Source organism: Ranitomeya imitator, chromosome 1 (genome assembly GCF_032444005.1).
Source record: "Ranitomeya imitator isolate aRanImi1 chromosome 1, aRanImi1.pri, whole genome shotgun sequence".
NCBI lineage: Eukaryota > Metazoa > Chordata > Amphibia > Anura > Dendrobatidae > Ranitomeya > Ranitomeya imitator.
In genome coordinates, this window is record NC_091282.1 from 266,773,120 (window position 1) to 266,845,208 (window position 72,089).

Consider the following 72,089-nt stretch of genomic DNA (forward strand, 5'->3'; position numbering starts at 1 on the left):
GGAGTGGTGAAGACCCTTCCATATGGGACTGTGTTGGGAAGAGACTTGCCCCTGTTCTGGTCCCTGTGGGAGACCAGGGTCAACCCTCCCAAGGTAAATGTTCTTCCGTGTGTAGAACCCAAGGATCCCAAGTCAGGGATACCTGCCATAGGAGTCGCCAACCTAGGGACAGAGTGTAACCCCGATAGGTTTTCCCTAGAGGTATTGGCAGGAGAGGCTGAGGATGTTGTTCCGGGCGCAGAACCCGAAGATCCCAAGTCAGGGATACCTGTCATAGGGGTCGCCAACCTAGGGACAGAGTGTAACCCCGATAGGTTTTCCCTAGAGGTATTGGCAGGAGAGGCTGAGGATGTTGTTCCGGGCGCAGAACCCAAAGATCCCAAGTCAGGGATACCTGTCATAGGGGTCGCCAACCTAGGGACGGAGTGTAACCTCAATAGGTTCCCCCTAGAGGTTGTGGCAGGAGAGGTCGAGGAGACCCCATTGAACCCCAAACTGGAAATGTCCCTTGGTAAGTTCTGGACACTCTAGTTCCAGGGACCCACGCGGAAAAGCGTTAATAGAAATAAAGTCTGTCTAGGTAAAATGGATAGAGCTCTTACTAGACAGCAGTAGGGATGAGCGACCTTTACTTTTATAGGATCGGGACTTTTTCAAAAGTCGGGTCGAGTGAAATCGGCCGATCCTATAAAAAAGTCGGGGTCGGGGTCGTCCGAAACTCGAAACCCAATGCAGTGCATTGGGTTTCCATGGTTCCCAGGGTCTGAAGGAGCGGAAACTCTCCTTCAGGCCCTGCGATCCATATTTTATACCTAATAGGAATATACTCACCCTCGGAAGCGCCCTGCTTCCTTCCGACAGCCTTCCTTCCTAAGAATCAGCGCTTGAAGGACCTTCGGTGACCTTCTGATTGGTCGCGCGAGCGGTCACTTGGGCGGCCGCGCGGCCAATCACAAGCCGCGACGTCACCGCGACGTCACCGCCAGGTCCTGGAAGGCTGATTCTAAGGAAGGAAGACTGCCGGTTAGTACCAGGGCGCGTCAGAGGGTAAGTATTGCGATATTTTTTATTTTAATTCTTTATTTTACACTTTAATCTGAATTCCGATACCAATTCCCGATATCTTAAACATATCGGGAATCGGTATCGGAATTCCGATTCCAGATTCAAAAGATCGCCGACTTCATGGCCGACCCCACACTGGGGTCGGGTCGGGTTTCATGAAACCCGACCTTGCCAAAAGTCGGCGACTTTTGAAAAATCTCGACCCGTTTCGCTCAACCCTAGACAGCAGCATTAGGAGGCTCGGGTTTGGATGCTTCATGGTACGGATGTATGCCCGGAGTTGCTGGGGCAGACCTCGGTGATCCAGCATGACCTAGACACTGAGGCACGGGTAAGGGTATGGAGGAAACTGTACCAAATGCCCGAAGGCAGTTAGTTAGGTTACGGTATGAGCTGCAGGGTTAGGGTACCCAAAAAAAACAGGTTCGAGGCCACCTGAAACTGGCCAAAGTCTTCTGTCAGTCAGGAAATGCGTGTCGTCTGCAACGGAGTATGGGGAGATGGTTGGTCGGGTAACAAAGTATGGAGGAGAAACGCAAAGGGGAGGGATGTCTGGGTTGACCGATGGTTCAGGTCCCTACTTTGGCTTATCAGTACAGTGTTGGACAGAGGTATCACAGAGACATGCAGAAACCCTGTCACGCGCCCATGTGGGGTGACAAGTGTTCAACCCCACAGGTTTGAACAGAGGCGGGGGTATGTGAGGCAGTGACCGGTGTCATATTTGAGGGTCGCTGTATGTTCCCCCCAGGATGCGCACGGAGGCCTATTGAGGCTAAGGGAGTGCTTTGCACTCACAAGCGTAGCTGTGATTGCAATGCAAAATAAAAAGTGACTGGTAGTCTTGGACAAGCTATTTGTCCAGGGCAGAGCTGAGAAAACCTGCTGGGTTTTTGTTTTGAAACGGACTACAGGATGGTAGTGTGGCAGTCCGTTTCCTTCCAGGCCTGGTTTTCCATGTGGTCGAAGGCTACAAGTTCTTTGGTTAAAAGCCCTGCAGTAAAGGGTTTGGGTGTGTCAGGGTCAGAGTCAGTATCAGTCTGGTGTTTGCTAGAGTGCAGAGCAATCGGCTCTGCAGAGCTCTACCAGTGTGAGGCAACACAGGCAAGTGGAGCCAAAAAGCCAGGGGAGCTGAGATGCCTGACACCCACAGCATATGCAGCGGTGCAGCCACCCACGGCAACAGGTCTTGGAGGTGGACTGGTGTGTTTATCGGCTGCAAACTTGAGGATATGGTTCCCGGCTGCGATCCGGAGGATATCGTGTGCTGTGTAATGCTGTGAGCAGGACATCAATGCTGTGAAGCAAATGCATTAAAGAGACTTTTGTTTGGAACTTTGCTGGGTCACTGCCTCATCACTGCATAGTGTGCTACCGATGCACTACTATATATATATATATTGCAAGATTGCTCTTACTGAGTGTATTGGGGCACTCGTTTAGTACGGGATTAACGTAGTCAGGCACGATTTTCCAAACAAAACAGTTTATGCGGTTAATTAAAGTGTCATAAACCGGGTTACTCACAGATCATGATATACTTTACATAAAACACAACAAGCACCAACTGGTGATATTAACTTGCAGCTTTATCTTAGACACTTCATATACGGCTTTGTCTCACAGACACTAAACATGCTGGACCTCTCACTTCGCCCAGTTACCATGGGTGTCCGTACGCCGTACAGTTCACCAAAGTCCCAAGTCACATACAGCGCACATGACACTGGGTCGCGACCTCTAAACACGCCAAACCTCACTCCGTTCAGTTACCGTGGAAGACTACACAGTTCATAGAACATCACAAGCACCAACAGTCTGTATAGGTACCTGACGGGAGCTCCTGCTCCACCTGCTGACTCCTTGTCAGTCCACTCTTCTGGGAAAGCTGCCTCACAGGGATCACCACCTTGCCTGGGCGACACACCTTAGTCAGTCCAGACCTACCAAAGGACGGTAGAGTCCCCAACACAGACCATCCAGAACCATAGTCTTTCTATGCGCTATTCAGGGATCCGGTCCTAGTTCCAGGACCTCCCAACACACCAGCATGTGCTCTTCAGGACTCCTACTCCCAGGAAATCCAACACATATTGTGCTCTTCAGGAAGCCTACTCCCAGGTCTTCCAACACAGTTTGTTCAGTGTGCGATTCAGGGATCCGGTCCTAGACCCAGGACCTCCCAACACACAAGCATTTGACCTGTCCAGGTGCTATTCAGGACCTCTGTCCAACACCCCAGGCCACCAGGTCTGAAGCCCCACCATGTGCTCTTCGGGACTCCTACTCCCAGGAAATCCAACACAGGCTTCCAAGACCTTGTACTTGGACCCTTTAGGTCCAAACACTGGAACCAGACAGGAACATGTGACCCACACCCTGGTCACATTATATACCTTTTAACCACTCCCCTGGGTAGGAGTGGGTATGTGTGGCTAGTTTGTCCCGCCCATCTCACATAACTAGCCTAGTAAGTCTCCCTTACAACTACACCAACTCTTGAGGGACTACAGGTCCCAGAACAACAACATTACATCAGACTTACCACGCAAACTCCCTCTGCGACACATATCGGCCACTCACAATTCTGCCAGACACTGTTTCACCACCATTATAACAACATCGCGAGGAGCGGGAAAGGCCTGTTCTGGATCCAAGGGGCCGATGGAAGGTGAGTATACTACGTATACTACGTGGCTGTGCAATATACTACATGGCTGTGCAATATACTATGTGGTTGTGCTATATACTATGTGGCTGTGCTATATACTACGTCGCTGTGTTATACACTACATGGGCTGTTATATACTACCTGGGCTGTGCTATATACTACATGGGCTGTGCTATATACTATGTGGGCTGTGTTATTCACTACGTGGGCTGTTATATACTACGTGGGTTGTGTTATACACTACGTGGGCTGTGTTATACACTACGTGGGCTGTGTTATATACTGCGTGCGTGGGCTGTTATATACTACGTGAGCTGTGTTATATGCTATGTGGGCTGCTATACACTCCGTGGGCTTTGCTATATACTCCGTAAGCTGTGTTATATACTATGTGGCTGTGCTATATACTCCGTGAACTGTGCTATATACTCCGTGGGCTGTGCTATATACTATGTGGCTGTGCTATATACTACGTGGCTGTGCAATATACTACGTGGCTGTGCTATGTACTACGTGGCTGTGCTATTTACTACGTGGGCTGTTATATACTACGTGGCCGGCTGCGAACAATCAGCGACAGGCGCAGTCTGGCCGCAAATTGGTGCGGGATTTGAACCACGCTTCGCTAATTGTGTATTCAATGTATTATTCTAAAATCTTCATAAATAAACTACATACATATTCTAGAATACCCGATGCATTAGAATTGGGCTACCATCTAGTACTGTATATAGAAGGATGTCAGCATACTTAATTCTGCTCAATATTTAGTAACAATAAAAATAATTATAACTAATATGTTAATATTGAGCAGAATTAATTTCAGCCTATTTGTGCAGAGAATATAACAGTCACGGTCTCTTATTTGGCCCTTGGGAAAATTAATCTCCCCCCTATTCTGTATAGCACTTTGTTATGTATAGTGCTGTACATAAGGAAAAAATTTGCACCAGAGCACCTATTTGTTACTCACATGACCTATCAAAAGGGACCTTGTGACATGTCACGTCGTACATAGGGTACCCGGGGGGAGGGCCACACCTTCTGCCTGGGGCCTTAGCTATCTTAATCCTTCCTGTCTATAAGCGCTGGTTCACATATGTCTTTGGGACTTCCATTTGTCTTTTGATGTTTAGGAAAAGACAAGTGAAATGACTCCTTCTTGCAACGTGATGTAACTATATTCTCATAAGGCCTCCTTTGCATGTCCGTATTTATGGTACATGTTGTATCTGTTTTTTTCACAGATACCACATGCAACCATTATAACCTATGGGGCTGTTCACAGGTCCATCTGTTTACAGGGACCGTGTGTCCATGTGAACCACATGGAGACAGGGCTGGTGTCAGCACCCGGCGCACCCGGGCAAGTGCCAGGGCCCTGGCGAGACGGGGGGCCCATTCACGGTATGGTACACTGAGGCTCCGCAGGGCCCCTGCAGGCAGGGCCGGCACTAGGGGCAGGCAGCTGCCTAGGGCCCCTGCACCCCCAGGGGCCCTCAGCTAGTGACACATCACGTAGCCGCTATGGGACTCCTGTGAGGCAGGGGGGCCCAAATCCCCCAGCGCTGACTCCCCCGCCACCGCTACATTGAACTATACCGACATCTGCCGGTACAGTTCAAAGCAATGATGGAGGAGAGAACGTCAGTTAACGCTCTCTCTCCCATCATTCCCCGCTCTGCCTCTGACACTGCGGCTGCGCGATGATGTCATCGCACACTCACTGGGTGCCAGGCAGTGCAGCCGCTGAGACAGGAGCAGGGAGCAGCGCAGCCCGGGCATGAGGAGAGGTGAGGAGTGGGGTTGAGCGACTTTTACTTTTATAGGATCGGGTCGGGTTTCACGAAACCCGACTTTTTCAAAAGTCGGGTCGAGTGAATTCGGCCGATCCTATAAAAAAGTCGGGGTCGGGGTCGGCCGAAACTCGAAACCCAATGCACTGTTTTCAATGGTTCCCAGGGTCTGAAGGAGAGGAAACTCTCCTTCAGGCCCAGCGATCCATATTTAAGTGTAAAATAAAGAATTAAAATAAAAAATATCGCTATACTCACCCTCGGACGTGCCCTGGTACTAACCGGGAACCTTCTTTCCTTCCAAGCGCTGATTCTTAGGAATGAAGGCTGCCAGAAAGAAGCAGGGCACGTCCGAGGGTGAGTATATTCCTATTAGGTATATACTCACCCTCGGACGCGCCCTGCTTCTTTCCGGCAGCCTTCCTTCCTAAGAATCAGCGCTTGCAGGACCTTGCGGTGACGTCGCGGCTTGTGATTGGTCGCGCGAGCGGTCACATGGGCGGTCGCATGACTAATCACAAGCCGCGACGTCACCGCAAGGTCCTGCAAGCGCTGATTCGAAGGAAGAAAGGCTGCCGGTTAGTACCAGGGCGCGTCAGAGGGTAAATATAGCGATATTTTTTATTTTAATTCTTTATTTTACACTTAAATATGGATTCCGATACCGATTTCTGATATTGCAAACATATCGGAACTTGGGATCGGAATTCCGATACCAGATTCAGAAGATCGCTGACTTCATGGCCGACCCCACACAGGGGTCGGGTCGGGTTTCATGAAACCCGACTTTGCCAAAAGTCGGCGACTTCTGAAAATGACAGACCCGTTTCGCTCAACCCTAGTGAGGAGTGTGTTGTTTTTTCAATATAACAGTGAGTACTGGACTGTGGGGCCATTCTTGGGGGGGGCATGTGGGCTGTGCTATATACTACATGGCTGTGCTATATGCTACGTAGCTGTGCTATATACATCGGCTGTGTTATATGCTACATGGACTGTGTTATATACTATGCGGGCTGTGTTATATACTACGTTGCTGTGTTATGTACTACGTGGCTGTGCTATATACTACATGGCTGTGCTATATGCTACGTGGCTGTGCTATATACTGCATGGGCTGTGTTATATACTACGTGGGCTGTGTTATATGCTACATGGCTGTGTTATATACTACGTGGCTGTGCTATATACTGTGTGGCTGTGCTATATACTATGTGGCTGTGCTATATGCTACCCATTTTGCACTTTTACAAATGTTCTATATTAATATTTTCTAATGTTTACTTTAAAAAGTTTTCCATAAACAAGATTGTCATATTTAATGTCTGACAACAAAGGATATTCAGCTCACCCATAAATGTCCAAAGACTGTGGTAGTAGCGTCCGAGCAGGGAAAGAGACGTCTCCGCTGTAACATGAATGAATCACCAAAAAAAGCAGGATTTCCAGCTCCAGGACGTGAATATAAAAGCAATAATTCTTTATTCCATGACTAAAATAGCAAAGGCTGACAAATAACCGGATAAAGCATTCCACAACAGTCCCAACTGAATGCGTTTCAAACACTAAGTTTGAAACGCGTTCAGTTGGGACTGTTGTGGAATGCTTTCTCCAGTTATTTGTTGGGGGGAATAAAGTTAACTCTCTCCTCGCAGCACTTGCGCATCTTTTTCAATCATAATTTTTCCTTCCACTCTACTTTCCATTAATATGCTTGGATACGGCACTCTGTGAACAGCCAGGTTCTTTAGAAATGACCTTCTGTGACTTATCCTCCTTGTGGATTGTGTCAATGACTGCCTTCTGGACAACTGACTAAGAGACATTTTTAACCCTTTCAAGCCGCAGCCTTTTTTTGTTTTTGCGTTTTCGTTTTTCGCTCCCCTCCTTCCCAGAGCCATATTTTTTGCAGGATGAGTGGTACTTTTGAATGACACCATTGGTTTTACCATGTCTTGTACTAGAAAACATATATAGCAAGAAAGTCTAGCACTCAACTTCAGTAACCGTAGAAACGATTTATTAGTAGCACTAGAAACGTTTCAGTCCCTTGGGACTTTCATCAGTCACGTGCCTATGGAGGCCGTTAGGGCCAAGGTGATGGAGCAGAGAAAAATATAACTATATATTGTGCTTAGGCAGGATACACTTGCGGTGTACGCCGTGTCTGGAGGCGGTTCTTTTCCCCTCTGTCCAGCATTCTCAGCTTGCGGGTATTCTACCCATTAGGTGGCCATTCCCCACCGTATCAGCCTTGCTCTCCAGCTCTCACTATCTCCCCCATTAGCGCTAGTAGGGGTATCCTGCCTAGGCGCAATATATAGGTATATTTTTCTCTGCTCCATCACCTTGGCCCTAACGGCCTCCATAGGCACGTGACTGATGAAAGTCCCAAGGGACTGAAACGTTTCTAGTGCTACTAATAAATCGTTTCTACGGTTACTGAAGTTGAGTGCTAGACTTTCTTGCTATATATACTGATGGTTTGGGAACCTAAGTCTTAGCACCAGTTTGTAGCTGTGCACACGGTGTTTTCTTTCACTTGTACTAGAAAACGGGAAAAAATTCAGTGTGGTGAAATTGCAAAAAAAAGTGCAATCCAACACTTGTTGTTTTTTTTTTTTTTTTGCTAGGTTCACTAAATGCTAAAACTGACCTGCTATTATGATTCTCCAGGTCATTACAAGTTCATAGACACCAAACATATCTAGGTTGTTTTTTATCTAAGTGGTGAGTAAAAATTGCGCCATTTTCCAATACTCGTAGCGTCTCCATTTTTATGGATCTCGGGTCAGGTGAGGGCTTTTTTTTTCGTGCCAAGCTGACGATTTAAAGGATACCACGTTTGTGCAGACACGTTCTTTTGATTGCCCGTTATTGCATTTTAATGCACTGTCACTGCAACCAAAAAAATTTAATTCTGGCGTTTTGAATTTTTTTCTCGCTGCGCTGTTTAGCGATCAGGTTAATGCTTTTTTTTAATTGATAGATTGGGCGATTCTGAACGCAGCGATACCAAATATGTGTAGGTTTGATTTTTTTTTTTTATTGCTTTATTTTGGATCGGGCGAAAGGGGGGTGATTCAAGCTTTTTTATTTTTTTATTTTTTTCATATTTTATTAAACTTTTTTTTTACTTTTGCTTTGCTTCAATAACCTCCATGGGAGGCTAGAAGCTGGCACAACTGGATCGGCTCTGCTACATAGCAGCGATCATCAGATCGCTACTATGTTGCTGAATTGCAGGCTTGCTATGAGCAGGGTGGTGCTCACAGCAAGCCGGCATTAGCAACCACAGAGGTCTCAAGGACCTCTATGGCTACCATCCTGATGTATCGCTGACCCCTGATCATGTGACGGGGGACGGCGATGCGAGCATTTCCGGAAGCACAGGTAAAATGCGTTTGACAGCGGCATTTAACTGGTTAATAGTGATTTCACCCGCCGCTATTGCGCGCACATGTCAGCTGTACAAAACAGCTGACATGTCACGACTAGGGTTGAGCGAAACGGGTCGGCCATTTTCAGAAGTCGCCGACTTTTGGCAAAGTCGGGTTTCATGAAACCCGACCCGACCCCTGTGTGGGGTCGGCCATGAAGTCGGCGATCTTCTGAATCTGGTATCGGAATTCCGATCCCAAGTTCCGATATGTTTGCAATATCGGAAATCGGTATCGGAATCCATATTTAAAGGGACTCTGTCACCTGAATTTGGCGGGACTGGTTTTGGGTCATATGGGCGGAGTTTTTGGGTGTTTGATTCACCCTTTCTTTACCCGCTGGCTGCATGCTGGCTGCAATATTGGATTGAAGTTCATTCTCTGTCCTCCATAGTACACGCCTGTGCAAGGCAATCTTGCCTTGTGCAGGCGTGTACTATGGAGGACAGAGAATGAACTTCAATCCAATATTGCAGCCAGCATGCAGCCAGCGGGTAAGGAAAGGGTGAATCAAACACCCGAAAACTCCGCCCATATGACCCAAAACCAGTCCCGCCAAATTCAGGTGACAGGTTCCCTTTAAGTGTAAAATAAAGAATTAAAATAAAAAATATCGCTATACTTACCCTCTGACGCGCCCTGGTACTAACCGGCAGCCTTTCTTCCTTCGAATCAGCGCTTGCAGGACCTTGCGGTGACGTCGCGGCTTGCGATTGGTCGCGCGACCGCCCATGTGACCGCTCGCGCGACCAATCACAAGCCGCGACGTCACCGCAAGGTCCTGCAAGCGCTGATTCTTAGGAAGGAAGGCTGCCGGAAAGAAGCAGGGCGCGTCCGAGGGTGAGTTTATACCTAATAGGAATATACTCACCCTCGGACGTGCCCTGCTTCTTTCCGGCAGCCTTACTTCCTAAGAATCAGCGCTTGCAGGACCTTGCGGTGACGTCGCGGCTTGTGATTGGTCGCGCGAGTGGTCACATGGGCGGTCGCGCGACCAATCGCAAGCCGCGACGTCACCGCAAGGTCCTGCAAGCGCTGATTCGAAGGAAGGAAGGTTCCCGGTTAGTACCAGGGCGCGTCCGAGGGTGAGTAAAGCGATATTTTTTATTTTAATTCTTTATTTTACACTTAAATATGGATCGCAGGGCCTGAAGGAGAGTTTCCTCTCCTTCAGACCCTGGGAACCATTGGAAACCCAATGCACTGCATTGGGTTTCGAGTTTCGGCCGACCCCGACCCCGACTTTTTTATAGGATCGGCCGATTTCACTCGACCCAACTATTGAAAAAGTCGGGTTTCTTGAAACCCGACCCGATCCTATAAAAGTAAAAGTCGCTCAACCCTAGTCACGACTTTGATGTGGGCTCACCGCTGGAGCCCACATCAAAGGGGGAGGCACGACATGTGCCGTGCTAGTATGGGGCATGTCATGAGGGGGTTAAACGCTTAGTATTTTTACCATATTCTTTACAATTTCTTGTAGATAAGATACAAATGCAGCAAGTGGTCCTCCATTGCATCTCTCTGTTGAAATGACATGCAATTTAAATGGTTTAATTGTCATTAAAGTTTAAGAAATAATTTTTTAAAGACTACATACACCGCTCTTTTTTTCTTTGGATGGTATTTATAGGGGACGGTAGGATCCTGCTGTAATTAAAAATGTCTGAGGCTGGGGGGTGTCGTGGTCAGTCAGAGAGCTAATGTTTACAAATATCAAAAGACTGACCGAAAATTCCGAAACAGAAATCAGGAGTGTACAGGAGCCTACCAAGAGTAGCCATCTTCATATAAAACAAATAAAGTAGCACTATAGAATGCAAGCATGAAATATATGAAATTTGAGTTGCATTACTGCTCTGGTAACAAGGCTTTAAAGTCTATTTTCCTGAAGATTGACCCTACATCTGCAGATGAAGAGTATTTCTCAAGGTGATAAATTAACTTTAAAGAGGTGTCTAGAATATTTGTAGAACTTCATTGACTATTATCATTGTGTAATATACTGTTAGGATTCGTCTGTTTTCATTCTCTCTGTGTTCGTCACATCACTGCTCTATCTGCACTTTTTATGGAGACAAGCACTTTCTCTTCTGCTTCTCTCATTATTTCAGTTGAGTTTTTCAGAAACGAAAGAGGTTGGCATGTGATTGCCTCTATGCAAACTACATATGAAGCAGTGATGGGACAAGAACAGAGAGTATGTAAACAGCTATATCCTTAAACAGAATAGAAAATATTTTCAAGGATGAAAATAAAGTTTCCAAAAGTTTTTTTTTTTTTTTAAATGGTGTTCAAAAGGGCCTCACTAGAAAACTTTTGTATAAGTAGTGAGCTGGGTTATGGTACTCTATCTATGTAGTAAGCTTGTTTTTGGTCCCTCATCTATGCAGTAAGCTTGGTTATGTTTTTATATCTACAGTCATGGCCAAAAGTATTGACACCCCTGCAATTCTGTCAGATAATGCTCAGTTTCTTCCTGAAAATGATTGCAAACACAAATTCTTGGTATTATTATCTTCATTTAATTTGTCTTAAATGAAAAAAACAAAAGAGAATGAAGCAAAAAGCAAAACATTGATCACTTCACACAAAACTCCAAAAATGGGCCAGACAAAAGTATTGGCACCCTCAGCCTAATACTTGGTTGCACAACCTTTAGCCAAAATAACTGCGACCAACCGCTTCCGGTAACCATCAATGAGTTTCTTACAATGCTCTGCTGGAATTTTAGACCATTCTTCTTTGGCAAACTGCTCCAGGTCCCTGATATTTGAAGGGTGCCTTCTCCAAACTGCCATTTTTAGATCTCTCCACAGGTGTTCTATGGGATTCAGGTCTGGACTCATTGCTGGCCACCTTAGAAGTCTCCAGTGCTTTCTCTCAAACCATTTTCTAGTGCTTTTTGAAGTGTGTTTTGGGTCATTGTCCTGCTGGAAGACCCATGACCTCTGAGGGAGACCCAGCTTTCTCACACTGGGCCCTACATTATGCTGCAAAATTTGTTGGTAGTCTTCAGACTTCATAATGCCATGCACACAGTCAAGCAGTCCAGTGCTAGAGGCAGCAAAGCAACCCCAAAACATCAGGGAACCTCTGCCATGTTTGACTGTAGGGACCATGTTCTTTTCTTTGAATGCCTCTCTTTTTCTCCTGTAAACTCTATGTTGATGCCTTTGCCCAAAAAGCTCTACTTTTGTCTCATCTGACCAGAGAACATTCTTCCAAAACGTTTTAGGCTTTTTCAGGTAAGTTTTGGCAAACTCCAGCCTGGCTTTTTTATGTCTCGGGGTAAGAAGTGGGGTCTTCTTGGGTCTCCTACCATACAGTCCCTTTTCATTCAGATGCTGACGGATAGTACGGGTTGACACTGTTGTACCCTCGGACTGCAGGGCAGCTTGAACTTGTTTGGATGTTAGTCGAGGTTCTTTATCCAACATCCGCACAATCTTGCATTGAAATCTCTTGTCAATTTTTCTTTTCCGTCCACATCTAGGGAGGTTAGCCACAGTGCCATGGGCTTTAAACTTCTTGATAACACTGCGCACGGTAGACACAGGAACATTCAGGTCTTTGGAGATGGACTTGTAGCCTTGAGATTGCTCATGCTTCCTCACAATTTGGTTTCTCAAGTCCTCAGACAGTTCTTTTGGTCTTCTTTCTTTTCTCCATGCTCAATGTGGTACATACAAGGACACAGGACAGAGGTTGAGTCAACTTTAATCCATGTCAACTGGCTGCAAGTGTGATTTAGTTATTGCCAACACCTGTTAGGTGCCACAGGTAAGTTACAGGTGCTGTTAATTACACGAATTAGAGAAGCATGACATGATTTTTCAAACAGTGCCAATACATTTGTCCACCCCCTTTTTATGTTTGGTGTGGAATTATATCTAATTTGGCTTTAGGACAATTCTTTTTGTGTTTTTTCATTTAAGACAAATTAAATGAAGATAAAAATACCAAATAATTTGTGTTTGCAATCATTTTCAGGAAGAAAATGAGTATTATCTGACAGAATTGCATGGGTGTCAATACTTGTTGCCATGACTGTATATAGTAAGATCAGTTATGGTACCATATGTAAGCAGTAAGCTTGATTCTGGTACCATATCTATGCAATAAGCTTGATTCTGTTACTGCATCTATGTAGTAATCTGGATTTTGGTACCATATGTATGCAGTAATCTTGGTTTTGTTCCAATATCTATGTAAGAGGCTTGGTTCTGTTGCTGTATCCTTGTAGTGGACTTAGTAAGCATTTTTCTGTTCCCATATCTCTGTAGCTCTTTTCTGTTTCCTTCTCTCTGTAGTAAGTTTGATTCTGATCCCATATCTCTGTAGAAAGCTCAGTTCTCCTCCAATATCTCTGTTGAAAATTTGGTTCTGCTCCCTTATCTTTGTAGTAAGCTTGGTTCTGCTTCCATATTTCTGTAGTAATCTCTGTTCAGCTTCCATATCTCTGTAGTAAGCTGGGTTCTGCTCCTATATCTCTGTAGTAGGCTCAGTTATGCTCCCTTATCTTTGTAGTAAGCTTGGTTTTGCTCCAAAATCTCTGTAGTAAGCTTGGTTTTACTCCCATATCTCTGTACTAAGCTGTGTTGTGCTTCTTTATCTTTGTAGTAAGCTCTCTGCTCCGTTATTTATGTAGTAAGATCCTTTCCTTTCCCATATTTATGTGGTAAGATTGGTTCCATTCTCGTGTCTATGTAATCAATTAGTTCAGTTGCTATGTCTATGTAATCAGCTTTCTTCTATTGCAGTATCTATGTAAGCAGCAAGCTCGGTTTTGCTCATGTATGTGTGCAGAAAGCTCCATTCTGTTCCCATATCTGTGTACTAGCCTGTTACCTCTGCTGCTTTAATGCAGCGGCCAGAGATAAGCAGGGCATAGGTGAGCCACCACAACTTGAGAGCCATGCCCCCCTGGCTGAAATGTGTCAGCCAGCCTCTGCTCTGTCTTCTTTTCCACATGTATTTTGTAAGCAATTTCAAGCTTTCCAGCATTGAGATTCACTCTAATTTATTTGCTGCAAAGTGAAATTCTTTGGAAAATTCAGCAAAGCTGGCAAATTGGAATTTCAAAAGATCCACTCATCTCTAGTAAAGACCTCCTTAAATTGGACAACTTACATATGCTCTAAAGTACCTGCTGAATAGCCGTCAACCATCTGTTCAAGCAGCCAGAAGAAAAAAAGTGTAAACTGTATGATAAGTCATTAATCTTTTTTAACTGAACAGCAGCTTCCTTGGCACCCTATATATTCAGTTCTGTACAACATAATAGATAAACTGAAAGGAGCTTTTCCAAGGAGTATGTCAGCCTATTGTTTTGCAAAATGAAGACAATTTCATGTGTTAGATTGCTAAGATTTTTTTACAGGAATCAACTACTGACATGAAAGATAAGAGGACAAAATGCTTGTAAGTAGGGTTGAGCGAAACGGATCGTTCATTTTCAAAAGTCGCCGACTTTTGGCACAGTCGGGTTTCACGAAACCCGATCCGACCCCTTTGTGGGGTCGGCCATGCGGTACGCGACTTTTGCGCCAAAGTCACATTTCAATGACGCTAAAAGCGCCATTTCTCAGCCAATGAAGGTGGACGCAGAGTGTGGGCAGCGTGATGACATAGGTCCTGGTCCCCACCATCTTAGAGAAGGGCATTGCAGTGATTGGTTTGCTGTCTGTGGCATCACAGGGGCTATAAAGAGGTGTTCCCGCCGACTGCCATCTTACTGCTGCTGATCTGAGCATAGGGAGAGGTTGCTGCCGCTTCGTCAGAAGCAGGGATAGCGTTAGGCAGGGTCCATTAACCACCAAACCGCTTGTGCTGTAGCGATTTCCACTGTCCAACACCACCTTTTGTTTGCAGGGACAGTGGAAGCTACATTTTTTTTTCCTCAGCGCTGTAGCTCATTGGGCTGCCCTAGAAGGCTCCCTGATAGCTGCATTGCTGTGTGTACGCCGCTGTGCAAACCAACTGCTTTTTTCAAAGCACAAATCCTGTTGTTCCTTTCTTTCTGCACAGCTATCTTTTTTGTTTGTCCACACTTTTGATGTAATTTGTGCAGCAGTCCACTCCTTCTTATTGCTGCCTGCCATACCTGGCTGAGATTACTGCAGGGAGATAGTAATTGTAGGACAGTCCCTTTATTTTATTTTTTTTTTTAATTCTCCCTGAAAAAAAAAGTTGTGGGAGATTAAGATTGGCATTTCTGCTAGAGTGCCAGTCCTGTGCGTGCCATCTCTCTTAAATAGTGGGCCATAGAAAGCCTTTTATTTATTTTTTTAATTTGGTATCTAAATTCTCCCTGAAAAAATAAAAAAAACGTGGGAGATTAATATTTGCCTTTCTGCTTGTCTGCCAGTCCTGAGTGTGCCATCACTCTTAAATAGTGGGCCATAGAAAGCCTAGTTTTTTTTTTTTAAATTTGGTATCTAAATTCTCCCTGAAAAAAAAACCTGTGGGAGATTAATATTTGCCTTTCTGCTTGTCTGCCAGTCCTGAGTGTGCCATCTCTCTTAAATAGTGGGCCATAGAAAGCCTAGTTTTTTTTTTTTAAATTTGGTATCTAAATTCTCCCTGAAAAAAAAAACAGTGGGAGATTAATATTGGCCTTTCTGCTTGTCTGCCAGTCCTGAGTGTGCCATCTCTCTTAAATAGTGGGCCATAGAAAGCCTAGTTTGTTTTTTTTTTTTAAATCTGGTATCTAAATTCTCCCTGAAAAAAAAAACCTGTGGGAGATTAATATTTGCCTTTCTGCTTGTCTGCCAGTCCTGAGTGTGCCATCTCTCTTAAATAGTGGGCCATAGAAAGCCTAGTTTTTTTTTTTAAATTTGGTATCTAAATTCTCCCTGAAAAAAAAAACAGTGGGAGATTAATATTGGCCTTTCTGCTTGTCTGCCAGTCCTGAGTGTGCCATCTCTCTTAAATAGTGGGCCATAGAAAGCCTAGTTTTGTTTTTTTTTTTAAATTTGGTATCTAAATTCTCCCTGAAAAAATAAAAAAAACGTGGGAGATTAATATTGGCCTTTCTGCTTGTCTGCCAGTCCTGATTGTGCCATCTCTCTTAAATAGTGGGCCATAGAAAGCCTAGGTTTTTTTTTAAATTTGGTATCTAAATTCTCCCTGAAAAAATAAAAAAAACGTGGGAGATTAATATTGGCCTTTCTGCTTGTCTGCCAGTCCTGAGTGTGCCATCTCTCTTAAATAGTGGGCCATAGAAAGTCTAGTGTTTTTTTTTTTTAAATTTGGTATCAAAATTCTCCCTGAAAAAAAAAAACTGTGGGAGATTAATATTGGCCTTTCTGCTTGTCTGCCAGTCCTGAGTGTGCCATCTCTCTTAAATAGTGGGCCATAGAAAGCCTAGTTGTTTTGTTAAAAAAATCTAAATTCTCCCTGAAAAAATAAAAAAAAGTGGGAGATTAATATTTAACTTTCTGCTTGTCTGCCAGTCCTGAGTGTGCCATCTCTCTTAAATAGTGGGCCATAGAAAGCCTAGTGTTGTTTTTTTTTCAAATTTGGTATCTAAATTCTCCCTGAAAAAAAAAAACTGTGGGAGATTAATATTGGCCTTTCTGCTTGTCTGCCAGTCCTGAGTGTGCCATCTCTCTTAAATAGTGGGCCATAGAAAGCCTAGTGTTGTTTTTTTTTTTAAATTTGGTATCTAAATTCTCCCTGAAAAAAAAAAAACCTGTGGGAGATTAATATTGGCCTTTCTGCTTGTCTGCCAGTCCTGAGTGTGCCATCTCTCTTAAATAGTGGGCCATAGAAAGCCTAGTTTTTTTTTTAAATTTGGTATCTAAATTCTCCCTGAAAAAAAAAAACAGTGGGAGATTAATATTGGCCTTTCTGCTTGTCTGCCAGTCCTGAGTGTGCCATCTCTCTTAAATAGTGGGCCATAGAAAGCCTAGTTGTTTTTTTTTTTAAATTTGGTATCTAAATTCTCCCTGGAAAAAAAAAACCTGTTGGAGATTAATATTGGCCTTTCTGCTTGTCTGCCAGTCCTGAGTGTGCCATCTCTCTTAAATAGTGGGCCATAGAAAGCCTAGTTTTTTTTTTTTAAATTTGGTATCTAAATTCTCCCTGAAAAATAAAAACCTGTGGGAGATTAATATTGGCCTTTCTGCTTGTCTGCCAGTCCTGAGTGTGCCATCTCTCTTAAATAGTGGGCCATAGAAAGCCTAGTTTTTTTTTTTAAATTTGGTATCTAAATTCTCCCTGAAAAAAAAAACTGTGGGAGATTAATATTGGCCTTTCTGCTTGTCTGCCAGTCCTGAGTGTGCCATCTCTCTTAAATAGTGGGCCATAGAAAGCCTATTTTTTTTGTTAAAAAAATTTGGTATCTAAATTCTCCCTGAAAAAATAAAAAAAAACGTGGGAGATTAATATTTAACTTTCTGCTTGTTTGCCAGTCCTGAGTGTGCCATCTCTCTTAAATAGTGGGCCATAGAAAGCCTAGTGTTTTTTTTTTTTAAATTTGGTATCTAAATTCTCCCTGAAAAAAAAAAACTGTGGTAGATTAATATTTGCCTTTCTGCTTTTCTGCCAGTCCTGAGTGTGCCGTCTCTCTTAAATAGTGTGCCATAGAAAGCCTAGTTTGTTTTTTTTTAAATTTGGTATCTAAATTCTCCCTGAAAAAAAAAAACAGTGGGAGATTAATATTGGCCTTTCTGCTTGTCTGCCAGTCCTGAGTGTGCCATCTCTCTTAAATAGTGGGCCATAGAAAGCCTAGTTTTTTTGTTAAAAAAATTTGGTATCTAAATTCTCCCTGAAAAAAAAAAACAGTGGGATATTAATATTGGCCTTTGTGCTTGAGTGACAGTCCTGCATGTGTGGCATCTCTCTCATTTTGTGCCACAGAAAACAGAGTGTGTAACATCATGCCTGATTTTCCTTGCGGTCTCACCCACCTATAAAGGGATATCTAAATCATACAGAAGTTAGAGTTCACCTTGTAAGTTGTTTGACAGCAACAAATACCGTTAGTTTGGTGACGTTTTTAAAACAATGAGGAAGTCTTGATGAAGAGGTCGTGGCCGTGGGGTTCATTGCCAGCTGGTAATGATGGTAGTGGTAGTGGAGCATCGGGTGGTCGTGGGAAAAACAATATAGCACCTAAGTCTCGAGCTGTGGAGCCAGGTTCGTCGTCTGGCTACACAAGGCCTCGAACACTCCCTTTTCTGGGAGTAGGAAAACCGCTTTTAAAGCCGGAGCAGCAAGAGCAAGTTTTGGCTTACCTTGCTGACTCAGCCTCTAGCTCTTTTGCCTCCTCTTCTGAAACTGGTAAATGTAAAAGCAGCGCGTCGTTAGTGGATGTTCACGGTCAGGGACAAGTCGCTTCCTTGTCCTCTTCAGCAAAAACAGCAACAGAGAAGGATGCAGCAGGCGACACAATGGGTTACTCCATGGAGCTCTTTACACATACCGTCCCTGGCTTAGAAAGTGAAACAGTTAACAGGCCATGCCCATTACAAGTTGAATCTGACATGGAGTGCACTGATGCACAGCCACAGCCAGACTACTATGCTTGTCCTTTGACTCAGACCACAACATTGCCCTCGCAGGGTACTGATCCAGAATCAGACCCTGATGAGACTATGTTGCCCCGTCACGAACGCTATACCACCGACTTACACGGTGACACAAACGAAGTTGCACACGAGCTAGAAGAGGAGGTTATAGATGACCCAGTTGTTGACACCAATTGGCAGCCATTGGGGGAACAGGGTGCAGGCGGCAGTAGTTCTGAAGCGGAGGAGGAGGGGCCGCAGCAGGCATCAACATCACAACAGGTTCCATCTGCCGGGCCCGTAGATGGCCCAAAACGTGTGGCAAAGCCAAAACCTGTTGGAGGACAGCGTAGCCATCCGGTTAAAGCTCAGTCTGCAATGCCTGAAAAGGGATCCGATGCTAGAAAGAGTGCAGTCTGGCATTTTTTTAAACAACATCCAATTGATCAGCGCAAAGTCATCTGTCAAAAATGTTCAACTATCTTAAGCAGAGGTCAGAATCTGAAAAGTCTAAATACAAGTTGCATGCATAGACATTTAACCACCATGCATTTGCAAGCATGGACTAACTACTAAACGTCCCTTAAGGTTGTAGCACCCTCGGCCAATGAAGCTAGTCAGCAACGCTACATCCTTTCCGTCAGTGTAAGGCCACCATTTTCCGCACCACCTGCAGTATCTGTGTAGGTTTCTTTGCCAGGCCAAAGCAGTCAGGGTCAGGGAATCACCAGTTTCGTAGTAGGAAACACTACATCTAGGGCACCGGCGGCAACAATACCGTCTCCAACCGTCTCTCAGTCTGCCATGTCCACCGGCTAGTTCCACGATCTCCAGCTCTCCAGTCCAGCTCACCCTACATGAGACTCTGGTTAGAAAAAGGAAGTACTTAGCCTCGCATCCGCGTACACAGGGTTTGAACGCCCACATAGCTAGACTAATCTCGTTAGAGATTATGCCCTACCGGTTAGTTGAAAGCGAAGCTTTCAAAGCCCTGATGGACTACGCTGTACCACGCTACGAGCTACCCAGTCGACACTTCTTTTCGCGAAAAGCCATCCCAGCCCTCCACCAGCATGTTAAAGAGCGCATCGTCCATGCACTCAGGCAATCTGTGAGTACAAATGTGCACCTGACAACAGATGCATGGACCAGTAGGCATGGCCAGGGATGTTACGTGTCCATCACGGCACACTGGGTGAATGTGGTGGATGCAGGGTCCACAGGGGACAGCAATTTTGGGACAGTTCTGCCTAGCCCACGGTCTAGGAAACAGTTGGCTGTAGCCGTTCGCACCCCCTCCTCCTCCTCCTCGTCCTCCTGCAGAAGCGAGAGCTCGTCCACAGACCGCAGTTGCCCAACCACTCCATCCGCAGCTGCCACAGTTGCACACCAGTTGTCCCATTATGGGGCAGCTACTGGCAAGCGTCAGCAGGCTGTATTGGCTATGAAGTGTTTGGGTGACAACAAGCACACCGCGGAAGTTCTGTCCGAGTTCTTGCAGAAAGAAATGCAGTCGTGGCTGGGCACTGTAGATCTTGAGGCACGCAAGGTAGTGAGTGATAACGGAAGGAATTTCATGGCTGCCATCTCCCTTTCCCAACTGAAACACATTCCTTGCCTGGCTCACACCTTAAACCTGGTGGTGCAGTGCTTCCTGAAAAGTTATCCGGGGTTATCCGACCTGCTCCTCAAAGTGCGCGGACTTTGCTCGCATATCCGCCGTTCGCCCGTACACTCCAGCCGTATGCAGACCTATCAGCGGTCTTTGAACCTTCCCCAGCATCGCCTAATCATAGACGTTGCAACAAGGTGGAACTCAACACTGCACATGCTTCAGAGACTGTGCGAACAGAGGCGTGCTGTTATGTATTTGTGGGAGGATACACATACACGGGCAGGCAGTAGGATGGCAGACATGGAGTTGTCAGGTGTGCAGTGGTCGAAGATACAAGACATGTGTCAAGTCCTTCAGTGTTTTGAGGAATGCACATGGCTGGTTAGTGCAGACAACGCCATAAGCATGAGCATCCCCCTAAATGTGTCTGCTGATGCAAAGTTTGACGCACCTAAAGGAGCAGGCGTCTGCAGCAGAGGAAGAGGAAAGCCTTGATGACAGTCAGCCATTGTCTGGTCAGGGCAGTGTACAGGACGAGGTAGCGGGCGAACAAGAGGAGGAGGACGAGGAGGATGATGGGGATGAGTATTTTTTTAATGAGGAAGCTTTTCCGGGGCCACGGGAAATTGGTGGCGTGGCAAGGCCGGGTTCTGTTTTTTTGAGGGACACAAGTGACGTAGATTTGCCTGAAACAACCGCCCCTCAACCCAGCACAACCGCAGATTTGACAACTGGAACTTTGGCCCACATGGCGGATTATGCCTTACATATCCTCAAAAGGGACACACGCATTACTAAAATGATGAACGATGACGATTACTGTTTGGCCTGCCTCCTTGATCCTCGCTATAAAGGCAAATTGCAAAATATTATGCCACATGAGAACTTGGAACTAATATTAGCAACCAAACAATCAACTCTTGTTGACCGTTTGCTTCAGGCATTCCCAGCACACAGCGCCCGTGATCGTTCTCACACGAGCTGCAGGGGCCAGCAAACCAGAGGTGTTAGAGGTGCAGAAATCAGAAGTGGCGTTGGACAGAGGGGTTTTCTGACCAGGTTGTGGAGTGATTTTGCTATGACCGCAGACAGGACAGGTACTGCAGCATCAATTCAAAGTGACAGGAGACAACATTTGTCCAGTATGGTTACTAACTATTTTTCATCCATTATCGATGTTCTCCCTCAACCGTCATTCCCATTTGATTACTGGGCATCCAAATTAGACACCTGGCCAGAATTGGCAGAATATGCATTGCAGGAGCTTGCTTGCCCGGCAGCTAGTGTCCTATCAGAAAGAGTATTCAGTGCTGCAGGTTCAATATTAACTGAAAAAAGGACTCGTCTGGCTACGCAAAATGTTGATGATCTAACATTCATTAAAATGAACCACAACTGGATTTCGAATTCTTTTGCCCCACCTTGCCCGACTGACACCTAGCTTTCCTATGAAAAGGTCTTGCTTGTGGACTACTCTGACTGACTTTTCCAATCGCGTAATTTGCAGCAGCTGATTGTCCAGCATACGACATGTTTACACCTCCCTAAATGGCCAAAATCCCCCCCACGGGGCCGTGGTCTCGCCACTTGGCGCAAGCACCCATGAGAGTGCCGTTTGTCTGAAGAGGTGGGTGTGCCCGCTTTTGGTCGACGACACTGCCACTGGGTCCCTCATAGTACAATGAAGTGTCTCTGGTGGTGGTGGTGCGCACCCAACGTCAGACACACTTTTGTAACATGAGGGGCCCTGGGCCTGTACCGCCGGCCACAAGAGAGTTCCCCCCCCAGCTCAAACATTGCTCTACCACTTGCACAATTATCTCTCACAGTTCCACCGATGTTTAGTCTATGCGCTGACATCATTCAATGCCTGGCACTGACAATACCAATGTGTTGACATGTATGATGGTACTTAACATAGTCAGGGGCAGTGTCCTATATTTACACCAGTAAATAATTAGCGCCAAATTACTAGGTCTAAAACTCAGTAGAGGAGCCCACCCCTGTACCTAAGTATTCCACCCTTTTGTGTTTTGGTTTTGTTGTAATGCGAGACATTAACATCTATTTATTTTTTTGGAGTACTAACTGGCAGACACTCATTACAATCGGCCTCCGCTGACAAAACCAATGCTGCCTGCGTACCCCTGCAAGAGAATTGCAAGTGCCTACAGCCAAATTTTGTTATGTTAGGCCTACTACGCCTGTCTGCGGTCCCTCCTTCCACTAGTCCTCCAGTGACCTGTCTACTGCTGGCCGTGTACCCCTGGAACCAATTTAAAAGTGCCTACAGCCAAATTTTGTTATGTTTAGGCCTACTACGCCTGTCTGCGGCCCCTCCTTCCACTAGTCCTCCAGTGACCTGTCTACTGCTGCCCGTGTACCCCTGGAACCAATTTAAAAGTGCCTACAGCCAAATTTTGTTATGTTAGGCCTACTACGCCTGTCTGCGGTCCCTCCTTCCACTAGTCCTCCAGTGACCTGTCTACTGCTGCCCGTGTACCCCTGGAACCAATTTAAAAGTGCCTACAGCCAAATTTTGTTATGTTAGGCCTACTACGCCTGTCTGCGGTCCCTCCTTCCACTAGTCCTCCACTGACCAGACCACTGCTGCCCGTGTGCCCCTGGAACCTATTTGAAATTGCATAGAGCATCCTTTTTTTAATAGTAGGCATACAAACTCTGTCTGTGGTCCATAATTGAAATTGTCCTCCACTGAACAGACCAATGCTGCCTGTGTACCCCTGTAACCTTTTTTAAACTGCATTGAGCCAAATGTTGTGTTTAAGGCCTACTACCTGTGTCTGTCTGCACCACTCAATACAGCTGTCCTCCTTTTAAAAAAGCTGAGCGTCAATAGTCTGGTTTTCAGTCTATAGGAATTAGAAAAGTAGAAAACTGCATTGGGGCTACTACTACTACTTCGGTAGGGCCTACTAACGGTGTCTGCCGCTCCAAGGTGTTCCCCAGGTTTCCTCTCCATAGCTTAGAGCTTCTAGCTCTCGTTTAGTAGTTGTTGAAAACAACACTGCATTCGGCCTACAAGTTGGGTCTGGGGTGTAGAGACGGTGTGTTCCACTCCAAGGTGTTCCCCAGGTTGCCTCTCCATTGCTTCAATCTTAAAGCTCTTGTTTAGTAGTTGTTGAAAACAACACTGCATTCGGCCTACAAGTTGGGTCTGGGGTGTAGAGAATGTGTCTTCCGCTCCAAGGTGTTCTCCAGGTTTCCTCTCCATTGCTTCAATCTTAAAGCTCTTGTTTAGTAGTTGTTGAAAACAACACTGCATTCGGCCTACAAGTTGGGTCTGGGGTGTAGAGACGGTGTGTTCCGCTCCAAGGTGTTCCCCAGGTTGCCTCTCCATTACTTCAATCTTAAAGCTCTTGTTTAGTAGTTGTTGAAAACAACACTGCATTCGGCCTACAAGTTGGGTCTGGGGTGTAGAGACGGTGTGTTCCGCTCCAAGGTGTTCCCCAGGTTGCCTCTCCATTGCTTCAATCTTAAAGCTCTTGTTTAGTAGTTGTTGAAAACAACACTGCATTCGGCCTACAAGTTGGGTCTGGGGTGTAGAGACGGTGTCTTCCACGCCAAGGTGTTCCCCAGGTTTCCTCTCCATTGCTTCGGTCTTCTGGCTCTCGTTTAGTAGTTGTTGAAAACAACACTGCATTCGGCCTACAAGTTGGCTCTGGGGTGTAGAGACGGTGTGTTCCGCTCCAAGGTGTTCCCTGGATGCGTCTCCATTGCTTCAATCTTAAAGCTCTTGTTTAGTAGTTGTTGAAAACAAACACTGCATTCGGCCTACAAGTTGGGTCTGGGGTGTAGAGACAGTGTCTTCCACTCCAAGGTGTTCCCCAGGTTTCCTCTCCATTGCTTCGATCTTAAAGCTCTTGTTTATTGGTTGTTGAAAACAACACTGCATTCGGCCTACAAGTTGGGTCTGGGGTGTAGAGACGGTGTCTTCAGCTCCAAGGTGTTCCCCAGGTTGCCTCTCCATTGCTTCGATCTTCTGGCTCTCGTTTAGTAGTTGTTGAAAACAACACTGCATTAGGCCTACTAGTTGGGTTGGGGCCTTCTGTCTGTGTCTTTCGCTCATTGCTGTTCTCCTACAGTGAACAACGCTGTGCCACCGGTTTACTACTGTTGCCAATTTTGAACTGCATTTAGAATACTTACTGATTTGGGCCTACTCTCTGTGTCAGCCTCTCATTCCAGTTGTCCTCCACTGAACAAAACAATGCCCCCTGGTTAGTCCTGTTACCAATTTTGAACTGCATTTAGCCCACTTTATTCTTTGGGCCCATATCTGTTTCCCCCTCATCCTGCCCATTGCCCAGCCAGTGATAGATGAGTCTGCTGGTACATTAACCCATAATGCAACATTCCCCGTGCACGCTACACTGCAAGATTGTGACCCTGCTGAAAGTCAGGTCCCCCTTCCCGCATACCATACCACCTTACACGGGGACAAAGAGGAAGGTGCAGATGAAGGTGCAGGTTCCTTCATCAGGTGGGGGGAGGAATACTCGTTGGCGACGTCACTGGCACAGGGCCCCTCATAGTACGCAAAGGTGTTGCTGCCGGTGGGAGGCGCCCCCGCCGTTCAAACACTTCGCTGTACTTTGAGGGGCCCTGTGCCAGTGCCAATGCCAACGAGTGGGCCCCCCCTGCTTGCTCAGGATCACAGCACTTGCAAAGTTGAAATACTTACCTCTCCTTGCTCCACTGCCGTGACGTGGTCCAGATTTACGGGGCACACTAATTACTTGAACCAGCCCTACCCCCCACAACTTTAGCCAAATGACCCCCAATTTCAAATGCCTTACAATTATTATAAGCTAAATTAAGATTGACAAGCTTCAGTAACAAGAATGGATGTTTTTGCCATTAAAATGGGCTCTGTACATGTTTTCCTGGCCTCTACTCACTGCCGACTATGCTCCCCCATTGACTTGCATTGGGTTTCGTGTTTCGGTCGATCCCCGACTTTTCGCGATAATCGGCCGATTCCACTCGACTCGACTTTTGAGATAGTCGGGTTTCGCGAAACCCGACTCAACTCCAAAAAGGTCAAGGTCGCTCAACCCTACTTGTAAGGTCATGTTCCCTCTTAGGGTAAATACTTTGTTTTTTTTCTGCTGACTTTTTTTGTGTTGAAAATTAGAAAAGTGGATGTGATTTCAAGAAAACACCTGTCCACAGTGCGTCTCAGGACGCTGTTGAACTGTGCGTTTTTTAGTGTGTTTTATTTTCTATAAGTTTCTATGGGGAAACTGAAAAAATGCATGTAAAAACACGTGAAAAATGCATGTAAAAATGAATGCAAAAAATGCAGTTGTGTTTTTAAGCGCAAATTTTCTGTACTAAAAATGCATTAAAGAAACGCTGCTTGAAATCTGCAACAAAACCCCATCAAATTAAGAAGAAAATGCATACAAAACGCAATAAAAAATTAAAAAATGAGAGATTTTTATTGGACTTTATGGTGTGGACACCTGCAGAAAATATGTAGATAAAAATCAGCAGAGAAAAAGCAGAATTTCCGCCACGTGTGAACATGGTCTAATTGGCATTAACACAAAGGAAAAAAGAAAAAGTGGATGGCCCAAACATCCAAAAAGGAAAGGCACATAAGAAAGAAAGTGGAGTAGCCATAAACCACCAATAGCATTAAAATAAGAATATTCATTTGAAAAAAAAAAAACATTAAAAGAAGTAACAAGTATTATAACAATATATCAAAAATAAGGAGGACTGACATACAGAGATCCACCAAGTCAATAATCAGTATATGATATATACAAAACTTGTGCATCCAGTCACCATATGGAATTAAAGCCCAAATGACTCACAATGAAACAAGAAGTTGGTATACAGTTTATAATGCTTACCCATAGTGAGGGGAGGAGAGGAGACTCAGTGGAGCAATGCCCTGACGCGCGTTTTGCTTGCACCTTTATCAAAGGAAAATGTCAACACTCTCCACCCTTCACTATGGGTAAGCATTACAAAATGTGAACCAACTTCTTGCTTCATTCTTGTTACTTCTTTTATTGAATTTTTTCAAATAAATATTCATGTTTTAATGCTTTTTGGTGGTTTCTGGCTACTCCATTTTCTTTCTTATGTGCATGTCTTTCAGAGTACTCCACTGCCTGATGTCATAGTATTATTACTCCATGGGGGGACACTAGACTCTAGTACCTTACCCTTTAATGAATATGTGATTTTGGAATATCCCTTTACTATCCTAAATGAAAAAGTACATCCCTTTTATTCAGGGTCTGCAGTTTCATAAGTTGACAACTTACACTTCTAGAATTGGAAGCTTCCTAAAAATGGATCAGTCAGGTTTCTTCATATGTCTTTTGTAGCTCCATTCCTCAGCATTCTGCAGTGTGTTTTTCCTCCATTATTACTCCTGGAAATGTATAAAATGACAACTGGCTGTTAGTATTCGCACTGAGAAGTGTCTCAGCACAGGATTACATGGTAGACCCTTTGGTCTCCTCTAGAAAATGTGTATCATGTAAAGCCATGTGGAGACACTACATTCTAGCAATTGGCTATGAATATAGCATAAATGCCCAAACAAAACTTGGATTTCATCTGTAAGTCTGTCATTTGTTCTTTTTTTTTCCTACAGTGAAAGAAAACGAGTGGAAAAGAACAGTGGAATGAATATATGGTAATAATCTCCGCAATCAGTCATATGTATCAGAACACAGCTGCTCCGATATGGATGGGTGGGCTATGCCATTATTTTTGAGATTAGCAAAACGGAGAAATGTACTGCATAAATATTAGTTTTCATATAAACAAAAGTAGCATCAATTTTTTTTTTAGAAATTATTATATGAAGCTATCGGGACAAGAAACTAAACACCAGAGAGTCCGGCTCTTGAAAACTTTAACCCCTCACAACATGCGCCGTATATATACTGCTCTCTGATTGGGTGTGGGTGTCTGCTCTCAGATAGAGCTGAAACCCTACAGCAACGCCCATGATCAGTTTTAGCACCGATCTCGGGAGCTTAAAGGGAACCTGTCACCTGAATTTGGCGGGACCGGTTTTTGGTCATATGGGCGGAGTTTTCAGGTGTTTGATTCATCCTTTCCTTACCTGCTGGCTGCATGCTGGCGGGTAAGGAAAGGCTTGCGCAGGGCATGTACTACGGAGGACAGAGAATGAACTTCAATCCAATATTGCGACCAGCATGCAGCCAGCGGGTAAGGAAAGGTGACAGGTTCCCTTTAACCCCTCTGATGCCACTGACAGTAATGACAGCGACATCGAGGAGCATCGCGCAGGGAGGGGGCTCCTTGTGTGCTTCCATTAGAACAACGCGATGTGATTGCGTTGTTCTGATGGTCTCCATGGAGACCCTCGGCCCCAAGATGGCTGCGTGGTCCTTCAGGGTCCTTTACTAACATGCCTCCTTTACTGCCTGTCAGATGCTGGTCTGATGCTCTGCAGTACAGAAGCATTGCAGAGTATCAGATCAGTGATATAGTACTGTACAATGATGTCCCATACTGAGACAATGTAAAAAAGTTAAAAGAAAGTTATTAAAAAGTGTAAAAATATTTTGAAAAAATCTCCAAATAAAGAACAAAAAACAAATATTCCAATAAATACATTTATTTAGTTTTTTTTTAAAAAGTATACATGTTCTGGTATTGCCGCATCCATAAAGACCTGCTCTATAAAACTGTACCCCTAGTTAACCCCTTTAGGTAACACTGTAAAAAAAGCGAGGCAAAAAACAATCCTTTATCATAATACCGCTAAACAAAAAGTGCAATAAAACACAATAAAAATTAAAAATGTGAGTAAAAATGGTACCGTTGAAAATGTCATCTTGTCCCACAGTAAACAAGCCACCATGCAGCTCCATCAGTGCAAAAATAAAAAGTTACAGGTCTCAGAATTAAGCAATGCTAAAATAATTATTTTTTCTATAAAATAGTTTTTGGGGGTAAAAGCGCCAAAACATTAAAAAAATTAATATAAATGGGGTATCGCTGTAATCGTACTCATCCAAAGAGTATAGCTGCCTTATCAATTTTACCACAAGCGGAACGGTGTAAATAAAACAAAACAAAAAACAATTCCTGAATTGCTGGTTTTTGTTCATTCTACCTTCCAAAAATCAGAATAGAAAGCGATAAAAAAAAGTCACGTCTGAAAATGTCAACTTGTACCTCAGAAAGAAAGCCATCACATGACTCTGTCGGCCGAAATATGGAAAAATGATAGCTCTCAAAATATGTGCATGTAAAAACTAGGTTTTCCAATAAAAAGCATTTTTTAGTGTGTGACAGAAGCCAAATATAAAAACTCAATATAAATCTGGTATCGCTGTAATCACACCAACCCGAAGAATAATGTAATCTAATCACTTATACCGCACAAGGAACAGCATAAAAAGAAAAAAAAAACAATTCTTCACCTGCTGTTGATTTTTCCATTCTACCTCCTAAAGATCGCAGTAAGGCTCAGCGCACATTTATCCTATGCTCTGCACTGAGCGCTTACACCGGGGTTTCCATGTAAATCACTGAAATACTTGATTCAGACAGAACCTCTGGCTGAAGATTCCCTTTAATGATGCCGATGGAGGCACTGTGGATGCCATCTGACCTGTGATCCGGCGATATCCGTCTTTTTAGGATTGCATAAAAATGTGGTCAACCACAGTTTTGTGCACTTCTGAAAAGAAGGACACCACAAAACAGAGGCCAGACGGAGACCAGAGTAACTCTGCTGCCTCATTATAGTGACTGGATTCCCCGGGGGTTTCATCTGAACCTTGTCACTCGGAGATTTAGATGGAAACCCCAATGTAAGTGCTCAGGGTAGAACGCTGGATAAATGTGATCCTACGTGTTATATAAAATATTGCCAATAAAAGCTTTACCTCCATCCACAGAAATATAAGGGGCTTCCTCATTGCTGGAAAAAAAGACTCTGGTAAATCAAAATGGCAGCTCACCCCTCAAAAGAAATTCAGCAAATTCTGTACTTCAAAATCCAAATGCCCCCCACCCTTCTAAGCTCCATTGTGTCTAAACCACATATAGCACCCACATGTTTGGCATTTCTGTAGTGATGACAGCCCACCCAATTTATAGGTGTGTGTCTCCAGAACCATGAGCTGGGCATAATGTACTGGTGACTACAACAGCAGATTGCAATTTTCACTCAGCAACATCCGCTGCTGCTTGTTTTTGGAAAACACTTATGGAGACAAAATCATTACTACACCTGTAGATAAATTTCCAAAGGGATATAATTTCCAAAATGGGGCCATTTGAAGGGGATTCTGCTCTTCTAGCACTTAGGGTTGATGTATATGGAGTCTGCAAACTGTTCTAGGAAAATCTGCTCTCCAGGAGGCAAATTGCGCTCCGTCCCTCCTGAGTCTCTCCGTATAGCTAAGCAGTATTGTACAGCTACATATGGGTGCCATTTTACCCATTTCCCAGTATGAAAATGTAAAGTTTGGGGTTAACACACAATTTTGGTGGTAAAAATGTAATTATTTTTTCTTCACTGCCCAATGGTGGTGTCAATATGAGCACTGCACAACTAGATGACTTCATTCAGAGGTGTAGCTTGTAAAATGGGGTCACTTATGTGGGGATTCTGCTGTTCTGTCACCTCAGGGGCACTGCCAATATGACATGGCACCCTCAAACCAGAGCAGCAAAATCTACACTGTATTAGGGCGCTACTTTCCTTCTGAGCATTGCACTGTGCCTGAAAAGTAGTGTGTGACCACATGAGTAGCAGTGAAATTGAAATGTAGCAGGTGGATTAATCCAACTAGTATTACTTATAACAGTGTATTGGAATAGCAAATTTTGCGCTCAAAAAGTCAAATGGTGCTCCCTCCCTTCTGAGCTCTGCCATGCACCCAAACGGTGGTTTACCCCCATATATGGGGCATCAGCGTACTAAGTACTAATTGGACAACAACTTTTGGGGTCGAGTTTCTCCTGTTACCCTTGCAAAAATAAAAAAATTGGGGGCTAAAAAATCAAACTTCTGTGAAGCACTTGGGTGTTCAAAATGCTCAACACATATCTAGATAAGTTCCTTGGGAGGTCTAGTTTCCAAAATGGGGTCACTTGTGGAGGGTTTCTGTTTCGGTAAATCAGTGGCTCTGAAAATGCAACATGACGCCTGCAGACCATTCCATCAAAGTCTGCATTTTAAAACATCACTACTTCCCTTCCGAGTCCCGATGTGTGCCCAAACAGTGGTTCCTCCCACACATGGGGTATCAGCGTACTCAAGACAAATAGGAAAACTTTTGGAGTCCAATTTCTCCTGTTACCCTTGGGAAAATAAAAAATTGGGGGCTAAAAAATCATTTTTGTGGGTAAAAAAATATTTTTTATTTTCACGACTATGCATTATAAACTTCTGTGAAGCACTTGGGCATTCAAAGTGCTCACCACACATCTAGATAAGTTCCTTTAGGGGTCTAGTTTCCAAAATGGGGTCACTTGTGAGGGGTTTTTCTGTTTAGGTACATCAGGCTCTGCAAAACGCAACATAACGCCCACAGACCATTCTATCAAATTCTGCATTCCAAAACGTCGCTCCTTCCCTTCCGAGCTCTGCCATGCGCCCAAACAGTGGTGTCCCCTACATATGGGGTATCAGCGTACTCAGTATAAATTGTGCAGTAAATTTTTGTTGTCAAATTTCTCCTGTTACCCTTGTGAAAGTAAAAATTTAGGGGTGAAAAGATAATTTTTGTGGAAAAAACATGATTTTTTATTTTCATGGTTGGGGGTTCATAGTGCTCACCGCACATCTAGATAAGCTCTTTTAGAGGTCTAGTTTCCAAAATGGGGTCACTTGTGGGGGTTTCTACTGTTTAGGTACATCAGGAGCTCTGCAAATGCAGCATGACACCCGCAGACCATTCCATCAAAGTCTGCATTTTAAAACATCACTACTTCCCTTCCGAGCCCCGATGTGTGCCCAAACAGTGCCCCCCCCCCCCCCACATATGTGGTATCAGCGTACTCAGGACAAACTGGTCAACAAATTTTGGGGTCCACTTTCTCCTGTTACCCTTGAAAAAATAAAAAATTGTGAGCTAAAAAATTATTTTTGAGGAAAAATAAGGATTTTTTATTTTTACGGCTCTACGTTATAAATTTCTGTGAAGCACTTGGGGGTTCAAAGTGCTCACCACACATATATATATATAAGTTCCTTTATGGGTCTAATTTCCAAAATGGGGTCACTTGTGGGGGGTTTCCACTGTTTAGGCACATCATGGGCTCTCCAAACGCGACACGGCGTCCGATCTCAATTCCAACCAATTCTGCATTGAAAAAGTAAAATGGAACTCATTCTCTTCCAAGCTTTGCCATGTGCCCAAACTGTGGTTTACCCCCACATATGGGGTATTGGTGTACACAGGACAAATTGCACAACAACTTTCATGGCCTACTTTCTCCTTTTACCCTTGTGAAAATAAAAATTTTGGGGCGAAAATATCATTTTTGTAGAAAAAGTGCAATTTTTTATTTTCACGGCTCTACGTTATAAACTTCTGTGAAGCACCTGGGGTTTTAAAGTGCTCACCACACATCTAGACAAGTTCCTTAAATGGTCTATTTTCCAAAATTGTGTCACTTGTGGGGGGTTTCTACTGTTTAGGCACATCAGGGGCTCTCCAAACGCGACATGGCGTCCGATCTCAATTCCAGCCAATTCTGCATTGAGAAAGTCAAACGGAACTCCTTCTCTTCCAAGCTCTGCCGTGCACACAAACAGCGGTTTACCCCCACAAATGGGGTATCAACGGGGTATCAACATACTCAGGAGTAATTGCACAACAAATTTTGTGGTGCATTTTCTCTTTTTACACTTTTGAAAATAAAAAAATTGGTTCTGAATTAAAATGTTTGCAAAAAAAAAGTTAAATGTTCACTTTTTCCTTCTACATTGTTTCAGTTCCTGTGAAGCACATAAAGGGTTAATAAACTTCTAGAATGTGGTTTTGAGCACCTTGAGGGGTGTAGTTTTTAAAAATGGTGTCAAGTTTGGGTATTTTCTGTTATGTACACCCCTTATAGTGACTTTAAATGTGAGAAGGTCCCCAAAAAAATGGTTTTGTAAATTTTGTTGTAAAAAATGAGAAATCGCTGGTCAATTTTTAACCCTTATAACTTCCTGACAAGAAATAAATTTTGCTTCCAAAATTGTGCTGATGTAAAGTAGACATGTGGGAAATGTTATTTATTAACTGTTCTGTGTGACATATCTCTCTAATTTAAGGGCATAAAAATTCAAAGTTTGAAAATTGCAAAATTTTAAACATTTTCGCCATATTTCCATTTTTTTTCATAAATCATCGCAAGTAATATCAAAGAAATGTTACCACTAACATGAAAAACAATATGTCTCGAAAAAACAATCTCAGAATCAGCAAGATCCATTAAAGCGTTCTAGAGTTATAACGTCATAAAGTGACAGTAGTCAGAATTGTAAAAATTGGCTTGGTCATTAAGTACCAAATTTACTCTGTCACTAAGGGGTTAAGGCTTTATATAAGGACTGAGGGTCCTAAGGAGGTCTCTTACAAACTATTTTGTTGGTGTGCACTCCACCGTGTTTGGTGTTGTTTTGTCCCAGCACCTTGGACTTTAGGATATACCATTGCTGTATTTGAAATTTGTTTAAACATGCTTATTAAAACTAATATTTTAATCCAATACGCTGTTATCGGTGAAACTGAACAACAAATTTTGTGCTTCATTTTCTCCTGTTACCCCTGTGAAAATACCAAATTTTGGGCTAAAAACTTTTTTTTGGGGAAAATTTTTTTATTTTTTTATTTTCATGGCTCAACGTTATAAACTTCTGTGAAGCACCTGGAGTTTCAAGGTGTTCAAAACACATCTAGATAAGTTGCCTAAGGTGTCTAGTTTCCAAACTGGTGTCACATGTGGGGGGTTTCCACTGCTTAGACACATCAGGGGCTCTCCAAATGCATAATGGTGTTCGCTAATTATTCCAGAAAATGTTACATTCAAAAAGTCAAATGGCATTCCTTCCCTTCCGAGCCCTGTTGTGCTCCCAAACAGTGGTTTTCCCCGACATATGGGGTGCTGGTATACTCATCTGAAATTGCACAACAAATTGTATGCTCCAGTTAGGCCGGGTTCACATTGCGTTAAACAGCAGCCCGTTCAACACATATGTGAACAGGCTGCTGTAACGCAAGTGCCGACTTGGCACATCGCTAGCGCAGGTAGAGCATCTGCTAGCTCTATCTGTGCTAGCAGTGACGGACCCGGAAACGCTGCAGCCCGCGTCTCGGGGTCCTACACTCAATGACGGCACATAGCTTGCACACGCCCATTGTGGGCGTGCCCTATTGATGCGTCCAACATTGAATTCAATGGCGGCGTTCACGGACTACGTTAAAGGGACACTGTCACCTGAATTTGGAGGGAACAATCTTCAGCCATGGAGGCGGGGTTTTTGGGTGTTTGATTCACCCTTTCCTTACCCGCTGGCTGCATGCTGGCTGCAATATTGGATTGAAGTTCATTCTCTGTCCTCTGTTATGAACAGGTGATTCAGAACTACAATGGACCTAGTGGTTAAGAGCACACAAAGTGACCTGATAGTTACTAACATAGGACGAGCTCTGAGACGTGGGAACTCTGCTGACCGCAATCCCTAATCCTATCATACCACACTAGAGGTAGCCGTGGATTGCTCCTAACGCTCCCTATGCAACTCGGCACAGCCTGAGAAACTAGCTAGCCCTGAAGATAGAAAAATAAGCCTACCTTGCCTCAGAGAAATTCCCCAAAGGAAAAGGCAGCCCCCCACATATAATGACTGTGAGTTAAGATGAAAATACAAACACAGAGATGAAAATAGATTTTAGCAAAGTGAGGCCCGACTTACTGAATAGACCGAGGATAGGAAAGATAGCTTTGCGGTCAGCACAAAAACCTACAAACAACCACGCAGAGGGGGCAAAAAGACCCTCCGCACCGACTAACGGTACGGAGGTGCTCCCTCTGCGTCTCAGAGCTTCCAGCAAGCAAGAAAAACCAATATAGCAAGCTGGACAGAAAATATAGCAAACAAAAAGTAACACAAGCAAAACTTAGCTTATGCAGGGCAGACAGGCCACAAGAACGATCCAGGAGAGAGCAAGACCAATACTGGAACATTGACTGGAGGCCAGGAACAAAGAACTAGGTGGAGTTAAATAGAGCAGCACCTAACGACTTAACTTTGTCACCTGAGGAAGGAAACTCAGAAGCCGCAGCTCCACTCACATCCACCAGAGGAAGCTCATAGACAGAACCAGCCGAAGTACCACTCATGACCACAGGAGGGAGCTTGACCACAGAATTCACAACAGTACCCCCCCCCTTGAGGAGGGGTCACCGAACCCTCACCAGAACCCCCAGGCCGACCAGGATGAGCCAAATAAAAGGCACGAACCAGATCGGCAGCATGAACATCAGAGGCAAAGACCCAGGAATTATCTTCCTGACCATAACCCTTCCACTTAACCAGGTACTGGAGTTTCCGTCTCGAAATACGAGAATCCAAAATCTTCTCCACTATATACTCCAACTCCCCCTTAACCAAAACCGGGGCAGGAGGATCAACGGATGGAACCACAGGTGCCACGTATCTCCGCAACAATGACCTATGGAATATGTTATGGATGGAAAAAGAAGCTGGAAGGGTCAAACGAAAAGACACAGGATTAAGAACCTCAGAAATCCTATATGGACCAATGAAGCGAGGCTTAAACTTAGGAGAGGAAACTTTCATAGGAATATAACGAGATGACAACCAAACCAAATCCCCGACACGAAGTCGGGGACCCACACAGCGCCTGCGGTTAGCGAAATGTTGAGCCTTCTCCTGAGACAATGTCAAATTGTTCACCACATGAGTCCAAATCTGCTGCAACCTATCCACCACAGTATCCACCCCAGGACAGTCAGAAGACTCAAACTGCCCTGAAGAGAAACGAGGATGGAAACCAGAATTGCAGAAAAACGGCGAAACCAAAGTAGCCGAGCTGGCCCGATTATTAAGGGCGAACTCAGCCAAAGGCAAAAAGGACACCCAATCATCCTGATCGGCAGAAACAAAACATCTCAGATATGTTTCCAAGGTCTGATTGGTTCGTTCAGTCTGGCCATTTGTCTGAGGATGGAAAGCCGAGGAAAAAGACAAATCAATGCCCATCCTAGCACAAAAGGCTCGCCAAAACCTCAAAACAAACTGGGAACCTCTGTCAGAAATGATATTCTCCGGATTGCCATGTAAACGAACCACATGCTGGAAGAACAATGGCACCAAATCAGAGGAGGAAGGCAATTTAGACAAGGGTACCAAATGGACCATCTTAGAGAAGCGATCACACACAACCCAAATGACCAACATTTTTTGAGAGACGGGGAGATCCAAAATAAAATCCATAGAGATATGTGTCCAGGGCCTCTTCGGGACTGGCAAGAGCAAAAGCAACCCACTGGCACGAGAACAGCAGGGCTTAGCCCGAGCACAAATCCCACAGGACTGCACAAACGAACGCACATCCCGCGACAGAGACGGCCACCAAAAGAATCTAGCCACCAAATCTCTGGTACCAAAGATTCCAGGATGACCAGCCAACACCGAACAATGAACCTCAGAGATAACTCCACTCGTCCATTTATCAGGGACAAACAGTTTCTCCGCTGGGCAACGGTCAGGTCTATCAGCCTGAAATTTTTGCAGCACCCGCCACAAATCAGGGGAGATGGCAGACAAAATTACCCCCTCTTTGAGAATACCCGCCGGCTCAGACAAACCCGGAGAGTCGGGCACAAAACTCCTAGACAGGGCATCCGCCTTCACATTTTTAGAGCCCGGAAGGTACGAAACCACAAAGTCAAAACGGGGGAAAAACAGTGACCAACGAGCCTGTCTAGGATTCAACCGTTTGGCAGACTCGAGAAAAGTCAAGTTCTTGTGATCAGTCAAGACCACCACGCGATGCTTAGCTCCTTCAAGCCAATGACGCCACTCCTCGAATGCCCACTTCATGGCCAGCAACTCTCGATTGCCAACATCATAATTACGCTCAGCAGGCGAAAACTTCCTGGAAAAGAAGGCGCATGGTTTCATCACCGAGCCATCAGAACTTCTTTGCGACAAAACAGCCCCTGCTCCAATCTCAGAAGCATCAACCTCGACCTGGAACGGGAGTGAAACATCTGGTTGGCACAACACAGGGGCAGAAGAAAAACGACGCTTCAACTCTTGAAAAGCTTCCACAGCAGCAGAAGACCAATTGACCACATCAGCACCTTTCTTGGTTAAATCAGTCAACGGTTTAGCAATACTAGAAAAATTATTGATGAAGCGACGATACAAATTAGCAAAGCCCAGGAACTTTTGCAGACTCTTCAGAGATGTCGGCTGAGTCCAATCATAAATGGCCTGAACTTTAACAGGGTCCATCTCGATAGTAGAAGGGGAAAGGATGAAACCCAAAAATGAAACCTTCTGAACACCAAAGAGACACTTTGACCCCTTCACAAACAAAGAATTTGCACGCAGGACCTGGAACACCATTCTGACCTGCTTCACGTGAGACTCCCAATCATCCGAGAAGACCAAAATATCATCCAAGTATACAATCAGGAATTTATCCAGGTACTCTCGGAAGACGTCATGCATAAAGGACTGAAACACTGATGGAGCATTAGAAAGCCCGAATGGCATAACCAGGTACTCAAAATGGCCCTCGGGCGTATTAAATGCTGTTTTCCATTCATCGCCCTGTTTAATACGCACAAGATTATACGCACCACGAAGATCTATTTTGGTGAACCAACTAGCCCCCTTAATCCGAGCAAACAAATCAGACAGCAGCGGCAAGGGGTACTGAAATTTGACCGTGATTTTATTTAGAAGGCGGTAATCAATACAAGGTCTCAAAGAACCATCCTTCTTGGCCACAAAAAAGAAACCTGCTCCCAATGGCGACGACGACGGGCGAATATGACCCTTCTCCAAGGATTCCTTTACGTAACTCCACATAGCGGCGTGCTCAGGCACAGACAAATTAAACAGTCGACCTTTAGGAAACTTACTACCAGGAATCAAATCGATAGCACAATCACAATCCCTATGCAGAGGTAGGGCACTGGACTTGGGCTCATCAAATACATCCCGGTAATCCGACAAGAACTCTGGGACCTCAGAAGGGGTGGATGATGAAATAGACAGAAATGGAACATCACCATGTACCCCCTGACAACCCCAGCTGGACACAGACATTGATTTCCAATCCAATACTGGGTTATGGACTTGTAGCCATGGCAACCCCAACACGACCACATCATGCAGATTATGCAACACCAAAAAGCGAATATCCTCCTGATGCGCAGGAGCCATGCACATGGTCAGCTGGGTCCAGTACTGAGGCTTATTCTTGGCCAAAGGCGTAGCATCAATTCCTCTCAATGGAATAGGATACTGCAAGGGCTCCAAGAAAAACCCACAGCGCCTAGCATACTCCAAGTCCATCAAATTCAGGGCAGCGCCTGAATCCACAAATGCCATGACAGAATAGGATGACAAAGAGCAGATCAAAGTAACGGACAAAAGAAATTTCGACTGTACCGTACCAATGGTGGCAGACCTAGCGAACCGCTTAGTGCGCTTAGGACAATCGGAGATAGCATGAGTGGAATCACCACAGTAAAAACACAGCCCATTCTGACGTCTGTGTTTTTGCCGTTCAGCTCTGGTCAAAGTCCTATCGCACTGCATAGGCTCAGGTCCATGCTCAGATAATACCGCCAAATGGTGTACAGTTTTACGCTCACGCAAGCGTCGACCGATCTGAATGGCCAAGGACATAGACTCATTCAGACCAGCAGGCATAGGAAATCCCACCATGACATCCTTAAGGGCTTCAGAGACACCTTTCCTGAAAATTGCTGCCAGCGCACATTCATTCCATTGAGTGAGCACAGACCACTTCCTAAATTTCTGACAATATATCTCTACCTCATCATGACCCTGACACAGAGCCAGCAAATTTTTCTCTGCCTGATCCACTGAATTAGGTTCATCATACAGCAATCTGAGCGCCAGAAAAAACGCATCAATATTACATAATGCAGGATCTCCTGGCGCAAGGGAAAATGCCCAGTCTTGAGGGTCGCCACGTAATAAAGAAATAATGATCTTAACTTGTTGAACTGGGTCACCAGAGGAGCGGGGTTTCAAAGCCAGAAACAGTTTACAATTATTTTTGAAATTCAGAAACTTAGCTCTATCTTCATAAAATAACTCAGGAATAGGAATTCTAGGTTCTAACATAGATTTCTGAACCATAATGTCTTGAATTTTTTGTACTCTTGCAGTGAGATTATCCACACAAGAAGACAGACCTTTAATGTCCATCACTACACCTGTGTCCTGAACCACCCAAATGTCTAGGGGAAAAGAAAGACAAAACACAGTGCAAAGAAAAAAAAATGGTCTCAGAACTTCTCTTTTCCCTCTATTGAGAAGCATTAGTACTTTGGGCCTCCAGTACTGTTATGCACAGGTGATTCAGAACCACAATGGACCTAGTGGTTAAGAGCACACAAAGTGACCTGATAGTTACTAACATAGGACGAGCTCTGAGACGTGGGAACTCTGCTGACCGCAATCCCTAATCCTATCATACCACACTAGAGGTAGCCGTGGATTGCTCCTAACGCTCCCTATGCAACTTGGCACAGCCTGAGAAACTAGCTAGCCCTGAAGATAGAAAAATAAGCCTACCTTGCCTCAGAGAAATTCCCCAAAGGAAAAGGCAGCCCCCCACATATAATGACTGTGAGTTAAGATGAAAATACAAACACAGAGATGAAAATAGATTTTAGCAAAGTGAGGCCCGACTTACTGAATAGACCGAGGATAGGAAAGATAGCTTTGCGGTCAGCACAAAAACCTACAAACAACCACGCAGAGGGGGCAAAAAGACCCTCCGCACCGACTAACGGTACGGAGGTGCTCCCTCTGCGTCTCAGAGCTTCCAGCAAGCAAGAAAACCCAATATAGCAAGCTGGACAGAAAATATAGCAAACAAAAAGTAACACAATCAAAACTTAGCTTATGCAGGGCAGACAGGCCACAAGAACGATCCAGGAGAGAGCAAGACCAATACTGGAACATTGACTGGAGGCCAGGAACAAAGAACTAGGTGGAGTTAAATAGAGCAGCACCTAACGACTTAACCTTGTCACCTGAGGAAGAAAACTCAGAAGCCGCAGCCCCACTCACATCCACCAGAGGAAGCTCATAGACAGAACCAGCCGAAGTACCACTCATGACCACAGGAGGGAGCTTGACCACAGAATTCACAACAGTCCTCCATAGTACATGCCTGCGCAAGGTAATCTTGCCTTCTCTCTCTCTCTCTCTTTCCCTCACACTACTCCCCCTCGCCATAAACCTCTCCATCTTTCTCCCTCACGCTCTCTAGATTTCTCTCTCTAGTAAAGTTTGCGCTCTTATGGCCAGCGGGGTCCTTTCTCTTCTTTTCTACATACACTTTCTGACCAATTACAAGCTTTCCAGTATGGAGATTCACGTAAATTAAACTTATTCGCTGTGATTCGAATTCCTGGGGAAGATTCGACAAAGCTGGGAATTCGAATTACAGAAGATTCACTCATCACTATTAGGCTGGTTTCACACGTCAGTGGCTCCGGTACGTGAGGTGACAGTTTCCTCACGTACCGGAGCCACTGACACACGTAGACACATTAAAATCAATGCATCTGTTCAGATGTCATTGATTTTTTGCGGACCGTGTCTCCGCGTGCCAAACACGGAGACATGTCAGTGTTCGTGGGAGAGCACGTATTACCCGGACCCATTAAAGTCAATGGGTCCGGGTAATACGTTGTCCGTGTGCAGTCCGTGTGCCGTGCAGGAGACAGCGCTACATTAAGCGCTGTCCCCCCCACTGGTGCTGAAGCCGCGATTCATATCTTCCCTGCAGCAGCATTTGCTGTATAGAAGATATGAATAATTGTGTTTAAAATAAAGATCTATGTGCCCACCCTGTGCGCCCTCCCCCCCCCCCTGAAAATACTCACCCAGCTCCCTCGTTGGCTGTCGCTGCTTCCTGTCCTTGCCGCACCTTCTACTGTATGAGCGGTCACGTGGGGCCGCCGATTACAGTCATGAATATGTGGCTCCACCTCCCATAGGGGTGGAGCCGCATATTCATTACTGTAAATGAGCGGCCCCACGTGACCGCATACAGGAGAAGATGTGGCCAGGACAGGAAGCAGCGCCGGCGAGAGAGCTGGGTGAGTATTTTCAGAACAGCGGGGGGGGTGCACAGGGGGTGGGAGGGCGGGGGGCACATAGATCTTTATTTTAAACACAATTATTCATATCTTCTCTACAGCAAACGCTGCTGCAGGGAAGATATGAATCGCGGCTTCAGCACCAGATGCTGGTACGTGTGGTACCCAGCACGGTGCGTGTGGTACCCAGTGGGCACACGGGCGGCACACGTGTGCCGCACGTGTGCCACACTGATGTGCCACAGAAACGTAGGGGCACACGGACACGGATAATTCCGGTACCGATTTTTTCCGGTACCGGAATTATCTGGACGTGTGAGACTGCCCTTAGTTGTAGCTATAGTTCCATCTTTATCACATTTCCCATTGAAAATAGAAGGGGATTCTTTACGATTAGAGCCATGAGGCTATGCAATTCTCAATTCTCTGCCGCAGGAAATTGTCATGATTAACGTTTAGATGCATTTCATCAAAGTAATAACATTAAAAGATATGGTTATCAGATTACTGAATATGAGGATTTATTCATATGTTGAGTCAGGAAGGAAAATTTTGCCTCTAAGATTAGGAAGACGCCTCGAAGTTTTTTTTTTTTTTTAACTTTAACCAACCTTAATATGTTAATATAATAGTATATTTCTGCATTCATATAATATATATTGCTGGAATGTTTAAAAGAAGTCATCTTTTAAAAGTAAATCTACTGCCTCTAAATAAAATATTCCTTTTAGTGACTTTTAAGGGAAGAGCTATTTTATGAAGTAAGACCATTACATGCAGTACAAGCTTTTCTTTCTATGTCATCGTAAGAAAATTATTTCAGATAGGATTGGTGCTGAAAAAGTGGATGACTGCGGTTTTTTATCCTGTACTTACAGCTCTGGCAAAAATTAAGAGACCACCACATCAAAACCCTGTCATGGGCAGCACAACCTCCAGACCTGAACCCCATTGAAAACCTCTGGAATGTAATCAAGAGGATGATGGATAGTCACAAGCCATCGAACAAAGAAGAAATGCTTACATTTTTTGCTTGGAAATTTGGAGACAAGTTGTCAGAAGTTTATAGAATAAAAGAACAATTTACATTTTACTCAAAAATATACCTATAAAGAGAAAAATCAGACAAACCGAAGATGTTGCAGTGGTCTCTTAATTTTTGCCAGAGCTGTATATTTGGATATTGAACATTTCTCAGAGGCTGGAAATGGTTAAAATACTTTTGTGATCCATCATATGTGCATTTTTAAATCTCAGCTTGTTGTGAATTTCTACTGTTGTTGAGTTATATTATTTTCTTACTCTAGATGTGGGTTAACCCTATTTCAGATATTATCCTGTAGCTATATTATTGCAGCATTACTGAAAGATGCAATATTGTTATTACAGAGCGCCATATTCTGCTTATATCCTTTCATATCTCTAGAGCTCTCTTATAACGCCAGATCCTATAATGAAAAAAACAAAGAATATTAACCATGAATCAGTCATAATGTGGATCTGTCAAAAACTGTGAAATCGCAATGTATTCTGTTTCATATCTGGCAGCGTGTGGGACGAATAACTGTTACCATATATTCATATTGATTAATAGCTAAGCAAGTGGGTAGTGGATATTCTTAGAGTAGGCAATGGTGTAGCAGAGGTGAATATGGTATTTAACTATGTGTCATCTGTACTGTGATGATTCAGGCAAACTTCTCAGTCTCCGGTAGCACAATAAAGACAATGAGATAATAATATTCTGAAAAGCAAAGTACTAATAGTGCAGGGCTAAATCTAAAATGGAATCACAAGCATTTATACAGCCAATATAGGAGAAAAAAATGCAACATGAGTTTGATCCAGCATTTGGCTGGAACTCGGCCATACAAATCAATGAGTCTGTGCAAAACTTCACAGTGCACTCGGATGACTTCTAAGTGGAGTCCAATTTCCAATTTTCCTCAGAATGGAGGAGATTGATAATTTGTTTTCTCCATCTTTTCCTCATCCAAGAGAATTGGAGCACACTCTGATCAAACTCTAATCAGAGTTTGATCAGAGTGTAAGTTACAGAATTGTCCCGATTCTCTCGCATGAGAGAATACAGTCATGTGATCCAGGCCTAAGGTTACTTAAAACTAGTGAGCTGAAGATGTGACCGTTTCATATGAAGTTAATGAAGTGTCAGATACCTTATGTTAACAAGGAGAACTTGGTATGATTCACTATGGACATATAATATGGTTATCTGCACGAATGTTTAGACTTACGCTGTGTCACTAATGTCACTTTTCATTATCCAATTCATACTTCATATTGATTTAAATATAATCCTAGCTATATACTATAAACCATGAATAAACATTCGGATGAGATGTGAAACCTGGACGATAAAGAAACAAGACAGAAGAATAATCAAAGCCTTCGAAATGTGGTACTGGATATCATGGATGGCAAGAAGAACAATTCAATCAATTTTGAAACAAATCAAGCCAACTTGCCTACTTTGGACGCAACATACGAAGAGAGCAATGACTGTAGAAAGGCATCATGGTCAGAACAATAGAAAGAACAAGGCAAAGAGGAAGACCAGCAACGTGATGGCTTGATACTATCAAGATAATGGTGGAGAAGACCCTGGTGGACCTACAGTGCCTTGCGAAAGTATTCAGCCCCCTGGAACTTTTCAACCTTTTCCCACAGATCATGCTTCAAACATAAAGATACCAAATGTACGCATGCGCGTAGCATGCACAGATCGAACATGTCCCCTCTCTCCCTGCAGTAGCTACAACCCCACCATCAGCAATACGGCCACATCTCCAATTTGATGTTCTCCTCATTCTTTGCACCCTAAATAAGTACAGAGCAATACAAGGCCTGTTTACAGAGAGAGAGTGGCCAGCAGATTATTACACTGCCTGTGTGCAGAGTGTCCCCCAGAACCTGTTTTCAGAGTACACCCCCCAAAAAGAGCAAAAAAACAAACAGTTAGCTACCTCCTCCTCCGACTCTGCCACCTGCACCGCCATGTCCACCTCCATGTCCATCTCCAACTCCTCCTCCACTTGGATCTCCACCTTATGGTTCAATATTATTATTTTTTATTTAGTTTTATTCTATGTTATATTAATTCATTTTCCTATCCACATTTGTTTCCAGGTCAATTTTCATGCTGTTACCCCTATTTAGCTTCCTTTTTCAGCTCCTTAACCCTTAGGCCGGCGTCACACACAGCGTAAAACAATACGGTCCGTATATTACGGCCGTAATACGCTGAAAAGTCCCGAAAAAAGTGGTCCGTAGCTCCTCCGTAGGCAGGGTGTGTCAGCGTTTTTTGCGCATGGCATCCTCCGTATGTAATCCGTATGGCATCCGTACTGCGTGGTTTTCTCGCAGGCTAGCAAAACCAACATACCGCTATAGAAGTGATCCATGTGTCCCAAAAAGAAAAGAAAATATATATATACTGTCTATATATATATATATATATATATATATATATATATATATGTCAGTAGGCACATATATTAGAGAGAAAAGCCGGTAATTCAGTGCGGTGTACAGTAAAATCACACTGACAGCTTACAGTAGAATAGGTAGAATAAATGTGTACACATAGAATAGGTATATATATATATATATATATATGTCAGTGAGACACATATGTGTATATATATTAATATTTTTTCCAGCGCTATACAGCTTGAAAGCCGGTAATTGAATTACCGGCTTTCAAGCTGTATAGCGCTGGAATAAATATTAATATATATACATATATGTGTCTCACTGACATATATATATATATATATATATACCTATTCTATGTGTACACATTTATTCTACCTATTGGACTGTAAGCTGTCAGTGTGATTTTACTGTACACCGCACTGAATTGCCGGCTTTTCTCTCTAACAGCGCTGCGTATTTCTCGCAAGTCACACTGCTTGTCCGTGTGTAATCCGTATTTTTCACGCTTCCATAGACTTTCATTGGCGTATTTCTTGCGCAGTACGGTGACAAACGCAGCATGCTGCGATTTTGTACGGCCGTAGAAAGCCGTATAATACTGATTAGTAAAATACGGCAAATAGGAGCAGGGGCATAGAGAATAATTGTGCCGTATTTTTTGCGAGTTTTACGGACGTAGATTCTGCGCTCTTACGTCCGTAAAACTCGCAAGTGTGACGCCGGCCTTACAGCCATTTTACAGCACCAAAGTTTGGGTTCCCATTGACTTCTATTGGGTTCAGGATAAAGTTCTGGTCAATTTTATGATGCCCAAACCGAATTTTGGACTACATCTCCACCTCCACCGAACCATACCAACCCGAACATCCAGGGGTCAACTCATCCCTACCAGCCACATATCCCGAAATTTGGAAACGTTCCAACTCTCAGAAGATGGCCACACAGGCAAAACTTTTTTTTTTTACAAATTTCAGAATTTTTTTATCCACTTAAATAAGACAAAAACTATACATATTTGGTATCCGCTTAATTGTTCTGACCTTTACAAACATATTGCCCTGTGAATCTTAACCTTAAAATCAAACCTGGAAATTAAATCCCTGAAAAAACAATTGCATATTTGCACTTTTTTTCTATTTTGCCAGACTTTTAATCTTTTTCATGCTTTCCAATACATTATATGATAAAATGAATGGTGTCATTTGGACTTACAACTCGTGCCTCAAAAAACAAGCCCCCCACAAAGGCTACATTGATGGAAAAATTAAAACGTTATGGCTCTTGGAATAAGGGCAGGAAAAAATGGAAACTATCCAATCCTTAAAGAGTTAAAACTAAAAGCATCACTTAGAAAGCTTACTTTAAAAAATACAGAAACACTCAAATTTACATTGCCAAATGATAATCACAGCTCTGGTGTATAGTGAAAAAATAATCAGAAACATTGCAGTTTTCAATTGACTGACTCATAATAGATGGACATTTTTGGCTTGTGCTCTTTATTCTGGGGCAGGATCATTGCTCACCTTATAATTAGCTGAGAATTCTGGACCGTTGTATACTACAATTGTCACATTTCAGATCAAACAAACGAAGAATGCAATATTTTGTTATCCAATAAACTAGTGGTAGTTTTATCAAGAGGTGACCCCAGAATTTTTTTTTCTCGGGAATCCTTATTGCTATTTCAAGCTAAATCAAGCATGTAGGCAAATGTAGTGCAATCTTCTGGTTCAGGTTTGTTGACTCTTTTGCTGTCCTTCACATCAAGAATCTTTAATCAGACATACATCAATTTGTCATGCCATGCTTACAGTAAAATAGACAACAATTTGTCTCTGCAATCATCCATAGACATCACCTGTATCTATAAATAATGGAAAGCCAGAAGGTCCTGGTGACTAAAGGTGCTCAAATGCTGCTCTGCCACCTAAGAGTTGGCGCCCCACTGGCAATAAATATTTTACACAGCACTAAATAAAAGGTGTTCTTTTTATACATTCTGCACCCAGGAAATAAAATTTACACCACTGAACACCATGGTTTCTTGGAAAGAATAACAATATTATTTCATGCAGAATTGATCATATAGTTCAACTTTGTGTTTATTGCTACTTTATTGCTCAATTAGATTGAAATGGATGAATGTATATTTATAATATGTAGGTCAAACATTGGGAGTCCTATAATATAATTTTGCAGATAAACAGTGTATGTGGGCAGCCGCAATATGTCTTTTCCTCTATTTTTGTGCCGGATGATTCATGGCCCATGAACCCACACTGAAGTCTCTAGTATGAGTAATGAGCAGCAATCTTCTCGTAAGCATCTACTGAATTGTATGGCACCTTTCCATATTAAATATATACATTAATATTGGGTATTGAAGATTCTACTTTATAAGTTTAGTATTCATAAAGTTTTGGGATAAACTGAGATAATATATTAGATGAGACACAGTAGATATACAGAACAGTCCAGAATCAGGCTGCACAGACTGCTAGAAATGGCACCTGCGGAGATGCTACTAAAAAGTGAAAGCTAAAAAATCCAGCCACAGATTTGGTTTTAATGAAATTATTCCGAATGGAAAATACCCTGATTGCCATGAAAAAATGTTTACCATGGTCTGAGATCTCTCCAGACCCCAAAACATAGTAAAGGGGATGGAAGGGTTAAATCAATTATAATTATAATCATACTCACCTGTCTTAGGCCCTCATCCTTCTTACTAGGGTTGAGCGAAACGGGTCGGCCACTTTCAGAAGTCGCCGACTTTTGGCAAAGTCGGGTTTCATGAAACCCGACCTGACCCCTGTGTGGGGTCGGCCATGAAGTCGGCGATCTTCTGAATGTGGTATCGGAATTCCGATCCCGATTTCCGATATGTTTGCAATATCGGAAATCGGTATCGGAATCCATATTTAAGTGTAAAATAAAGAATTAAAATAAAAAATATCGCTATACTTACCCTCTGACGCGCCCTGGTACTAACCGGGAACCTTCCTTCCTCCGAATCAGCGCTTCCAGGACCTTGCGGTGACGTCGCGGTGACGTCGCGGCTTGTGATTGGTCGCGCGGCCGCCCATGTGACCGCTCGCGCGACCAATCACAAGCCGCGACGTCACCGCGACGTCACGCAAGGTCCTGCAAGCGCTGATTCTTAGGAAGGAAGGCTGCCGGAAAGAAGCAGGGCGCGTCCGAGGGTGAGTATATTCCTATTAGGTATATAGTACCAGGTTAGTATAGTACCAGTATTAGGTTAGTACCAGGGCGCGTCAGAGGGTAAGTATAGCGATATTTTTTATTTTAATTCTTTATTTTACACTTAAATATGGATCCCAGGGCCTGAAGGAGAGTTTCCGCTCCTTCAGACCCTGGGAACCATTGGAAACCCAATGCACTGCATTGGGTTTCGAGTTTCGGCCGACCCCGACCCCGACTTTTTTATAGGATCGGCCGATTTCACTCGACCCGACTTTTGAAAAAGTCGGGTTTCGTGAAACCCGACCCGATCCTATAAAAGTAAAGGTCGCTCAACCCTACTTCTTACTCCACCTCTGCTGTTGCAGCTTCCCATTCCACTGCACCGGTCTGCAGTTCTGCCAGGGCTTCCTCTCTGGCACTCAGGCCAGTGATTTGCATGCCATGTCTATGTGAGGCCAGTTATAAGCCACCAAAATTATGGGAAAATTCATCACAAATTTGATATTTTGAATAGATTTGCTCACCTCTAATAAGCGCAATCATATTTATTGCATGCAGAAACCTCCACAACATTATACTCCAGCAAAATCACAGCATAGTCATAAATGCACCCACATTGTCACTGCTTGCAAGGTGTAAGTTATATTCTGTACTGATAAGGATTGCCATGTCCTTTGCTGTTGCCATGGCTTACTGTTGCTGAGAAAATGCCACCTGGCATTGTCATACCTACAGTAGCTTGCCTTTCTATTATGTAAATGTGGCACCCCTAGGGGTATTTGCCACAAAAATAGTTACTGACAGTAAGTACAAATACTAAAATAGCAAGACTGCACTACCACCTCCGGCCAGAAGGGGGAGCTCCAGAGACTCCCCTTGATCCATTCTGGTCTGAGAGAAGAAATGGCAGTTGGGCTAAGGAGCTGATAGTGAGAGGTCATACAGTTGAATCTCTAACAGCCCTGTGACTGTTACCAGGCCTAAATCACCGGCCTGAGGAGAAGAGGGATAGAGAAAAAGGACATTGTGAGAACCGGGTAGCATTAATCACTACCCAGAACAGGCGCAAAGACGGATACCGGATCCGTGGCTGTATTCATTATATATAATACAGCAACCGGAAAAACGTGAGGTGATATCAGCTTCATTAGGGCCGGACGCAGCAACAGACACAGAGTTCAGCGGTACTCCCAGAGGGGGTAAACCGATAAAAGGACTCGGGTTGCCCGTCGAACCAGGACCCGGAGGGGACAGATTGGGCCGGCAGCCAGTTCACATACAGCAGCAGGGCCACACAGAAATTGCGCACAATAAGAGGCGAAGACCCCGGCAGGGTCAAAGTAACTCAGAGTTCCCATACAGACTCCGGTGACAGGACTGGTTGTAAATCCTTTTATGTTAAAGTAAACTGGTTAAACGTTTCAGTGCCTCAGTCTTTCATTTGGACAATAGCCATCTATCCAGGATCGGGATCGTCACCGCTGGGAGAATCTGCTGCTGATCAAGTAAGTGCCTGTCCCCTCATGATACCCCTTACGCTGTGCATTGCCTGAGGCCACAGCACCGGGTCAAGCCACCCGTGACATCCCCCTCAAGAGACAGACTCCATTGGTCCGGTGCTGGGTATCCCGGTCTCCTGGGCGTCACAATTGGCGTCACGAACAGGATCTAGCCAGCCCGTATACCGGGTATTGTGTGCCGTGATTGGAGCCCAAAACTGTGAAAACTGGGATGAAAAATCTTGAAAATTGACTTTATTAAAGAAAAATCCATTCCCCATTGAAAACTATTGAAAGTGACTTTTCCCCATTGGTTATAATGGAGTAAAGATGGCCGCCATCCCCTGAGGTAATCACTTCATAACCGTTAGGCACGAGACTGTTAATTGAGCTACGCCATCACCTGAGCCCCAGTCTAACTGAAAAACTTCAGAATCCGCCATTACAGAGCGCGGTGGGTGGGAGCAGCAGGGGGCGTGTCATTGTGGGCGGCACCAAGCTGAGCGCTCCGACATCAGAGCAAGGGGAAAATCGATCCTGCTGCACAGCGGAACGAATCTACACTATCCCGACGGAATTGGAGGACCGGAAGGGTCCGGATTAACTAAGGGGGCACAGTATGTCGCAGCACGGAGACGCCGCAGCACCCGGCAACGCTAATGCAGCTAAAAGACAGAGTGTCAATAGAGAGTCCGGCAGCGCAGCGGTGCAAGGAGTGGCGCCCATCATGCCGGTGCTGATGCCATATACCCCGGGTGGCCCATGGCTTCCAATGTATGAAGGTGAGCCTAATACCCTTGACGATTTCAGAGAAAAGATGCTGGCCCATTTTGACATGTTCCCTGTGGGTGAAGTTCAGCGTGTTAGTCTCCTGATGATGCAGTTAAGTGGCCATGCTAAGCGAGAAGTCACAGCATGGGCAGCTGATCTAAAAGGCACTGTTGAACGCATATTTGCTGGATTAAAAGCTACATTTGAAACCACGGCCAGCAGCAAAGCTAAAATACGATTCTTTAATTGCAAACAAAAAGCTAATGAGGGCGTGAGAGACTTTTCCTTAAACCTGCAGGAAGCCCTTAAATCACTTACACTGGCTGAACCCATTTTTAACACCGGAGCAGATAAACTGCTAAGAGATCAATTTATTGAGGGACTCTACACCCCTTCTCACCGGGGGCATGTGAGCATGCTTGTTTTTAAGAACCCTGAATTGACATTTGCCCAATTAAAGGAGAGCGCTATACGTCTCCAGCTGGCAGAGGCACCTCGGGATCAGGATCCTGCGCAACCCATGGCAGAGGCACCTCAACAACAGGGAGTGCCAGTGACATCAGCTATGTCTGGGGCCATTGCTAAGCCCCTGGGGCCCAGTACTAATGAGGCTCTTCAACAAAAGCTTGACTCTTTAGCTGATGTTGTTGCTTCAATGGCTAAAACCATGCAGGAGATGAGAGGACACAAGATGGAGTTGGCAAACTGTAGAGAGGATGTTCCATGGATGAGACCCCGGAGATACCCGACATGGAGAGGACGACCCCGCGACCGCTACCAACCGGATGGACAGCCCATTTGCCGCCGTTGCCAGCAGCCGGGCCACTTTGCACGAGATTGTGATTTAAACGGGAATCCCCTGGGAATGCGGGCCGCTTCGCAGGAATGAACTTTCAAGGCCCAACACCCTGGCACGACAGGTACATCGGAGGACGACCCATTATCCCTATCGTGCTGGACGGAATTCCCCTCAACGCTTTGCTGGACACAGGTTCCCAGATTTCATCTATACCGTATATCCTTTATAAGAGGTACTGGGCTGATGCAGATATTGATAAAGGGCCCTCTGATGTTGAACTAGATATATGGGCCAGTAATGGTAAGTTGGTACCGAAACTAGGATTCAGGGAGATGACCATAAAGATTGGTAAAGTAGAACTGAAGAAACAGGGTATAATTGTTGTTGATGTTGACCGGCGGAACTGTGAACCAACTGTATTGATAGGAATGAATGTGTTAGAGAACTGCTTTTCCGAAGTCATTTCTGTCTTACAGCAAATTGCTGAAACTGCCCAATCCTGCCAGCAGAGAGTTCTCCGGAGGGAAATAAAAGTATTGATGTTAAGGCAACAGGTAGAAGTTGCAGGTGGAGAAATCGGCAGTGTGAGGGTAAGTGATCCAACGTCTATTGTAATCCCACCAAAAACAGAAATGCTGGTATGGTGTAGAGCAGCCATTGGTACTAAGGGACGAGATTATCAAGCCTTAATAGAACCAGTGTACACCGACAGCAGGCCCACTATACTCACAGCACGAGGGATAGTCGAGGTACACCGGGGACGAGTGCCGGTACGACTTTTGAACTGTGGAGAGGAAGAGGTCACTTTGCCAAGGTATGCTACAATGGCAAAGCTATATACTGTTGCCAACAATGCCATCACAACCATTGAGCCCTTAGAACCAACCTGTCAGGTGGAAGGCAATGGCTCAGATGGAGAAATGGAGGATTGGTGCCAACAGCTACACGTGGGCATAAATTCAACACCTACCCATCAAAAACAAGGGGTGTATAGGCTAGTGACGGAATATGAACAAGTCTTCAGTAAACACCCATTGGACTTCGGACGGATAGAAGGGGTAGAACACACAATCCCCACAGGTGACCATCCCCCAATAAAAGAAAGATATAGACCCATACCGCCCGCTCACTATCAATGTGCAAAAGATATGCTGAGGGAAATGAAACAGGCCGGGGTAATAAGAGACAGCTGTAGCCCCTGGGCGGCCCCTCTAGTGATTGTCAAAAAAAAGGACGGAACTATGAGAATGTGCGTAGACTACCGGAAGATTAATAACATCACCCATAAAGACGCCTACCCCTTGCCTAGGATAGAAGAGTCCTTAACTGCTTTGAAATCTGTTAATTATTTTTCCACCTTAGACTTAACAAGCGGGTATTGGCAAGTCCCTGTGGCTGAGAGAGATAAGGAAAAGACGGCATTCACCACACCAATGGGTCTATGTGAATTTAATCGCATGCCGTTCGGACTCTGCAACGCATCCGGTACCTTCCAGCGGCTGATGGAATGCTGCCTCGGACACAAGAACTTCGAGACCGTCCTCCTGTACCTAGATGATGTGATCGTCTACTCAAAGACTTACGAACAACACTTAATAGACCTGGCAGAAGTGTTCGAAGCCTTATCCAGGTATGGCATGAAAGTCAAGCCATCCAAATGTCACCTTCTCAAGCCAAAGGTACAGTACCTGGGACACATCGTGAGTTCGGAGGGAGTAGCACCAGATCCCGAGAAAATAAGCGCCATAAGGGATTGGCCAAGACCTACCAGCGCAAAAGAAGTGAGACAATTCCTGGGATTGGTGGGTTACTATCGCAGATTTATAAAAGGATTTACCAAGTTGGCAGCACCCTTGCAAGACACCTTGGTAGGGCAGACGAAGAAACCTTCAAACCGAAACCCTCCTTTTCAGTGGAACGACGAAAGGGAAGACTCCTTTGAACAACTAAAGAAGGCACTAACTGGAGAAGAGGTTCTGGCATACCCAGATTACCATCAACCTTTCATCCTCTACACCGATGCCAGTAATGTGGGACTAGGAGCGGTGCTGTCACAAAAGCAAGAAGGTCGGGAGAAAGTCATCGCCTTTGCAAGTAGAAAGCTCCGGCCTACTGAAAGAAATTCAGAAAATTACAGCTCCTTCAAATTGGAACTACTGGCAGTAGTTTGGGCTGTGACGGAGCGTTTCAAACACTATCTGGCCGCTGCAGAATTTATTTTCTATACTGACAACAATCCGTTGACCCACCTGGACACAGCCAAATTAGGTGCGTTAGAACAGCGATGGATAGCCCGGTTATCTAATTACAACTTCATAATCAAGTATCGAGCAGGTCGCAAGAATGGAAATGCCGATGCCCTATCCCGGATGCCACACTTGAGAGATGTAGAAGAGGAAACGGGGGAGCTTGAAGAAATTGAACTACCAGCCTTCCATCGTCCCAAGGCAAAACATCATCAGTCAAGTACCTATCAGAAACAACAAGAGGTGAATTTTAATCCGTTAGCACACCATAGATGGGCTGACACCCAAGACAGCAATCCGGCTGTGAAGTTGGTGAAGGAACTGTTGACTGAGCAAAGTGCATATCCCGATGAGGATGCCCCAGAAGAGACGCATCAACTCTGGAAAGAGAGAGGCAAAATGTTCCTGTATCAAGGGAAGCTCTGTAGAAGATACACCAATCCGAAAACACATGAATTGGTTTGGCAGATTATTGTGCCTAAACAAGATGTGAAGATGGTCCTCGAAGCTTACCATAATGGTGCTGGTCACTTCGGTTGGAAAAAGTTAGAAGTACTTCTAAGAGAAAGATTTTATTGGGTCGGGATGAGAAAATCAATCGAACAGTGGTGCAGAAATTGTGGCCCGTGCAACCTCAGAAGAAACGATCAAAAGAACCAAAGAGCACCACTGCAGCCCATAATCACCAAACAACCACTTGAACTTGTAGCCATGGACCACGTGAAGTTGACACCAAGCCGGTCCGGCTATGTCTATGCCTTGACCATTGTGGACCATTATTCACGTTTCTTGGTAGTAGTACCCGTAAAAGATCTGACAGCAAAAACAGCAGCCAAAGCGTTCCAAACGTACTTTTGTAGACCCCATGGATATCCGGAACAGGTTCTCACCGACCAAGGTACAGCCTTTGAATCAGAGATCTTCAGAGAATTCTGTAATATGTATGGTTGCAAAAAGATCCGGACGACGGCCTATCATCCACAAACAAACGGCTTATGCGAGAAGATGAACCATATTGTAATAGACCTACTAAAGACTTTACCTGAGACAGAAAGGAATCAATGGCCAGAGAAATTGCCTGACTTGGTGGATCTGTATAATCATGTCCCGGTGAGCTCCACCAACTGCACCCCAGCTTACCTTATGCGTGCAAGACCCGGCCAATTACCAATCGATCTAGAAATGGGAATTCTGAAACCAGACGCAGAAGTTCAAGACTCCAATTGGGATATCATATGGCAAAAGCAGTATCGCCAAGTGCAAGAGAGTGTGGAAAGAAGCCTTCAGCAAACTAGAGAAAGACAAGAGCGAACTTTCAACCAGAATGCTCTAGCGACCCCATTAAGACCGGGTGACCAAGTGCTCAAGAGAAATCGTCGAACCAATAAACTGGACAATCAGTGGGAAGCCGTACCCTACACAGTTTTACCAACAAGAGTGGATAATCCTAAAATGTGTCTCATTAGCAAAAACGGAGGCTTAACATCTGTACTAGTGTCAAGAGACAATCTTAAATTGTGTCCGGAAGCATTGAAAGAGCCAGACGTTGTCCAGCCAGAACCAGAAGTTATTCAACCCATACAGGTTCAACCAGTAAAGGAAAAAGAAGAGGAAGTGTATCACACCTGTATAGGAGACTTTCCCAAAACCCTACTAACATACCATGGTGCAGTAGTGGTTCCCATGGTGGCCTTTTACCCAACACCGAACCCAATACCAGAAGTCCCAAGACAGGAAGAGGCTGACCCCGTACTACAGGAGGTTCCAGGCCAGGAAGAACAGATTCCTGGTCAGAGTAATCCCATTCACGGTGGACTTGCCAACTCCATAGTCATGGAATTATCTTTAGCAGAGCGGGCAGATACTACATCCGCAGTAGACAGTAGTACACCACATGAAGAGACACCGCTATTACGTAGATCACAGCGTAGTACCCAGGGTCAATTACCGGCCAGGTATGCAGATTACCAACTATAAAGCTCATAATGTGAATTGTATATATGTTATGCCGTATATAGTTAAACAGAAAATGTAGTATAGTCATTGTTATCAGTCTGCAACGTTTAAGCCCAGTGCCTACAGAGACTTGTCTGTATGAACTTATTGCATATTCTTGAACTTTTTATCAGCCCGGAGGCACTAAATCAAAGCTCCGGAAAGACTGCTTTTTGAACTTTGCTTTTTGCTCTTTTTGAACTTTCTTTAGACTTTATATTGATAACTCCGTTGGAAAAATGGAACTAAATTCCTGGACACTAAGTACAGTGCCTTTCCTAATACCTTCAAGGATAGAACTGTATTAATGGACGCTATTTGAAGTGACTTTTTTACAGAACTCTATTTTTGTTTCCTTGAGTGGTTTTTGTAACTTTTCATTTTTAAGACTCTGTACATATTAATTGTTATTTCAAAATGTTATTGTCCCACAGTCCCGGAGTACTGTTCTTAACTAAGGGGGAATGTGGCACCCCTAGGGGTATTTGCCACAAAAATAGTTACTGACAGTAAGTACAAATACTAAAATAGCAAGACTGCACTACCACCTCCGGCCAGAAGGGGGAGCTCCAGAGACTCCCCTTGATCCATTCTGGTCTGAGAGAAGAAATGGCAGTTGGGCTAAGGAGCTGATAGTGAGAGGTCATACAGTTGAATCTCTAACAGCCCTGTGACTGTTACCAGGCCTAAATCACCGGCCTGAGGAGAAGAGGGATAGAGAAAAAGGACATTGTGAGAACCGGGTAGCATTAATCACTACCCAGAACAGGCGCAAAGACGGATACCGGATCCGTGGCTGTATTCATTATATATAATACAGCAACCGGAAAAACGTGAGGTGATATCAGCTTCATTAGGGCCGGACGCAGCAACAGACACAGAGTTCAGCGGTACTCCCAGAGGGGGTAAACCGATAAAAGGACTCGGGTTGCCCGTCGAACCAGGACCCGGAGGGGACAGATTGGGCCGGCAGCCAGTTCACATACAGCAGCAGGGCCACACAGAAATTGCGCACAATAAGAGGCGAAGACCCCGGCAGGGTCAAAGTAACTCAGAGTTCCCATACAGACTCCGGTGACAGGACTGGTTGTAAATCCTTTTATGTTAAAGTAAACTGGTTAAACGTTTCAGTGCCTCAGTCTTTCATTTGGACAATAGCCATCTATCCAGGATCGGGATCGTCACCGCTGGGAGAATCTGCTGCTGATCAAGTAAGTGCCTGTCCCCTCATGATACCCCTTACGCTGTGCATTGCCTGAGGCCACAGCACCGGGTCAAGCCACCCGTGACATCCCCCTCAAGAGACAGACTCCATTGGTCCGGTGCTGGGTATCCCGGTCTCCTGGGCGTCACATAAATGTTTTATCTATGCATTTGCTATGTCACAATTCTTGCAGTTTTTGTGGTGTATCCTCTGCAGATTGTTACTAGATAAGCCCTCTTGCTAGGTAATCTCATTTTTCTACATTGTAGGCACACACTGCACTATGCTGGATTATATACTGTATATATATATATATATATATATATATATATATATATATATATCTTATAGCAATATAATATTGCTTCCCAACTTTTGAAACCAGAAAAAGGAACAGACCATGTGACGTGCACAGCGCGCTGCAGTAAATTTTGGCCACACCCCAATCCACCCCCACTTACCATTTTTTTCTACCCTTCTACCCCGGCAGGAAAAGATGTTAGAGGGCTGGTGGCAGTGAGGTAAATTGAGCATGCGCCATAGACTGCAGGGCGTAGACCCAAATGCTGGCTTTCCGCTGTATCCAGGACAATTGGGACTAGAGATGAGCGGATCGATTCACGGGTCTCTGGTCCAATGTACAGGTCAGTGCTACCTGGCAGCTTGATGGGAGGCCGCGAATCTCTAAACTTCCAGCTTCCCTGCTGCAGCTTTACAAATGCCAGAGCTGGTGGGACGTCATCTGTGCATCCTGCTCATCTCTAGTTGAGACCTATGAAATTATTTTTTGTTCCTTTATTCACAGTCAGAGCTGCCAGAACTTTCTCATCTTTATGACATCTAGTATTTTTGTGTTTTGTGTAAGGCCATGTTAATATGTTACAGAAATACTGCTTTTTTTGTTTTCTGCAGATGTCTGCCGCAAACCACCCAGCAACAATCGTCGCCCATTATTTGATGCATTTCTGGTGCAGATGTGAAGCCGTGTTTTTAATGTGTTTTTTTATAGTGCAGAAAGGCTTTGATTCTGCACTTAAAAAAAAGTATCTCCAGTTTTTTTTAATGCATATTTTTAGGCTGCTCATAGAAAACAAGAGAGGAAAAAAGCAACAAAGCTGTGTAGGGGGGTGGTGCTGTTATGGACAGTAAGGAACACACTACCACTTTAAAAGACTGCACCCCCTTGTCTGGTGTGATGGAATGTTCTGTTTCCCCATGCAATAGACTGTGTGATTGAACTGCACTCTGCTGAGGGGAGGGGAGAAGCCTGGACAGTGAGTGTGAGCTGAAGCTACTGAGGAGCCAGAGAACTTTGTGCTTGTAGCTGCAAAAGAGGACCCACAGCCTGGGACGGAGTGGATTCGTGAAATTGGACAGACTGTTCGGGCGTAGCAAGGGTGGCTGTTGTGTGCTAGTTTGAGAAGCCACAAAGATACCAAGAAAGTGATTTACAGTTTCCAGGAGCACCTCCCGGATCCTGAAGCAAGGAGAAGACCACGTTTCACAGTGCTGGCAGAGAGCAGTGCGCACCACCGTACTGGACCGTTGGGGGCCCTCCGGTACTGGATCTGAGTCACCAAGATCACCATGAGGTTGTTCCTGTTTTGTGCACATGTCAGGGCCTAGTGTAGGCTTCAAGAGACAGAACACAGCAGCCGTGTGGCCTGCTTAGTAAAGGCCAGGGAGGCTATACGTAGAGTAGCATCATTCTTTGTTTATTGCTTGCATTTACTTGTGTGACTTATATTGATTCTGTAATAGTTGGAGCACCGTGCTATTTGATGGCCCAGCTAAAGAATACAACTCTTGTAAATTATCTTTTGCCATTGCATACCCCTGTTTGCACCTTCCTCATCCACTTCATTCCTTGCCTTCCAAAAAATGTACCCTTTGTTGTTTGCACCTCATCTTGTGTACGGTAGTCTCCCTGCACCTTGGGGGTTCCCCGGCCATCGCATCAAGTGGCGCTGTGAGCTGGGTACTGTCACCAAGATGGAAGCAGCCGACAGCAATGGTGGAAATGCTAATGTTAATGGGGATGCTGTGGGCATTGGTTGAACCCCTACAAGGACACTCACTATGGGTACCATATTTGGTGTGCTACCAAAGTTTGATGGTAATAATATGCCACTGTCCGACTGGGAGTCCCGGCTGCAAAGCACCCTGAAGATTTATAACATCAGCCCAGACCTTGAAGTGGACATCGCTTTAACTGCCCTAGAGGGAGAAGCCCATTGAAACATCTGCCTACAACCAGAATTCACCCGTAGTACCCTGAAGGAGCTAGTGAAGTTCCTGGAAGAGATCTACTGCAAGACTGCTAGCGCAGGACACCTTTGCGCCAAATTTTTCTCCAGGCTGCAGCGCGAGGAAGAAGGAATTTTTCAGTATGCGACAGCACTGCAAGAAGTGTTAGCGGAGGTGCAGGGAAAGGAGCTGGATGGACTTGGCGGCATGGGCACTAAAGACCGGATTCTCCAGGAGCATATTATTCTGGGACTGCACAGCACATCCTTGAGGCGAGCACTGTCAGAAGGGGTCCGGGCAGATCCAGCTCTCACATTTTGTCAAATCCTGGCAGAAACAGTGGCCCGAAGTAAAGAAGAAAGCTACGTGTCTGAGGTGATGCATGTCGAGGGTGCCAATACCAGAGGGTACCCAAACCACCACGAGGTACTGGTCCAAGTGGTGCAAGACTTGCAGCGGTCCCTTGTCAACATGCAAGAGAAACTGACCCAGATGGAGCGAAGAGTGGGGGAACTACAACAGTCTGACCCATCATACTCATACAACTATTCTTCGGTCTGACTGATAAGGGATCAGTGGGAGCAACCCCCTCCCATCAGTCATCGGAGGCACGGGGACAGGCTCAAGTGCCCCCCGGCAAGGAGGAGGCATTTAATGCTGGGAATGTGGAGGACGGGGGCACCATGCCAGAGACTGTCGGAATTACGCTCAAGGCCAGCGGAAGCCCCCATTAAACTACCAACCCCCACAGTAGTGTGGCACTCTGCGGGGAAGGTGCGGAGAGAGGCTGCTCCGAATCATAATGAACACTTGATTGCTGGGTGTCCCATGCTGCATGCTGAATTCGAGGATATTCTAGTGGATTGCTTGATAGATACTGGGTCACAAGTGACGACAATGCCAGAAACGTATTTCAAGTAGCAATTCCAGACCCTGGCCAAGCCAGAAAAAGAGACATTGATCCGGTTGTTTGCTGCCTACCAACAACCGATTCCGGTCACAGAGGTCATATGGATGAATATCCGAATCTGGCAAGAAGTGGGGAGAAAAGGGATCCTGCTAGTCTCTGAGCCTATCAATGAAGATGTGCCTGTAGTACTGGGAATGAATATCCTACGTGAACTCGATCAGATTATGTTTACCAAACGGTGACCCGGATATTGGAAGAAGGCTACTACACATAAGCCCACTCAAAAAGCCCTTCAACGACTGATCTGCGTTTGTGGGACGCAGAAGAGTGTGCCATCTTATCAGACAGTAGGGGTCATCAGGGCTCCTGGTAAAGAGCCTGTAATCCTGCCTCCCAAGCGAGAAACTATATTACACCTTCCAGTGGGAACTCATTGCAACCTCAACGGGTTGGAAGTGATTGTTCAACCTGTGGTAGGCGGAGGAGTGGACCAAGAAGTCATGATAGCTTGTACGATAGCTGTGGTCCAGCGTGGACACTTCCCCATAAGAGCTTTGAATGTTGGCCCCGGAGAGGTCACTTTGCCACAAGGGACAGATCTGGCCCTGGTGTACCTACATAAGGGTGAAGTGGTGAGTCAGAAGGAGATGTCTTTATCGCAGATGGAAGGTGCGGGGTGGACCCTAACGGTTGCTGCGGGGGCCGAAGAGACATCATCCCTGAAATGGAGTGGACGGGTCATCCTTGATCAATGGAAGTGGATGTGAAGGTTCTGGGCCCTGATAGAAACTATGCTGTGGGAAAATCAGGCCGCATTTACCCGTGACGCCGAAGATTTCGGCTGTACTGAAGCCATCATGCATGAGATACCGACCTGGGAAGCTCGTCCAATTCGAGAACGATACGGGCAGATTCCACCCAAGATGTACCAAGAGGTGAAGAGATTACTGAGGCAGATGCTGGATTCAGGAGTAGTGCAGAGTTATCAGTGCCCTTGGGCAGCCCCGGTGGTGCTCGTCAAGAAAAAGGATGGGAGCATACAGTTATGTGCAGATTACAGGAAACTCAATGCCTGCACCGTTTGAGACTTGTGTCAGTTACACCGCATCGAGGAATCCTTGATAGCGTTGGGGAAAGCCAAGTACTTCTCCACCTTGGACCTAGCAAGCGGATACTGGCAAGTAGCCATGGCAAAGAAAGACAAAGAAAAAACACCTTTATCCTCCCTATGGGACGGTTTGAGTTTAACTGGATGCCCTTTGGGCTCTCCGATGCTCCAGGGACGTTTCAACGGCTGATGGAAAAGTGTTTGGGAGACTTAAATTTTGAGGCTACCCTGATCTATCTGGATGACATCATTGTGCTTTCGGCCTCATTCGAAGAACACCTTGCCCGGCTTGGACAAGTACTCGGAAAACTGCAGGCTCATAATCTGAAGGTGAAGCCAAAGAAGTGCCACCTCTTCAAGAGAGAGATCGAGTACCTGAGCCACATAGTGTCACAAGACACAAGAGTTCTACCCTCACCAAAAAGTGTCTGCTATCCAGAAGTGGCCAGTCCTTCAAAAAATGAGAGAACTCCAGGCTTTTCTGGGGCTCACCGGGTACTATTGCTGGTTTGTCAAAGACTTCACGAAGGTGGCAGGTCCTCTCAATGAGCTGCTGAGGGGGACCGCCGGAGTGCCGAAGACCCAGTGCATCCCCTGGGCCCAAAGACAAAATGAGACCTTCCAGGCTATAAAGAATGCCCTTACTTCAGCTCCGATTTTGGCCTACGCAGATTTCAATCAACCGTTCCTGTTGCACACAGATGATAGCCTTCATGGACTCGGTGCAGTACTTTCTCAGATACAGGATGGACATAAGAGAGTCAATGGGTATGCCAGCAGGTCGACAGAGAAAGAAACCCCTACAATTACAGCTCCTTCCAGTTAGAGCTCTTGGCACTGGTGTGGGCCATGACAGGGACTAAGATTCAAGTTCAAACAGAAAATAATCCCCTGACTCACCTTGAAAAAGCTAAATTGGGGGCTTAGAACAATGGTGGGTGGCTCGCCTAGCCAAGTTTGACTTTATCATCCGTTATCGCTCTGCTAAAGAAAATGCAAATGCTGACAGGCTGTCAAGAGTGACTGTGGAGACTCCAGTGGGGGATCTCAATGAACATCTCGAAGAGGAGGAAACCCCAGACTTTCATAAGTTTAAGCTCCCAGTGGTTGTGACCCAGTCAAGTAGGGAGACCTGCGCACTACCCCGATCCCTGTGGAGAACCAATGAGGAATGGCGACATGTTTAGGATGAAAACGAAGGGCTGAGACAGATGAAATGGTGGGTAACTCAGAAGCGGAAGCCTGGCAAACAATAGAAGGATGATCTGGATGCTGAAATGAAAAGTGTCTTACACCAGTGGGATAGACTGGAAGTGCGAGAATCAGTGCTGTATCGTAAGAGACAACAGCAAAAAGATATGGCAGAAAGGTGGCAGGTGGTCATCCCAGGAAGAATGGCTCAAGAAGTAGCTACATATGCCCACAAATTTGACTTCACATCCCCAAAGACCTACCAATGGTTACAGAGGTAAATGTATTGCCCCCCGGTTGGAGTCTGTGGTGGAAGAGGCTTTCCGGCAAAGTTAAGTATGCGACCTCATTAAGAGTACTGAACAGAGGGCACCCATCCAGACCATACAAACTAAGGAACCGCTATAGGTGTTGATGATCGACTATCTCCTCGTGGGACAATCAGCCCGGGGGCTACAGTACTGTTTGGTGATGACCGATCATTTCTCCAAATTTGCAGTAGTCATTCTGACTAGAGATCAGGCTGCGAAGTCGGTGGCACAAGGCATCTGTCAAGACTTCATCTAGGTGTTTGGGTGCCCAAAGCACATCCACTCCGACCAAGGCACATGTTTCCAAGGCAAGGTGATGGAAGAACTGTATGATATGTATGGCATCGAGTGGTCCCGGACCACCTCTTACCATCCTCAAGGCAACGGAGCATGTAAACGCTTCAACCGAGCCAAACTTTAAATGCTGAGGACGTTGGAGGAGAATAAGAAGGCATGTTGGCCAGACTACCTGCAAAAGTTGGTCTGGACCTACAACAATCGTGTCCACTCCACCACGGGTTATACTAGCTATCTACTGCTGTTTGGAAGAGCAGAACGAGAGATCATTGAGCTGAACTGAGCTGAACTTGGAACAGCCTGAGGAACTGATGGAGCGAACTGTCACTTTATGGGTGAAAGAGCATCGGCAACGATTACAAATGATACGGGTCAGCAGCTGCAGGAAAAAGAGCATTTGGGCCGTAAACCGACTCAAGAAATGCAGCTCCAACTCGGAGACTGAGTGTTAGTCAGAGAGAAACGCCCCAAGGGAAAACTAAGTGAGAGATTGGAAATACAGCCTTGCAGAGTAATCAAGCGAGTGTATGCTGATGGCCCGGTCTACAAGGTGCAGATTGAGAGTGGGGCGTTCGCCCCTACAATACTTCACAGAAATATGCTGCAGCCCTGCCAGTCTGAGGTCTGTTCTGCATCATTGCTGCCTGAAGGTGCTACTCCGCTTCCTGAATCTGTCACGTCCGTTAAGGGCGGCAGCATGGTGGCTCAGTGGATAGCACTGCAACCTTGCAGCGCTGGAGTCCTGGGTTCTAATCCCACCTTGGACAACATCTGCTAGTTTGTATGTTCTCCTGGTGTTTGCGTGGGTTTACTTTGGGCACTCCGGATTCCTCCCACATTCGAAAGACATACTGATAGGGAATTTAGATTGTGAGCCCCATTGGGGACAGTGATGATAATGTGTGCAAAATTGTAAAGCGCTGTGGAATATGTTAGTGCTACATAAAAATAAAGATTATTATTTATTATGGTGAAATCGATGATGAGTGGTGGACCATCCCTGACACAGTAGGGGGTCCTCAGCCGTACAAAGACGGTAATCCCATGGATGTACCACTACCGCCACACGACGATGAGACCCGACAAGAGCCCACTATGACTCCTGCAGCAAGTGTTCCTCTGGAAGATAGTCAAACCTTGCCTGACAGCCAAGAGCTACGGAGATTGCAGAGGTCTACTGCAGGAGTTCCACCAGTCCGATATGTAGAAAAGTGTACTCTGTATTTCCAACTTTGCCTCATTTATAGGTGCTGTTTCCGCATTGCACGTTCCTTCATTACGCTGTGACCTTGATGTTGTGATGACCAAGGATGACCATCATTAAGTAGGGAGGCATGTATGGGGGTGGTGCTGTTATGGACAGTTAGGAACACGCTGCCACTTTAAGAGACAGCACCCCCTTGTCTGGTGTGATGCAATATTCTGCTTCCCCCCTGCAATAGACTGTGTGAATGAACTGCACTGTGCTGAGGGGAGGGGTGGAGCCTGGACAGTCTGTGTGAGCTGAAGCTACTGCAGAGCCAGAGAACTTTGTGCTTGTAGCTGCAAAAGAGGACCCTCAGCCTGGGACGGAGTGGACTCGTGAAATTGGACAGACTGTTCAGGCATAGCAAGGGTGACTGTCCTGTGCTATTTGAGAAGCCACGAAGATACCGAGAAGGTGATTTACAGTTTCCAGGAGCACCTCCCAGATCCAGAAGCAAGGAGAAGACCACATTTCACGGAGCTGGCAGAGAGCCCTGTGCACCACCGTACTGGGCTATTGGGGGCCCTCCAGGACTGGATCTGAGTGCCCAAAATCACCATGAGTTTGTTCCTGTTTTGTGCACGTGTCAGGGCTTAGTGTAGGCTTCAACAGACAGAACATGGCAACTATGTGGCCTCCTTAGTAAAGGACAGGAAGGCTATATGTAGAGTAGCATCATTCTTTGTTTATTGTTTGCATTTGCTTGTGTGACGTATATTGATTCTGAAATAGTTGAAGCACCATGCTATTTGACAACCCAGCTAAAAAATAAAACTCTAATAAATTATCTTTTGAAATTGCATACTCCTGTTTGCACCTTCCTCATCCACTTAATTCCTTGCCTTCCAATAAATGTACCCTTTGTTGTTTGCACCTCATCTTGTGTACGGTAGTCTCTCTGCACCTTGGTGGTTCCCCTGCAATTGGTACAGCTGCACAGTTCAGCAACGTCCTTGGGCGCACAGTGGGTACAGTTTTAAAAAAAACACATCCACTTTGCTTGAACAGTTAAACGCAGCAGAATTTTTGTGCTGTAAAAAAAGTTCTAAATTCTGAAGCAAATTTACAAGGGAATCCTTCTTCAGACTCTGCTGAAATCTGCAGTTTTGGTTAATTTTTTCTCTATAGTTTTCTTCTGAAAATACCCCACCCCAAAAGAAAGTTGTTGCATTTTTAAGAGCAGAATCAAAGCCTTTCTGTACTATGAAAAAAGTGTTAAAGCCTCTATTTCATATCTGCTGAAAAATTGCATCAAATAAGCGAGAAAGCGCAGAAAAGAAATGCAGCAAACTAACAAAAATCAGAAATTTTTATTGCGTTGTGTGGTGAGGACACCTGCAGAAAAAAGCAGCAAAAAGAACTCACCATTTTTACTACGTGGGAATGTGGCCTCAGCATAACATCTTTATTATATTGTTTTATGGGCTTAATAGAGAAAAAAAATCAATCATGCCATTTTTTTACATAATTTATTGATCCCAGTAAATAATCTGATCAATGTGTTGTGTGGTCATTACAATTACAGGGACATGAAATACGTCCTTGTTATTTGCTGATTTGAGATATTTATTATGTAAAAAAATGTATTAAAACGAGTATTTTTTTCGTTATCAAGCATTTTTCATTTTTTTTTAGTAATTTTAATGGAGGAAAAAATCTCTCATTCTCACTCTAGCATACATTTACATACATTGCACATAGCAGTGTATTTCTATCAGTATAATCTGCCTATAGAGTCAGAGCATGCAATACAGATCAAGTACACACAATTCTCCCCACTACATTATCAGAGCTTGTGGTTCAGTAGCTTAAGCTCCTCTCTGTAATGTTAAGGTTGTGGGTCTGATTAACTGAGTCACAGAAAAAAAACAAAATTTTGTAATTGATTATTATTTTTACTGCTATAATAGGAACAAAAATGTATCTTTGCTCACCTCAGTATACAGGGACCATAGAAGACATTTTTATACCCAGTGTATTTCTATGGAGATGTATAACCTGTTTCTGGGTTCATTGGTCTGCATTAGAGGTTAAGAGCACTAAATGTTTGTACCTTCTATACTAGCTGCACCTCCTAGATTGGCTCTTCAAGTTGTTCATAAAACCCAGACCTAAATTCCAGGTCAGTCAAAAACCCTCTTAACACTCATCAGTGCTGATGCTGAAGCCTGTTCTCCGGGTTTCACATCACCGAGTCTAGGCACCTCGGTGACACATACACTTCATCCAGGACTTGTCCAGCTGCAACCTTACAATATATTTTGCATATGTGTCACCGAGGTGCCTTGTAAGCCCAACACATGACGGCATTTAGATAAATTAGCATATATATTTATGCTAATCTATATAAATGCTGCCATATGTTGTGTGGTGCTGTGACAGATGGGCAACATAATGTGCAGCAAGTTTAGACATGCTGCATGTGTGATGCAGGTACATTTCTTGTTTAATGGGGAGAAACTCCAAGGTCAGATAGTGCTTGACAGGATGCCATTGGTAATGGTTACAATGTCTAAAGTACAACACACTTCAGTCATGCACTACGCTACTGGTGATATTAAACAGCAGATCTATGAAGCTCAGTCCAAAGTAACTAAGAAATAGTAAAGGTGAGAAACCAGATATGGTGTCCAGCTGATTCTACTCAATTCAGTAGAAGATGTTGTTGCAATCACAGTCATCTTGCTGTTGCCAATATAAGCTGCCCATCTGGCTCACATGATATGATGCAGTACTGAATGCTTTTTCAGTGTTACCGGTTAAAGAGTAACTGTCATTTTAATTTTTATTTCATAAATTAATAGCACACATGAAAATAAGCAACTTTGTAATATATCTTATAATAGAAATTTGCTTTTTTCTCTGTCAAAATTAGTCAGTCATTATCAAATTTCTCAATTCTGAGGTGGATCCAAGAATTATCATTTATCCTTGCAGAGAGTGAAATGTTAGGCATACTGAGATGAGGAGACTTAAAGCTGCAATGCTCATTTGGAAAATATGCTAATTGTCTTTTCAGAAAGAAAGAGGACTAAAACTCTAGTGCCACCTATTGGAAGCAGCAATCCTAAAAGACAATGTCGACCCTTTAACGAGCCTTGTCACATGACTTATGATAAAAGCCCAACCAAAATTTCAATTTGTAGACACTGCGTTTCAAGTTACTGCCCCTCGTCAGTGCAAAGTGTGAGCTCTGGTTTGGCTGTGTGAGAGGCATCTGACCGGGATCCAAAAAGTATTGTTTCTTCTTGCGGAGAGTGACATGTTAAGCATGCCGAGATGAGAAGACTTAAAGCTGCAATTCTCCTCTGGGCAATATGCAAAGTGTCTCTTCAGGGATTAAGAGACTAGAACTCTAGTGCCACCTATTGGAAATATCAATCCTAAAAGTCAATGTTAACCCTTTAACAAGCCTTGTCACATGACTTAGGATAAAAGCCAAACAGAATCTCAATTTGCAGATACTGTGTTTTGGGATACTGCCCCTTGTCAGTGCAAAGTGTGAGATTTGGTTTGGCACATGTCACTCTCCGTAAGGAGAAGCAATACTTCTTGGATCCCGGTCACCCACAGTACAAATTGTAGATTAGCACTGCAGTAATCAGTGATGCATGAGGTATTGACGTATGGGCAAGCATTCACTGCTTTGAATTGAACTTCAAAGTAAGACGAGTTGGGTGAGGGATTAGTGTAGGCCTGCTATGCTGGGAGCCCTGATACCACATGCAACAGCTCAACCTGCTTTCATGCTCAGTCACACTCAGGTGGCACAAATATCAGTTTCGTAGACCACTATTGTCAAAAAAACCTAAGGATAGTAGTAACACGGGTAGTTGACTCCAAGGATGTGGAGGCCTGACGGTCTCAGAGGCCTACTGCTACAGGCAACATGCATGAAGGAGATCCAACCAGGAGTCTACACATTTATAAAAATTAGTGGAAGACGTCACCAAAGTGTCATCAAGTGTAATAGAGTAGAACTAGTATAACAGGAAACAACACCTCTTTCACTACAGCCAAGCCAGCAGATGTAGACTGTGACAGTTAAGGTGGTGGATGGACTAGGTGGCCTGTAAAATCCCAACTTGGAAAAGTGGCAGCAGGCTAAAACTGAGAACCAAGGAGGGATGAGGAGGTGGCACCAGGTGCTACTCTGTGGCTGACCTACAGAAGGTGACAACTGACCCCCTAGAGTGGATAGGTTGCTATGGCACGATGGAGAGATGAAAAATATTGGCAGGCACTGTAGGGACACTGGAACCATTGGTGCAGATGGGAACGGCTGAGGAACAGAAAAGCAGGCTGGACAGGGTGTTAGACAGATGGGCACTGGCTGGTGCGATCTGCACCAGCTAATGGACAGAACAGCACAGACTTGTCATCAGATCAGAAAGTCTGTAGTAAGAGGGAATTGTCCACTGTGTCAAAGACAGGTGCCAGATCCAGGAGAAGTAGGAGGACAAACTCGCGTTGCTTTCATTTGGTGGTTCATAGGTCGCTGGTGACTTTAGTCAGGGCAGTTTCAGTTGAATGATGCGGTCTGAAGCCAGATTGTAAGCGGTCAAAGAGGGAGCAAGGGGAGAGGTGGGGGGACAGTTCAAAATGGATGTGTTGTTCCAGTAGTTTGGAGGCATATTGGAGAAATTATATGGGTCGATAGGTAGACACAGAGGATGTGTCAAGGGTGGGCTTTTTGAGGATGAGGGTGATTGAGGTATGTTTCAATCAGGAGGGAAGATACCAGTTGATAGGAACAGGTTGAAGAGGTGGGCTACACTTCGGATAAAGACTGTGATAAGGTTTGGAATGAGATGGGATGTTACTGTGTCAAATTCACAGTTGGTGAGGCAAAGTCTTCAGCTGAGATGAGAGGAGAGGGGGGGAACTGGTGGATGGAGGAGAGAATTGAAAGTACTGAATAGCTGCTTAGGGTTGTGAGACAGGTATGATATGGGGATGAGAGGTTGGTTTGTTTTGCTGCCGTGAGCAATTGCACAGCATTTTTACAGTAACATATATTACTGGATGAGCTGCTCCACACCCTTTCTTTACTCAGCTGTACAGTGGTACGCCTTGTAGATGAAGGCCAGAAAGAACATGTGCTCCAGTAGACAGCAAGTGCTGCATCAAGTGGCCTCTGTGACTCTTCCTCCACCTTAACATCACACACAGTACAGTCCTCAGTGGTGACACCCCAATTACCCTTGTTTTCCCCCATGTCACAACTCTCCATCCGCCCAACTGACTGTTGGGAACCACAGATGGCTAAGTCTGCATATCTGTTCACGCATTGTATGCCATGGGCATCGGAAATGTACTCCAAATATTCACAGAGTGAAGAGGAGGAAATCATCTGCACTAATGGCCAATTTTTTTTCTCAGTTTGATCCAGGGCCAGACGAAGTTGGGTCCAAGCAGAATCCAAACCCTCGTCAGACATTAACCCCGTTGGGTGAAGGTGATCCATTTGTGACAAGTCTCAGGAACTTGAGGTGCCACGGACTGTACTGTGCTGTCAGGGCAGAAAGAGGAAGATGGTGACTCTCAGAGCAAGAAGTGTAAGAAAAGAGAGGATGATAATGAGGTAATAATTCACACTAGGTGTAAACCCAGAGGTATGCAGCTGAGTAGCTCAGAAGAGGAGGTGACGGAAGACGAAGAGTTTATGTAGACACAGAGTTATGCAACCACGACAACCAATGCATACTGATCCCCAACTCTGGCAGTGGAGAGCAGCAATCGCGGTTCTGCAGTTGCCTAGCTTGGGTCTTTTTTTCAGACAGGCAAAAATCTAAAATATCATGCTATCTGTCAATTTTTTTAAAACGACATAGTAGAGTTTTAAAAAAAAGGAAATAATTTGAGTATAACATGCATTAACTGGCACATGCGTGATCAACATGCGTTAATCTGGGAATGTCACTGTGCTAAAATGCAGACTAGTGGGCCTCGACAACCACCGTCCACCCCATCAACCACATCTTCTGATTCTTCCTCCTCCCTCACCGTGGCAAGTGTTGTCACACTGGTCTCCTGCCACAGAACCTCCACTTGTTTACCTCTTACAGTTGGGATGACTGAGAGAATGTCAGCTGATACGGAAGTAGATATGCCTGCACACCCCAGCTTTCTCAATCCACCGTAACATCTCTGCCCACACCTCTCTCACAGTCCAGCAACTTGTTGTGCTCACCCTACTCCATCCTGCAAAGAGTTTGTATGTTCTCTCCGTGTTTGCGTGGGTTTCCTCCGGGTACTCCAGTTTCCTCCCACATTCCAAAGACATACTGATAGGGAATCTAGATTGTGAGCCCCATCGGGGACAGTGATGATAATGTGTGCAAACTGTAAAGCGCTGCAGAATATGTTAGCGCTATATAAAAATAAAGATTACTATTATTATTATCCTGTGTCAGTGCAGCAGCGCACCCTTGTTTGTGCAGTTGTGCTCACTTAAAACATGCTTTGCAAGGCCAAAAGAAGGCAATTGTCCATTCAAATCAGCCTATATTCCATCAGAATAAATCCCCAGATCTATGTCCTTCTAAAGAACCTATTAACTGTAAGATACAATATTGTTACGCTCCAGGAAGACAACCAGGCCTCTCTTGAAACCCTCGACTGAGTTTGCCATCACCACCTCCTCAGGCAAGGAATTCTGGATTCTCACTGCCCTAACAGTAAAGAATCCTGTTCTATGTTGGTGGAAAAACCTCCAGACGCAGAGAATGCCACCTTGTGACTGTCACCTTCCTTGGTATAAAGAGATCCTCGGAGAGATATTTGTACTGTCCATTTATATACATTGTGTGCAGAATTATTAGGCAAGTTGTATTTTAGAGGATTATTTTTATTATTGATCAACAACTATGTTCTAAATCAACCCAAAAGACTCATAAATATCAAAGCTTAATATTTTTGGAAGTTGGAGTGGGTTTTTTTTAGATTTGGCTATATTAGGAGGATATCTGTATGTGCAGGTAACTATTACTGTGCAGAATTATTAGGCAACTTAATAAAAACCAAATATATTCCCATCTCACTTATTTATTTTCACCAGGTAAACCAATATAACTGCACAAAATTTAGAAATAAACATTTCTGACATGCAAAAACAAAACCCAAAAAAATTAGTGACCAATATAGCCACCTTTCTTTATGATGACACTCAGCAGCCCTCCATTCATTGATTCTGTCAGTTGCTTGATCTGTTTACGATCAACATTGCGTGCAGCAGCCACCACAGCCTCCCAGACACTGTTCTGAGAGGTGGACTGTTTTCCCTCCCTGTAGATCTCACATTTTATGAGGGACCACAGGTTCTCTATGGGGTTCAGATCAGGAGAACAAGGGGGCCATGTTATTATTTTTTCTTCTTTGAGACCTTACTGGCCAGCCACGCTGTGGAGTCATTGGTGGCATGTGATGGAGCATTGTCCTGCATGAAAATCATGTTTTTCTTGAACAATACCGACTTCTTCCTGTACCACTGCTTGAAGAATTTGTCTTCCAGAAACTGGTAGCAGGGTCTGGGAGTTCAGCTTCACTCCGTCCTCAACACGACAAGGTCCCACAAGCTCACCTCTGATGATACTAGCCCATACCAGTACCCCACCTCCACCTTGCTGGCGTCTGAGTCGGAGCGGAGCTCTCTGCCCTTTACTGATCCAGACTCTGGCCCATCCATCTGGCCAATCAAGAGTCACTATCTTTTCATCAGTCCATAAAACCTTGAAAAGTCAGTCCTAAGATATTTCTTGGCCCAGTCTTGATGTTTTATCTTATGTTTCATGTTCAAAGGGGGTCGCTTTTCAGCCTTCCTTACCTTGGCCATATCCCTGAGTATCGCACACCTTGTGCTTTTTGTTACTCCAGTAACGTTGCAGGTCTGGAATATGGCAAAACTGGTGGCAAATGGCATCTTGGCAGCTTCATGCTTGATTTTCCTCAATTCATGGGCAGTTATTTTGCGCCTTTTTGGCCCAAAACGCTTCTTGCGATGCTGTTGGCTATTTGCCATGAAACGCTTGATTGTTCAGTGATCACGCTTCAAAAGTTTGGCAATTTCAAGACTGCTGCATACCTCTGCAAGACATCTCAGAATTTTGGGACTTTTCAGAGCCCGTCAAATCTCTCTTCTGACCTATTTTGCCAAAGGAAAGGAAGTTGCCTAATAATAAAGCACACCTTATATAGGGTTTTGATGTCATTAGACAACACTCCTTCTCATTACAGAGATGCACATCAGCTTGGAGTAGGTCAACATGTATAAAAAGTATCATGTGATCAAAATACAACTTGCCTAATAATTCTGCACACAGTGTACTTATACATGGTTATTAGATCACCCCTCAGTTGTCTTTTTTCTAGACTAAATAAACCTATATTTGCTAATCTCTCTGAGTATTGTAGTTCCCTCATCCGCTTTATTCATTTTGTTGCCCTCCTCTGTACTCGCTCTAGTTCTATTATATCTTCTCTTGTATTGACTGCCTTACATAGTTTTGTATCATCTGCAAATATCGATATTATACTGTGTAAGCCTTCTACCATATCGTTAACAAATATGTTGAAGAGAATAGGTCCCAACAACAACCCCTGCGGTACCCCACTGGTCACAGTGACCCAGTTAGAGAATATACCGTATTTTTCGGACTATAAGACGCACCGTACCATAAGACGCACCCCAAATTTGGGGTGAAAATTGCAGGAAAAAAGATTTTTTTATAAGATGGGGTCAATCTTATTGTTCGAATTTAAGATCTCTTACCTGAGGGCAGGTAGTGGCAGAGCAGGGTCACAGGAGGCATGGTGGTGGCAGAGGTGAGGTGATGCTGAGGTGCGGTGGGCGGAACGGTGTGCACCTGAGCAGGGTCCCATCCTGCTTAGGTGGGCGACGCCATGGCCTGGTGTCCATGGGGAGGTTGCGGCAGTGCTGTGGCGGCGGCAGATGTGCGGTCACATCCTCAGGTGGCGGCAGCCAGGGTCCCTTCCACATTTGAGGTGACGCCACGGCAGTATTGAAGGAGAGCAGCAGAGCTGGGTGAGTCACGGTTTTCTTGGTGGCGGCGGGCATACCGGCATTGTGGCGGCGACAGAGGTGCAGGGATGATGTGGCGCG